Source organism: Equus caballus, chromosome 7 (genome assembly GCF_041296265.1).
Source record: "Equus caballus isolate H_3958 breed thoroughbred chromosome 7, TB-T2T, whole genome shotgun sequence".
Lineage (NCBI taxonomy): Eukaryota > Metazoa > Chordata > Mammalia > Perissodactyla > Equidae > Equus > Equus caballus.
This window is the reverse complement of record NC_091690.1, coordinates 13,094,847-13,166,935: the sequence shown is the minus strand read 5'-3', so window position 1 is coordinate 13,166,935 and position 72,089 is coordinate 13,094,847. Positions and strand designations below refer to the sequence as shown.

The following is a 72,089-nucleotide window of genomic DNA, read 5'->3' as shown; positions in this document are numbered from 1 at the left end:
AGGCGCTGCCATGTCCGCACCGGGGATCCAAACCAGTGAACCCTGGGCCACCAAGAAGCAGAACGTGCACACTTAGCCACTGGTCCGGCCCCCATTCAGAGTGTTTTTGTGTTAACATAATATGCCAACTTAACCTTACTTCAGAACCTTTATTTATTTTTTGAGGACCTTTCAAAAATCCCATCCAGCCAAAAGAGCCACAAATACCATGAGCTTGGGATAGCAAGTGAACATTTGATGCTATAACCAAAATTCATGGGAATCGTTCTTCTTTAAAGACAGATTGAGAAAAGGAAAAAATCATCAACACTGACATATTTTTAAGTTGTTCTGACATTTTACTAAATGTTCTGTATGTTATTTTAATAATACATTTTTAATCTGTAATTTTAATAATAGTGCATTTGCATGAAATTATTCTTCAAAAATTTTTATCACAGATAAGTCATTCAATCATCAGCAAATTCATGAAGTAAAAGATATTATGAGACCCCCGCTCAACTACTACCACACATAGAAATGTATAGAGTTAGGCAGACACAAAGAAGATGCCTTGTTGAAGAACACAGGCTTGTTAGTGATGGAGCAAGAAATGGTCTTCCAATTCCTTTCACTATTCCATTCTCTAGGATGATAAATATGTTAGTGAGTTAGAACAAATAGGTTCTGCTGAACAACACTGCTTAAATCAGATCTCTACCCTGGGCTGAGAGCAATGGGGCACAGAGCCCAGGCAGGAAGGACACTATTTCTGTATCTTCCCTTCCATCATGGAAAAGATGGCCATCCCAAAGCCTGTGATTCTGACAGGCCTCTGTTGCTCCCTAAAGGTCTAGAGGAGGGAAGAAGACATTGCGAGGAGAATCCCCAAGAGTTCATGAGTACCCCCCTTGGGCACTTATGGGAAATCACATTCGATGCTTTCCTTCAGAGAGGAATAGAATCCTAGAACTCCTTCCGCAGTGTGTGGACTCAAAAAGGCTGAGGTCCCCCTCACATGTGAGGAACTGGCCTCCTCTTCCCACCAAACCGATCCCTTAAAAGGTAAGGAAAGCACTATGACTTCTCACTGTTGTGATCCCCAAAAAGATGAAAATTGCTGGGAGTTTGAAAGGAGTCAACAAGTCTCCCTGTTCCTATAAAATGTTTGGTGTTTTTTACTATTACATTTTAATATCTACACAAGAGAAAAATGCAAGACAATGATGGATATTGTCATAATACACTTTCATTTGTATCAGTAAAAATCAATATTCGAGGATAAGTACTAGAAGAAGTTAAATTGTTCTTTCCTCTTGTCCTCTTTCTCTTCTTGCTTCCAACCTCCCTTCCTTCTTTCCTTCCTCCCTTCATCTTCTGTTTTAATGGCCTGCTCCCAGTATGTCATGAAAAGCCTCTCTAAAACAATCGTGTAAGGGAAATGTTCCATTTGACAAGAAGAGTTCAGATGGAACTGGAAATTGGCACTGAAAGGGACCACTGAGCGCATTCCCTGTGACCATGATATTTCACCTTTGAGGAAACTGAAACCTGGACATGTTCACAGATTTGTGCAAGGTCTTTAGTCTCTTAGGGGGAAGATTGAAGCAAGTACCGACACAAGGATTTGAGTGCATATAGTTTGCTTTGGAGGTGATCCCACGAAGCATGATCCAGGAGTAAGGAAGTGAGACAGATAAGGGAGCAGAAACAACAAGGAGTGTGCCAATAAGCAGGTTTACCACTGTGGGCAATGGGGCCCAGTCCCACTTCAAACATTTTGAAGTGCTTATAGATCATCCTTCAGAATTGGCCAACCAAAAGGCAAGGGATCTGGGGTGCTTTCCACGAACTTTTCCCCTGACTGTTTGAGGGATACTCCTGAAGGCATCAACCAGCCAGCACTTTGGCTGGCCCAGCATGTTTCTGGGGCAAGGGAAAGCTCAATGGCTGAGAGTTATTTATGGCAACTCATAAGTGGGATCATGTAGTTTTATGTGTCCCCTTAGCCCCATTGTGGAAAGTTATCTCCAATTCCTTGTGAGAAAAACCAGAGACTGATGCCAGCACATACTCTGCACCCTTAAACCTACTGCATAAATGTGAGTAAATTGCTTAGACTTCTCAGCTATTCCCCTAGTTGTCTTCCTCAAGTTAGGATCTTATCCCTGAATATTAGCGTTATGGGTCTTGTCCCCCAAGGAGTTTTCCTTACAGAACACTCTGCGTGGGCTTCAAGTTGCATTATGCAGATATAAATTTGCATAGGCTAGCCATTGCTGCTGAAAAAGAATCAACACTACACAGGTGGTCTTTTTTGCTCATCCAGTCATCTCACAGGTTTTCTAGTGGAGCTCTGTGGTTAACAGGGCCCCAATTTTATAGTGAATTATTTGTAAAATGTTTATTTTTGAATATTATTTTTTTCTAATAAATGTGTGCTCAGAAATTCTGGGCAACATGCCAATCCAGCTGTGGGCTCCTTACTCTAAACCAATGCCACAGAAGTAAGGGGGAGGTTGATGAATCCTGGAACCAGACATAAACAGTGAGAAAGCTTTCAAGTGGGCAGACAGACCCAACCAGCATGGGGGAGGAAATAACATCCTGTACGGGAGGGGCCAGATCCCTCCAATTGGGGAAAACCTTTGGGAAGCACATTCTACTTGCATCCTCTCTCTCCAATATGCTGCTATGGACCCTGTGTCTGTATGGCAGACAAGGAAGGCAGCAAGATCATCAGATACAAGGGGGAAATGTCAGGGAAGTAACCGTATTTCATACACAGCAAAAGCTCAAGTCCCTTCAATGCTCTACAAGGGCCTATGTGCTCTGCCCCATTACGCTCACACCCTCACCTCATTCTCTAATATTCTCCCCCTTGATTGCTCCATTCCAGCCACATTGGCTTCTTTGCTATTTTGGGAACATGTGCGATGTACTCCTACTTCAGTGCCTTTTCACTAGAATTCTCTTTCCTCAGATATTTGTATGGGTGACTCCCTCACTTCGTTTCCAACTCTGTTCAAATGTCACCTTCTCAATGAGGTTCGCTGGCCTACTCTTTTTAATATTACAATGTATGTCTCCCCTCCACACAGACATAGATAGCCCTTATCATCTTCTTCCATATTATATAATTTAATCACTTGTTACGTCTACTGTTTATTGCTTGCCTTCCCCTGCCACAATGGAAGTTCCATGAGGGCAGGGCCCACTGTTAATTTTTCGTTTTGTTTTGTTTTGTTTTTGCTTTGTTTCTCTGTTTTATTGATATAATTCAAGAGCCAGGTGAGTGCTCAATAAAATTTTTTTTAAAGATTGTCACCTGAGCTAACATCTGTTGCCAATCTTTTTTTTTTTCTTCTTCTTCTTCTCCCCAAAGTCCCCCAGTACATAGTGGCATATTCTAGTAGGTCCTTCTGGCTCTGCTACATGAGGCACCATCTCAGCACAGCTTGATAAGCAGTGCTAGGTCGGCACCCAGGATCGAAATTGGTGAAAACCTGGGCTACAGAAGCTGAGCACACGAACTCAATCACTCAGCCATGGGGCCAGCCTCCTCAATAAAAATTTTTAGTAAATGAAAGTAAAATTGGTGGTGGATGCCAGCAAACCTGGGAAGTCAATAACAAGGTGTGTAGTCGATTTGACCAATTCCTGAGGGACTCCTGCCTTCCATCCTTCCCAGAACAGATACTAGAAAATTACAGACACAGCAGCAGCCCCCAGAAATCTCAGAGCCTGAGACAGAATCTCTGGGGTGTCCCTGAGGGTAGGATCACAGATGAAGATGAAAAATGAGAGTAGTTGGGTCCAGACTTTATCCCCAAGCACCATATCCTGCTTCAACTCTATCCCAGACCCTAAACTCACAAAGAGAACAAGCCAGGACCCAGGCCATAACCCATCTAAAGAGGTCAGGGAAAATGATAGTCTCATGGGAATGTGAGATCACAGGGGAAATGTGTATTTATAATACATATATCTGACAGAGTATTTATCTAGAATATGTAAAATGGTCCTACAGATCAATAATAAAATGACAATCCAATTAAAAATACACGGAAGTCTTATTCAAATCAGAGTCTTCACAAAGAAAGACATTTAAATGGCCAATAAACACTTGAAAAAGTACTTAATATTACTAGTTATTAAGAAAATAAAATTCTTATAAGGTGCTACTACAAAATCACTAAAATTATTAATATTAATAAGACCGACGACATCAAATGTTGATGAGGAGCTAGGCTATCTAGAACTCTCACAAAATATGGAAATTGCTCACAAACTTATATATTTATCTACCCTATGATCTCTTCTAAGTATTTTCTCAGGATAAATGAAAACATAAATACACAAAAAGCTTATTCAAGAATATTCATAGCAGCTTTCTTCATAGTAGCCTAAATCTGGAAATAGTACATTCATACAATACAATATTATAGAAAAATGAAAGTGAGTGATCTACTAGTAGACACAACATAGATAAATCGAAAAACCATTATTCCAGACTAAAGAAGCCAGGCACAAAAGAGTACATGATTTTGATTCCATTGTGTGAATGTTATGATTAGGACAAGGAATCTATAGGGAAAGAAGAACAGTGGTTGACCCTGGGGAGGGATTAGGATTGACTGAAAGAGGGCACAGAGAACTTTCAATAGAACAGTTCTATTTCTTCATCAAGAATGGGTTACATGGGCATATACATTTGTAAAATGCGCTGAATTACGCACTTAAGATTTGTGCACGTCACTGTTGTCAATATCTCAAAAATACACAAATGAAAAAGAAACTAATGGAAAAAAGGAAGTCTGAACCATTATGTAACTACTAAAACAATTTAAAACAATGGTTTACTAATCTTCCCACAAAGAAAACCCGAGTCCAGATGGTCTTGCCAAAAGATTCATTTCAAGGAATAGTTGGTTCCAATCTTACACAAACTCTTTCAGAGAAAACAAAGAGTACATGTTCCACTATCACCAGACAGCACATATGGAGAAACTTTAGTCACTTTCCTGTTGATACTGGGAATAAGAGAAGAATGCCCACTATTGCTGGTATTTGTTCAATAATCCTGGAGGTCTGGACAAAAATTAAGACAACAAAAATAACAATGGGTATAAGGATCAAAAGGGAAGAGTCTCAATTACCATTATTTGCAGATAATTTAATCATTTACATAGAAAAACTCAAAAAAGCAAAGATCTTCAGACAGGACAGACATTTCAATGTTTCCAAATATAGTATCAACATATCAAAATTATTTATATTCCTATATACTTACAATAAACAAGTAAAAAAATTTAAATAAATTACTAATAGCTACAGTAAAATCTATGACCTATCTAGAAAATAATCTAGCAAAAGCAGAATGAGATCTTAAAAAATAAAATTTTAAGAATCTATTAAAATATACAAGAAAAGCTGAATGCCATATTCATGTACAGAAGGACCTAATACTCTAAAGATGATAATTTTCCCAAAATTAATTTATAAATATAGTGAAACTTCAATTAAATCCCAATAGGATTATTTGAGAAACTTGAAAAATTGATTTTGAAGTCTTTATGAAGGAATAAATACAAACAAGGAGCTAAAAATTTTGACAAAGAGCAAAGAGAGAGTCCCACCAGATGTTCAGACATCTTACAAAACTACCATGGCACCAGCAGTATAGAACTGATACAGGAGCAGAGATAGAAGCTAATGGAACCAAATATGAGTCAAGAAACGTATCCTTGGTATGATGGAGGAGGCATCACAAATTAGAAAGAAAAGAATGAATTCTTACATAAGGGTTGGGAGAAAATTGGTGTGCTATGTGGAAAAAAGTAAAGAAAGCTTTTATCTCCCATCAAGTGCTCATGATTAACATTTCTCCACCTAGTGGACAAATGGAAAGATTACACACTCTAGCCTACTTGCTGTGGTTGGGGCCACCTGACTAGTTCTAGACAATGACTTATGAGTGCAAGAGACATGTGGCTGTTCTGGGCTGAAACATTTAATTGCCTGTGCAAAATCCTTCAGGCATCTTTTTCCATCCAACATAACAACTGACAGAATTCAAGATCGTGCCCCCTCTAGAAGCCCAGGAATCTGAGTCACTCTCACAAACCCTCTGTCTAACCACAATGGACATGTAGCACAAGCAAGAAGTAAACTTTTGTTACTTTAAGAAACATTAAAGGCCAGCGTCTGTGTCACTGCACCTGTGCTGGGTCACAACTGTGGCCACCACCAATGTCTCAGTCTCTGGAGAGGTCTCACCTCTCATCAAGGTGCACCCAGAACCTGACAGGAGTTACACCATTAGACCCATTAATGCTGCAAAAGAATAACTGTGTCCTCATGCCTTCACCAGCAAAGTGCAGTGTCAAACTTTTGGACTGTTGACAATATGATTGGATTTCTCCTGGGTCTCTACCTGTGGCTGAGACTGCTGAAGTAACATACATGAAATATGATACTAGTTCTGGATCTTGGCAACTAGATGGACATTGGATGCTAGAATTATCCTTTCATCAGATTGAAGACTAATGGAACACTCTCCATCAGGGACATCATCACTCCTCACCAGAGCATAACTGGAAAAGTAGAATGCATCCCAAAGTGCCATCACTTCTACACACAGTCCCTTGGCCAAAACAAGTAGTAAGGCCATGCTTGAGTTCAATGTCATAGAGTGTGCCTGAAAGGAGAATAAGAATAAAATGCGACAAGTTCTTAGGAAAAAAAAAAAAGAGACATTAAAGGATTCAGGGCTTATAATTACAGAATAATTTATCCTGTCATCCCTGATATAAACCATGGACAAAATTAAACTTTGAATGTATTTAAGATCTCAATGTGGGACATAAAACTATAAAAACAACAGAAAAAGCAATAGAATATTTTTGCCACGTTAGAGTGGGGAAGACTATCTCAAACAACACCAAAAAAGCATAAACGATAAGAGGAAAAGCTGATAGGTTTGACTACATCAAAATTAAAGAATTATATTAAATGAAGGACATCAAAAACAAAGGCAAAGAAAAACTGTAAGATAAGATGTTTGCAACATATGAAATTAAGGAAGAATTAATATGTGGTCCATATAAGGAAGTCCTGCAATTCAACATGAAAGAGATAAAAATACAGGCCAAGGAAATAAGTTGGCAATTAACGGGAGGGAAACCTGGGCAGCCAAGAACAATCTTGCTTTTCAATCAGGGAAATATGAATGTAAACAAGATACAAATAGGAAGGAATAAATTCAAACATTTATACCCATCAAAATGGTAGGAAGTAGAAGTTCTGACAATATTAAGTGCTCGTAATAACATGGGGAAAATGAACCTTCATTCACAGTTGGTGGGAGTGTTAATTAGTACAACCATTGTGAAGCAAAATCAGGCTGTATTGTAAGAATGCCTACATCCTAACCCCAACAATTCCTCCCCTGGGCATTAATTCTGACCATGGTCCATAGGAGACCTGTAGGAGGATAACCATTAAAGAACTATTGGTGAGAGCAGGGAGCTAGCAATCGCCTGGGTGGCCTTTATGGGAACTGATAAACAGGTGTGTGATTTATATCAGAATATCATGCAGGAGCAGTACACCAGAATGACTTTAGAGCAGCATGAACTGACTTCAAAAATGAAGCACCAAAAAGGTAATAAATACAATAAAATGTAAAGTACAATGCCATTTATTAAAAAGTAAAATCCACACACAAAGCAACACTATATATTTTTTAAGAGTATGCGCACATTTGGAAGGAAAACCAGAAGGATATATATTAAATACATGGGCGGGGGGCTAGTATTTGAGTTGCCATTTGGGGTAAAGAAGGAAAACAGTGAGAAAAATCATAAAAGCAGTCATGTATAGACTAATGAGGAGCCTACGTCCTGAATTGAGGGTTATGATTAACAAAATGAATGTCTGAGCTCAAAGAAACAAAAAATATATATATAAGAAAAATGGAAAATGGAAAGGAAGCGAAGAGAAAGGAAAGGGAGGAAGGAGAGGAAGGAAAATGAAAGAAAATTTGAAAAGTATTCAACATTCCTAAAATAAAACAGAAATCATCTATAATCTTACCACCCAATGATAAGCATTGTTAATATTTTGGGTCATAAACTAATATTTTTAAAGCTTATATTTTTCTTTACAAATACGAAAATATATTGTATGTACTTTTTTATAGCCTGAATTTTTCACATGGCAAATATCATGATATTAACTAGTCTCTATGTAGACATAAATTGAAAAAGTACTTCTTGATCACCTACTGTGTGGATTCTCTGTTTTAGGCATTTTGGATACATCAGTTAAAAAAACAATGAAGCTATCTTCATTGGGTTCACACTTCTGTTCAAGGAAGACAGATAAATAGTAAATATAATTTAAAAACAAAGTATGTACGAAGATGACAAATGTTGTGGGGGAAGTACGGATGAGGGGAATGAAGAGTGCTGGGGAGGGGGAGTCAGCTGATCAATTGCTGTATTAATTAGAATAGTTGGGTTAGGATGCACTGACAAGTTGTCCCTTAAGGGAAGACTTGAAGGAGGAGCAGGAACTGGCCACGTGAATACCTGAAGAAGAGTGTGCAAGCAAAGGTAATAGCCAGCGCAAAGGCCCTAAGATAGGTGTGCATGATGGGTTCAAGGAAAAGCCGCATGGTCAATGTGGCTCCAGCAAAGCAAGGAAAGCCAAGAGCAGGAGTTGAGGTAATAGACCGCCGGATCAGAAAGGTCTTTGTAGGCCATTGTAAGGACTTTCATTTTCACTTTGGGTGAAATCAAAATTAGGAGCCCTTGCGGCATTTTGAGCAAAGCAGTGTATGCCCACTGCTGTGTTGAGCATACGTTGTAGAATAGTAAGAACAGAAACGACAAGGCCTGTTGTCCTGGAAAGCAGTGATAGTGGTTCAGACCAAGGTGGTAGTGGAGGACACACACAAAAGAATCACTTCTATGTTTCCTTCTATTCTCTGCATAAATACCAATTTTCTTGCAGATTCTGCTGGGCCTCTTTCCTGGTGATGATAGGTAGCCATTAAGTCTTCAGGTGTTATTTGACAGAGTTAAATTTTTTCTTTTACCATGCTCCCAAAGCAAATTGTGACGTGTCTGGACTCTGGGGAATACCCTCCTCTGCATATAAGATCCATCTCCGATTCACCATCCACTGAATTTGTTGAGAAGCCGTTCTCAACTGACAAAACTTCAGGTGCTGGTGCACCATCTTGTTGCCTCAAGAACAGTCTCAAGCAGTCGTAGGACAAGCCATGTCTGAAGCATGTTCAAAAAAGCTATGTCATGGCCACTGTGTGACCGTATATGGCCCTAACAGTGACTTTCTAAAACTGCTACCCAAAACAGGACATTAAGAAGATGTTTTTTCGTCAACGGAAGTCAAAATTGTGTGCTTAGGGACTTTGTGGCCACTTTGTGGAATTTCTTATTCTCTATTCTCATGTATAGCAAACTATGCATATTCATGAGCTTTGGCTGAGTCTCTAATTCCCAGTTCGCCAACTATCCTGCCTTGTTCAAACCCTGGGCTCATCCTCATTAAATAAGATAGTGATCATCTGCGTTTACATTTCAGTTTCAGACTATTGACCTAACCAAATAGCTCACTGCTCAAATGGACTCTGGGCGTCCTCTACTGGTCTTAGCTGGATGTGACAACCACTAGCTTGGCTAAGAGGGACAAGTATCTGTCTTCATGACTTCATTTAGGCCTTGTTTCTTTCTCCTCTACACCAGCCTACCCTTGGAGCGTCTGACATTTTACACTGGGGGCATACTATAGTCCTGAAAACTTCTATAACCAATAACAATCTTTTATCTTTGATGTTAAGACATAGAAAAATATCTAGATGGAGACATGTCAAAATGTTAGCAGTGTTCACCTTTAGAGGAAGGCAGTGAAGTGAGGTGGGGGCCTTAGGAAGCTTCACATTTACTTTTCATACTTCTGAGTGTTTGAAATTGTTTTCTTCTTTTTTCAACAAATGAGCATGTATTCCTGTATTAATAGAATTTTGTTTTTGCTGAGGAAGAGTCACCCTGAGCTAATATCTGTAACAATCTTCCTCTGTTTTTTATGTGGGACACCACCACAGCATGGCTGCTGATGAGTGGTGTAGGCCAGCACCTAGGAACTGAACCCAGGCTGCTGAAGCAGAGCTTGCCAAAATTAACCACTAGACCACAGGGCCAGCCCCTGTATTAGAAGAATACATACCTATATTTATATATTTTTTGTGTGTGAGGAAGATTCACCCTGAACTAACATCCATTGCCAATCCTCCTCTTTTGTTTTTGCTTGGGGAAGTTAGCCCTGAGCTAATATCTGCCCCAATCTTCCTCTACTTTGTATGTGGGATGCCTCCACAGCATGGCTGATGAGTGGAGTAAGTCTGTACCCAGGATCCAAACCCATGAACTCTGGGCCACCAAAGCAGAGTGTGCAGAACTTTAAGCACTCAGCCACAGGGCCAGCCCCCTAATAGTAGAATATTTTCAAATAAATGATTTTTAAAATAAAATAAGTCATTTGAACAGCACTTCATAGTTTATAAACTGCTTTTCATCCATTACCTCTTTAGAACACACAGCTATCCTGTGAGACATTTTCATATCCAATTGTCCAAGAACTGTAATCCTTCTCTCTCATTTTGCACTATGTGCTAGTGTGCTAAACATTTCCATGCACAATATACAATCTTCACAACATTCCTATGATGTAGGTGCTATTATTACCACCATTTCACACACGAGGAAACTGAAGCTTAGGGAGATGAAGTGAGTTGTTCAGGGTCCCACAACCGTAAGTAGCTAATCAGGGATGTGAAACTGAGGCACAGAGATAAAGGAACTTGTCCATGGTCAAGTAAAAGGGGTCAAACCCAGGTCTCCAGAGATCTACTCACATGCAAAAGATAAGCTGGCTTCCTGTGAGGGCCCTCAGGCTTGCCTCAGGCTCCTCTGACATTCTGTCCTCAGCACTAGGCAATCACGTTTGCAGAATTTGGAGGAAGGAAGGGTTAGAATATTCCTACAGTGACCTTAGTGCAACCTTTGAACTAAAGAAGCTACTAAGGTCAAAGATCAACTCCAGTCTATGACTACGTTGAGCTTTAATGGAAAGAACTTTGGAGTCAAAGTTATGAAACCAAACTTGGACCCCAAACTCCACCTCGATTTATACACCTGCCAGCTGTGTGACCTTGGGTAATTCATTTAACCTCTCTGATCTTCAGTTTCTGTATTGTTTTAAAAAAGCCATACTAAGAGATGAAAGTGACTTTGCAAAGGCACTTACTACAGGCTTAAAATGGGTGTTCAGTAAATGCTCAAATGATATATATTTTTGGCATTGAAAATCAAAATGGGGACGAGGGTGAGTACAGGTTTTCCTGGGATTATAGGGCATAATCTCCTAAAAGCCTATTCAAACCACACGCAGACCCACAGATCCTAAGGTGCCGTTCTCTGTGCAGTCACTACACACATTTACTGACCGCCCCCGATCTCTTCTCGCTGAAAATTATTGCCTGTGGGAGGCAGAATAATGGCCCCAAAGGTGTCTCCACTCTAATCCCAGGAGTCTGTGAATATGTTAGTCTACATGGCAAAAGAGCCTTTACAGGTGTGATTAAGGTTAAGGACTTTAAGATGGGGAGAGTCGCCTGGACTGTCCAGGTGAGCCCAATCTAATCACACGAGCCCTTAAAAGTGGAGAACCTTTCCCAGATGCGGTCAGGGAGGGGACAGGATGATGGAAGAAGGGTTAGAGAGGAGCAACCTTGTTGGCTTTGAAGATAGAGGAAAGGGAACATGAGCCACGTCATACGAGTGGCCTCTAGAAGCTGGAAACAGATTCTGCGCTGGAGCCTCCAGGAGGTAATGGAGCCCTGCTGACACCTTGATTTTAGCCCGGTGAGACGCACACCAGCCTTCTGACTACAGAACTATAAGATAAGACATTTGTCTTGTTTTAAGCCACTAAGCTTGAGGTAATTTGTTACAGCAGCCATAGGAAACTAATATATTGCCCTTGATAAGCCAATCATCCAAGGGTGTATGTGGTGTCTTTCTGATATTTTAGGCTAAAAAAATGAAACTAAGTTAAGAACCATTGATCAAGCCGACAGAGAACAGTATACAGTGGGGGCCCTATAGCCACGAGACAGAGTTAATTCAGATGAGTTCTCCTAGACTCTGACGACGCCAGGTCATGTGGAGGCTGGGCTGGGAGGGAGTACGGAGCGGTGGGAGGTGTGAGGACATGCAGCTCTGGACTAGGCCTCCAAGAAGTCTAACTTTGAGGAAAGAGAGCAAGGACCATAACTTAAGGGGTGAGCAGGGTGGAGAGAAGGCTATTGTTTTGTTTTGTTTTAATAGAGAAAGGCTGATGGCATTTGCAGGCCAAAGGTAAGGTGCTGATGAGGGGAAAAGAAAAAGAGTGGGGAGAATGTATAAAGAAAACAGGTTCTGGTATAGAAATGCAGAGAAAGACCCATAGATGCACTAAAGGACCGTTATCAGGAATCAGGATCAGGGAAATTAGAGACTGTTTATGGGTGGAAATGAAAGAAACTGAGGCAATTTGCCTAAGATAGGAGATAATATAATTTTCTTGGTATAGCTGGGCATGAGATTAGACTATCAAGAGTGGAAAAGATTTAGAAGAGATATACCTCAAGAAAAATGAAAAATGAGACATCCCAGCCACAGAGCTGGAATGATGGAGAAGGGAGAAGTTTGGCAAATTCAGTGAGCAGTTTCCTGCCTCCAAAAACAGAGCAACTTGGAATGGAAACACTTATCATGTCATGGTCTGTTCCCATGGGTCTCTGCAAACTCCTTTGTGGTTATTGACTATCAGTGGGTCATTTCCTCCATTTTGACTTATCCTCAACATCCTCCAGTTGGGAGCAGAGCTGAAGTAGGGGAAGAAATGGAAATATTTGAAGCTAATAAAAACGGTAGGGATTAGATCCTCATTGCTGACTGTAGCTACCTCTCACTTGCCCGGGCCATCACAGCTACCCAGCCAGGCTTTATTGGCCTCATCTGCCTGTTGAATTTACTACCACAGCTTTTGTAAGTCACCTCCAATTCCTTCAAGCCTCAGCTCTAACCTGGCTTCCACCTGCCCTACCCAAAACAACAGCTCTTACTTTATCCAGATAGCTGATATTATCCAATGTGGATTCCCTAGTGTATATTTGTGATGTGAATGGCTACCCCTGGAGATGTGTGGTGTGAGGCCCCAGGTTTCCCTCTGTCCTCCTCAACCTCATTTTTTTGCCATCCATCCTTGCAATGTCCTCATAATCCGTCACGGAAACTCTTATGGCATCTTTGAATTGTTCTCCTTACTTACAGCTTGTCCTCACCCCAGTCTGTCCTAGACTCTATGGCCAGCTTAGCTTTATTAACTCAGCTCAGATCCTCACTTGACCCAGGAGCCAAAAATGACTGCTCGCTACTGACCTTTTGATGTTCAATTCCTTTCCCTCCGCCATCTGGTTCCAGCCAACCATTCCAACCTGCTTCTCTATAAATGCTACACTTATTCGCCCATAACCTTGTTAATTCCCACACATAACACAAAGTTTCTCATCTGTCTGCCTTTGCTCTTTGTTTCTTGCAATCCCACCCTCAGTCACTCTAATCTCAATACCAAAATTCAATTCATCATTCAAAATTCACCTTGAGGGCTGCCCCCTCCATGAAGGCTTTGCTGATCTCTCCAGGAGGATGTGACTCTTTCTTCTTTTAAACCCTTAAGGTGTGGACATTCACCTTTCTTGTTGTATGTTTTCTATTCTCTCTTACAACAGAGTTTATTAATTCATTCTCAGGGTCACCCGGGATGCTCTCTAAAATTCTGCATGCCTGGGCCCCACCCCAGAAATTCTGACTCAGTAGCTAGAATGGGGCCCACCTATCTGTATTTTTAACATCACTTCTGATGTAGAGCTGAGACTGCAAACCATTGCCTTATTTTGAATTTTTCCTCACTGAAAGAACAAAGGGGATTACTAGGAAGGATAAAAGGAAAAGTAAGTTTGAATCAGATCTCTGAATCAGTTTCCTTATCTTTAAAATGGGGATAATAACTCCAACTTCTTTGGGTTGTTATGAAGCTTAAGGGAGATAACAGATAGTGAATATCTAAGAGTCCTAGAAAGTGCAGACACTTAATACATACCTTTCCATCACTTGATAATAAAAACTGCCAGCTCAGCTTAGCACAGTGTTTAATACATGACGTTTTGTGCAATTTTAACTTGACCATTTATACTCTGTGTAAAGCATGTGTAAGTTACATGCGTATATCCCCTGGCCGCAGTGAGCACTGGATACTGCAAGAAGCTGTATGGAAGTTACTTCATCACTTGGTGGTTTAACTTTGAAGCACTTCTCTTTCTGCAAAAAAGGACCCTTTCAACATTGCTAACTCAATTCACAGAATGGACACATGAATCAGCATGGCCATAATTTCACAACGTTCATAATATGAAGAAGATACCACACTGGAGTGCTTACACAGAGCTTTTTACATATACTTTCTCATCTAATCCTCTTGATGCTGTACGAGGGAGATGTTAATGTACCAGTTTTATAGATGTGGAAGTTGAGGCTCAGAAGTCCTTAGATAACTTGCCAAAAGTTTCATAAGTAGGAAGTGACAGAACTACAATTTGAACCTAGCTAGTATAATTTCAAGTCTAATGCTCTTTACTTTTCACCACAGTTATGACCCTGACAATTTTACTGTTAACTTGATCAAGGTGTGTAGACATCCATCCTGATCGTCAGAGTTCAAAAATGCATGATGCAGAGGACATTTTGCCTTGGCTTATGTGAATCAGATTAGCCATATGCTTCACTGGGTGTACTTGGATGCTTCGTGCATGCTAGTTCCTCTACTGGATCACATTCCTCATTGGCAAACTCCTACTCATCCTTTAGATTCAGGTACACATGAACACCTCCTGGCAGCTTTCTCTGCTACCTATGCCCATCCCAGCTGTCTGGACCCACTCTTCTTTTTTTTTTCAACTAAAGAGAAAACAAAATATTTCTATCAATCAGTTTCATCTCTTCAGGCCTAAAATACAGCTATAAAAATACAGCCTGCTATTGCTGCTGTGGAAAGCACATCAGATGATCAGACTAGGTTGCTGCCTACAGGGGGTGGCATTAGCGAGACAGAAAACTCTTCCATTGCCTTGCATGTTTCTGTCTAAACTAAATTTCCTCCATCTTTTTACTTGCTCTGAAACTCATGTTATAGGGAACAAAACCTTCATTTTTAAAATTTGTTTGCTTGTTTGTTTGGGTTTTTTTCTGGTAAGAAATTGACTTAAAAGACAAAAAGACCCTAGGTTCACACTGAGGTGTAAAGTGACTGATAGCTGATCCTTTCCCAGAAGCAGTTTTTCCCAGTGGAGAGAGCCTGAGAGAATTCTGGGTTCCAGGCACCAGAAGGGATGAGGCACAGACACCATGGAGGTGAGCAGTGGTCAGGTGTGGAGAAAGGATGCAGAAAGCAGACATTGGAGGCCCTGAAAACAAATGTGGCCTTCTCCACCCTACATTGGGGCTGGACCTGTTGTCAGGGATCCATACCCAACAATTCTGTTTTTTAACACAAGATTTACACAAATGACAGAAAACTGAGTTCACCAAAGTTTTGGATTCTTGCTTAAATCACTTAGCATTATGTTCAGAAGAAAGTAAGTTTATAAACCTTGTAAACAAGCCAGTGCATCAAAATAACTCAACATAGGGTAGACCAATGTTAGGGCATTCTCATTAGTAGGAAAAGGTTTTCTCACTAATGCCTTAATGTAGAGGAAGCCATACCATGACCAAGTCATGTACTCAGGGAGGGTTAACGTGATCATGACCTTAGAACAGCTTGAACAACATGGGGGGCAAAGCTGCCACAACACACATACGAGAAATGGATCACCACATCTCTGCATGTCCACATTCTACTTCTTCAAGTTCTAGTTCAAATTCTATGTCCCTCATGAAGCCTTCGTTGATTCCACCAACCTTGGCCATTATACTTTCCTCCAGACTCCCACGGCATTTCGTCTGAACCACCGTTAACTTATCTCCAATAATCTAACACGCATCACAGCACCTGGTGCATGGTAGGTGGCAGGAAATGTTTATTGAGTGAATGCAGGAATCTGTATCATGAGCATTAATCTGCTGTCCAGATAAGTTCTAACCCAAGACACATTTCTTTGCATTGTTTACAAAGCTCATAAGAAACATCAGGAGGAAACTGAAGTACTTAACCACAGCATCCCAAATAGGGACATTATTTATGTATTAACAGATATTATACTTCATATATGTTGATATAGACATTTATACACAACAATACCTGCCCTCATATACAAATACATATACATGAATATATACAAAGACTGTGTGGTAACATAATCTACACGCAGGTAGAGTCAGAAGAAGTGAGACCAGGTAACATGATTTGAAAAGCATGCCCATGGGCCCCTGACCAATACAACCCCCTATGTAGCCACATTGTCTTAAAATCCTCTCAGCATCTTTCTCCCTGGGGAGTATATGACATCTCATTCTTCCTCTCCTTTGTCTCCTTCTCCAGGAACACAAGCCAAGGCGTCCCAGTTCTTGCAGGCCTGGAGCTACTGCTCCACTCTGGGCCAGCCGGGCACTCGAGTGGGAGACTACAAAACAGCCTGATGGAGGAGCTGCCAGCTAGTCTCTCTAAACATACCAAACGCGATTGAAGCCTGGCCCCTTCACAAATTTACCATGTGACTGTATAAGTCATCTCACTTCTCTGGATTTGATTTCATCTGCAAAATGCAGATAGTAATAGCCTCTACCCCCAAGGCCATGTGAGGATGGACTGAGGTAATATACATGTGTGTGTGTATATAGATCTATACGTACACACCATATATGTCTGGGACATAATGAATATTCAGCAAATGTTTATTATCGTCATCACTATTGCTTTCTTTGTCTTTCCTGTGGAAAATCCGGCCTGCAGATTGGGGATTTTCTAATACTTTGATGCCAAAATGCCATCTTCCAGAAGCTGCTCCAGGAACCCCATACAAATCCTGCTTTGTCACAGTGCATGCAGGCACACCCTCTCCTCGCACACAGCAAGGTGGGTAAGTACAGAGATTCTCTAGTTGGGCTTCTTGGTCCCAAGACCCCTCCCACTAATCTAACAATATTCCCTTGCATAAATTAACACAGCCGAGGCATCTTACCTACCCTGAAAATGTAAACCCATGGATGACTACTGTTCATTAACTTCAGGATTAGCCTCCTACTCCTTTTCCTTGACCAGACAGTTTCACAAAAGTAAATATCTAAAAACCCCAAAAGCAAAGAGTAGCAGATTGCACTTTTTTTCTGTTGAAAGACTCGTCCATTTTTGGGTACTAAATCACTTATAACATTGCAAAATTTTCAGAGTGTAATTGACCTGTGTTGCTTCACCTTCCTGATGTGGCAATTGTTTAAGACATGGCTTTATAAGGGACCAGAAGAGAGACACATGATGCAGCGAACCTCAGGGCACCCACCAGGGCAAGGTCCCTACTCAAAGGGGCCAAGAGGAAGGCCAGGAGAGGCAGTGTTTGAGGAAAAGGCCATGTTCAGTCTGAAGACGCTTCCACTCCTGCTCCTACTCCCCATACAGCTTTCCAAGGCCTTTCCAGTACCTCCTGAATCCCCAGAAGAGAAGAAGGCAAAAATTGTTCAGGTAAATTGACCATCAGTTGGTGGGCTGTTGATTTGCTGGTTATTAGAAAATTGTGTGGGTTGCTTTCTCTTTTTAGTTAAAATGGACTGAAAGAAATTCTCTCGATGATTTGAGGTTGAATGTCTCGTTTCAGTGATTTGGAAGGTTCCGAGCTGGGCCCTCTAAAGGCCAGGCATGAGAACAAGCCAGGCTCTTCAAAACCTGGGAAAATACTGCTGCTGAACTTCCAGCTCGGGAAGCCTTTTAGGAGAAATGGTTTTAATTACAAAACTAAATTATTTTCTTTCTCACTTACCTAGGATTTTCCCTTTCAGTATATCTGCAACCCAGTTACTACACGTGTGATGCTTTCTATATGGACTTATCTTTGCAGCCAAAACTCCCAGGTGTAGAAGAGAGCATGAGGATGGGACAGTATAAGTCCATAGTGTACCCAGATTTCCTAACATCAGACTATGGGGCTGTTTATAAACATGGAAGTGCTAAAAAAGCAAAACCAATATTTTTCCATTGTTTCACAGTGTGAAAGTCAGCCTACATTTTTAAGAAACACAAGGGAATGTTATCACCAATTTGTCAAGCATAATGTTTTTAATATTACAGTTTTAGAAAAGCATTATTCTTGTTGCTTTTTCTTTTACTTATTTTTTTAAGTCTCTTTCAATGGTAATAGTAACCCCTAGGCTAACAGCTAATAGCTAAGTGCTTACTCTGCAACAGGCACCCTGCTAACCATTTCACAAACATCTCCTTTCATCCTCACAACCCTGTGAAGGGGGTATTATTATTCCACTTTAGAGACTAAAGTAAATCTTAAGTCAGTTAAGTGATATGTCCAAGGACTCATAGTCAATCTGTGGCAGAGCCAAGATTTGAACCCAAACCTATCTGATCCCAAAAGCTGTGTGAGCACAGAAGTGCTCGGTCCTGTGTCACTTGCAAAGTTTCAGGCGTTCACAGGCTGCTCAAGGTAAGAGAAAGAAGTCTTACAGTTGGCTTAACCCCCCCCGAGAACCTTTACCCCCTCAGGAGTGTTGGCCCCTTCCAAAGAGTGACTGTGGTAGATAAAATGCTCATGTCAGTGATACTGCTATTGCCCTGAATCATATCTGGAGTTCTGCTTTTAAAATTGTCAATTTTCATTTGAGAAGCAGCATGGTGACTTGGGACCTGAATTGTCATCTTGGCAAGTTCCTTCCTTCTCTGCACCTCCATTTCTTCCTGAGGATGAGTAATACAATAGTGAAAAGAGGATTAAAAGAGAGAATCTGCATTGATGCAACTAATACCTCAAGAAGTCAATAAATGCTAATGCTATTTTTTTCAATAAAAATAAGAAGACAGTCTCCTGACTGTATACTAGCATTTTGCTTGAGGACTTGGGCCTCATCCCTTATGAAATAGCCATTTTTATGCATAAACATTAAGTGGGGCACTGGGCAGGGGCTGTTCTTTCCAATAGGCACCGTTCTCTCAAAGTCAACCTGGCAATTTGTGTTTTGTTCCTGCGGCTATCAGGTTAGTAGCCCGGGTTTGACCTCTGCAGAAACTAAGAAAGGAATGCAAAATGCCCAGAGAACTGAAGGTAATTTCACAGCAAGTTTCCTTATATGTTTGTCTTTATCCAGAATTACCTTGAAAATTTCTACCAATTACCAAGGAAAGGATATCAGGCTGCAAGGAAGAACAGCACTAGCATGGTTGTTGAAAAGCTTAAAGAAATGCAACGATTCTTTGGGTTGAATGTGACAGGGAAGCCAAATGAGGAAACTCTGGAAATGATGCAGAAACCTCGCTGTGGAGTGCCTGACACTGGAGAGTTTATGATAACCCCAGGGAACCCCAAGTGGGAACGAAATAACCTGACCTACAGGTGATATTTCTAGGGTTTCAGAATTCATTCATTCGACCAGTATTTTTGAGCTTTTATGATGTGCCAGACAATGTTCCAGGACTTGGGATACAGCAAAGACAAATAAATATCCCTGCCTTTATAGTTTAGATTCTGGTGAATGAGTCTGAGAATGAAAGGGTAAAAATCCCATGATTCTTTTCACTCCAAAGCCTGCCGCTTTTGTCTTCCTTCTCTAACAATCTAAAGAGGATGATGGCAGTGTTAGGCTTAATCACTGCTCTAGAGAATCTAGCCCCACCTTGCATGCCTCCTGTTGATGATAATGATACCCAATATTTGTTGAATACTACTATTTGCCAAGTATGAACTAAATACTTCACGTGTATTTAATCCCCACAACAACCCTCTGAGAGGGATACTATTTTACTATCCTCATTTTATGAATAAGGATACTGAGTTTAAAGACATGTAGTAATTTCTCTAGAACCCACATCTGTCTTCAACCCCGAGTCCCGCACTCCTTCCTTATACTCTCTCTAGTGGTAACACTTCATGTATGCAACTCACTCCAAAACAGAGTAACTCAATCAGTTGATAGACTGCTGTTCTGAATAGTAATGAACCCTCCACACATCTTCTCATTTTGAAGGATTATTAACTATACCCCACACTTGCTGCTAAGGGCTGATGTTGAAAGAGCTTTTGAGCGTGCCTTTGAAGAGTGGAGTATAGCATCATCCCTGAAGTTCAAGAAGATCTCACAGGGAGAAGCAGACATCAGGATTGCTTTTTACCAAGGAGGTAGGCTCGAAGCAGTCCCGCTCAATTTCGCTTTCCCTGGTTAACCTGAGACACGGCAAGGGCCTAATACAAATTGTTTTATTTCAGATCATGGTGACAATTCTCCATTTGATGGACCCAATGGAATCCTTGCTCATGCCTTTCAGCCAGGCCCAGGTATTGGAGGAGATGCTCATTTTGATGCAGAAGAAACATGGACCGACAACAGAACAAGTAAGTTAACAAGGTTATGTCCACATGCAGATTCTGAATGAACCTTTGCCACATTAGAATACCCCCTCCACACACACATACACACACACACACACACATCCAAGTTATTGTAACATTTCAAACTCACACAAACTGACCATTTAAAATTTTTGCTACCTCAAGATACTGAGTCAGTTTAAGTTTAAAAGAATCCTGAAGCTAATTACTGACCTTGCTTCCTAGGGCAAGAATCAGAAAGCTACAGCCCATGGCTAAATCCTGCCTGGTTCCGTTTGTATAAATAAAGTTTTATTGTAAAAGGGCCACACTTATTTGTTTATGTGTCATCTATAGCTGTTTTTATGCTGCTATAACAAAGCCGAGTAGTTGCAACAAAGACGGTATGGCTCACAAAGCCTAAAATATTTACTATCTGGATCTTTACAGAAGAAGTCTGTTGACCATTGCTTTAAAGTATACATTTTTTAATATTCTAAAATTTAATGATGTTTGAAAACGGTCTCTATTTTTGGAAATTCAGAAATAATTGAGTTGATTTAGGAAACTGTCCTGCTTAGAAGAGCAGCCATTTTTTTTTTCATCTAGTTATTTCACCTTCATGGAGCTCTTTTTCAATGGTATGCCAACCACGCCTTTTAGGAGAAGACTCGGAATAATAAGAGTTGGACCATCTGAAGGGAAGAATTGAGGATAAGGACTGGTATATCCAGACCACACGGTAATTCACAAGGCCATGGGGTAACAATACACCACAGAACACTTTTTAGAAAATAATAGGAAAGGCATCTTTTTTCTTTCCTTGAGACCTGTTCCTCCCACCATTTTCTCAACATATCTTTTGTGAGTATTTATTCTACCTAAGTCCCTACACATAGCTCCTAGCAATGTGTACCAGAAAATAAATAACACGCTCCACTACTTTGCATTCCTCTTGCCCTCCCCACTAGTTCAGACAGTCATTACCCTCTTACCTGAACTAAATGATCCAGATTCCCACCTGGACTGTTCACCTTCAATCTCTGCTTCCTCTAATTTTTCCCAACACTGCAGCAAAGTTTGTCTTTGGAAAGCCCATCTCGGATTACATTACTCTCCTGCTTGAAACTTCCAGTGTTTACATTTTCTGGGTGAAATAAAGTCCAAATACCTTCACTCGGCATTGAAGGCTCTTGGTGACTTTCCAATCTCATCTTTCGTGACTTGTCTTCATATTTGATTTACACTAGTCACATTACATGTTCACTGTTCCTGAAACACCCCATGTCCTTTCCAATTTCCCTACATTTGTCCACATTATCCTCTTCCTAAATACCCTTCTGCACACCCCAATCCCCACCTTTCAAAATCTTTCTCCATGCTGTGTGACATGCTGCTCCCTGTCTTTTCTTTCAGCTGGAAATGAGGCCTCCTCCTCAGAATCCTAGCAGACTTTGTTTCTCCTTCTCTAACTGTTCTCCTCATTGTTCTATACATTCAAGTTGTTTGCACACATCTTGCTTTCCAGACTATGCATCACAATTCCCCCAGAGTCCCTCGCCTAATACTCCAGGCACTCAAAGATGGTTTTCAAAATGCATTTATGAATGCAAAAATGGAAGGATGTGTGATGATTGAGAAAGCAATTCTTGGAGCTTGGGTAGAATTTTACTAGGCTAATTATCCCAAGGAAGTTGGATGTTGTGGTAAGAGCAAGGGTCTTGCGATCATATCCGGGTTCTACCCTGGCTCTACCACCCACTAGTTGCAAGACCAATAATAAAATCTGTGGGCTTCAGTTCCTTTACTTTAAGAATATTTCTAACAATACTTCATCAAAATGTTGGAGGCTTAAATAATATTACACTTCCTAGCTTATAGAAAGTACTCTGCAACTATAATTACGTTTTTAAAGTTGGCATGTAGGGAAATAAAAAATGTGTTTGTAAGATGGCACACAAACTGGCTGGAGTGAAGGATTCACGTAAAATGTCAAGCCCACAAATGTCTGCTGGAGCCAAGTGGAGAAGTCTTGGACTTTATTTGATAGGAAGTGCAAGTCTTGAAAGTTTTTATGTTCCCACTTGTGAAAGGCACTCTGCTTGCGGGAATTAAAAGATGAGGGAAGGGAAGGATAAGAGGCAGGATTTGTCTCTTTCTGGTGGAGTTCCTGGAGCTGCTTGGAAAGCTCAGGATCAGGGAAAAGCTGGTGCTAGGCAATGCGTGATTACGGAGTCAGTGAGTTGGCTCTGCATCTGAGGCTACCCCGCTGCCTGGCAGGCTTCTTTTCTGACTACCTGTTCACTGAGACTTTACTAATGGGGCTGAGGGCCTGGGAGATTGGAGAGGGGTGTATGTGGGTGCACAGGAGGAGAGGGCTTCTGAAAGTTACAAGACCTGTGATGGCTCTGCCATCGTTTCTCTAAGCCTCAAGTCAACATCCATGACATATGGGAATCAGAATGAAGGCAGCTTTACTTCCTTCTAAGATTTGATGAGAATCTCATATTCACCTAATCTCAATTTATAACTCCTATCTTGATTCTTTCCAATCTCCATTTCTCCAGGTACCTGAAGGGAAAATGTAAAAGGCAGGGGAAGGGCTGTTTCCCCAGGGCAGTTTTGGCTTGGAAGCTGCATTCCTTGAGATCATATTTCCACCACCCTTGATTCCACTCAGAGCCATTCACCACACATGCTTGCATTTCAGATTACAACTTGCTTATTGTTGCTGCCCATGAATTTGGCCATTCCTTGGGGCTCGCTCACTCCACAAACCCTGCTGCCTTGATGTATCCCACCTACGCTTTCAGGGACCCCAGCACCTACTTGCTCTCTCAGGATGACATCAATGGCATTCAGGCCATCTATGGTAAGGTCATCTGAAGAACACTGCAGTGCATGGGGAGACCTGGGCATGTCAAGCATGTTCATTGCATTCTTGTCTATGGTGGTGGTAGTTGGAGCGCACCTGCGAGTCTATCAGGAGGAGAGTATACAGGTAAAATGTGGTGGATGCACACCATAGAGTAATATGCAGCAGTTAGAAATTCTGAATTAGAAGTACATATGACAACAACATAGAAGGGTCTTTAAAACATTGTGCTTCATGAAGAAGAATGATACATATTACACAGTATGTAAATTAAATTACAAAATATATGAATCTACATAAATTACAAATGCATATAGACAAAACTTGGCATTTTCAAGAAAAATGCTAACAAAAAGATATATATTGATCACATTAAGATTGTTGTCTGTCGGGGAAGGTGGGGAATGGAAATTTGGAGTATGGAGAGAAAGAGAAACTTTTCAAGGAGGGATATAGAGGCCTTCGGCCCTGTTATAAGTACTTTCTGGGTAAGACCACTGCACCTCTCCTCCCTCTTGCCCTTCTGCCTCCTAGTGGCTGTGAGTAAGAACAGGAAACCACAGAAGAAGTTTGTGACTCTAAAAGTGTTGAAGGGAAGGGAAGGAAAGAGAATGGAAAAGAGTGGAGTGGAATGGAATTGGAAAAGGCATGCTCCTCTCTCTGGTGGGACAGCATTATAAAACCAAGCATGCCAGGGTACCACAACTAGGGAATTTTTTCATGACAGTAGGATTTTCAGGAATGACAAGACTTAGTCTAACTGCCTCTACTCCTCAACTCCTTTTCTCCTCAAAACATCTCCTTCCCTTGCTTAACCCATGTTTTAAATTTTCTTAACTGTTAGGATAGCCCTTCATTCTGCAATGAGAAAACATATTTAAATACAAATACTTATAGAAGAAAATATTGCTAAACTTTGACTTAGATTTATGCTGTGGGGTAAAAGACTGATATGAACTCCTTTCCTGAAGGTGGATTTTAGTGGAAGGAGGAAGTGGATAGTGAGTGACCACAACACAGAAGAACCAAGATGAGGGAGAAGGATGGAATTAGGATTTTAAAGAGGGAGGAAGCATAGAATGCAAATTTCTTTACTTCGCAACTTAACCTGGAACTGTCCCTGAAAATCACCATTACTCTTATTTTTAAAAAAACAAAAACTGTAAGTGGGCCAAATGTACAGTTACTTTAATGCCTTGTGGGATGATAGTCTGGTAGAATTTCTCTTCAGGTGAAGACGCTACACCATCCTGAGCAGGGTCTGAAGTACACTGAGTCACACTGGACTGTTTTTTTTTTTTTTTTCCAGGACCTTCAAATGACCCTATCCAACCAACTGGATCAACCGCGCCCACCGCCTGTGACCCCAGACTGACATTTGATGCTATCGTCACACTCCGCGGAGAAACGCTTTTCTTTAAAAACGAGTATAAGATTGAACTATTCCTTCGTTTGACTTATTTTACTGGCATAACTTAAAACTGGATTCTAATTAAGTAACATATCACACATCACTCAGATTTTCCTTTTGAATTCCATGCACATGCATCTCATTGGAATTTACAGTGTTTTCTGCATAACTAAAAACATCCATGAAAAGAAAAGAAAAAACTAAAACATTCATAAACATTCAGATGTTTGTGATATCAGATGTAAGCAAATGTGGACTCTAGCTGCTTAGGAGCCCCATAGCTGGGTTTATCTGACACCAAAAGAGCATTCAGTTCCACTCAAATTCAGTCAAGTAAATTAAAATGATCACTTAATAAGCTGCAGGACAAATCATCTAACTGATTAAATTTTTCAATTTTCCAGTGGCTTTTTTGTGATTGTGTAATCACAGGCTGCGTGTGCTTGCATTGCTTTTGCTAGAATATTCTAAATAGTCTCATCGTTTTGTAGGAGCAGTAATCAAAGAGACTAACAAAATAAGACTTGTCAATGTGTGAGGAGGTGACAGTGCAAAATATAACCAAATAAGGTCACTTCTTTGACATCCTTTGAAAACTGTAAAGTACTTAACATATGGACAATATCACCATAAAGCATGGCTATATGTTGGTTACTGTGCTAGAAACTATGCGTTCACTATATTGTCATATCCTCCCAGCAATCTTATAAGGGCCAGTATTAGCCCAAGACTCACAGAAGCTGCCTACTTAGACAACTGTGTGTGTGGTTTTCTCTCCTGTGTTCCATTAGGTACTTTTGGAGAAGGCATCCCCAACTGCCAACAGTCGAACTCAATTTCATTTCTCTGTTCTGGCCATCCTTGCCAAATGGTATACAGGCGGCTTATGAGGATTTTGACAGGGACCTAATTTTCCTATTTAAAGGTAACTGCCTATGGTTTTCATCTTATTTTAGTGGATTTTAAATGGAGGGAAAGGACTTCTTTGTGGTCCCTTCTGGGTTCAGAGGAGGTGAGCCAGTGAGAGAGTGTTACGCCGGCCAGGGTTTTGTCAAGAGACCTGGGTCGGGTCCCATCTCTGCCATGAAATGGTATGTGAACCTAAGCAGATTATACCCTCAGGCCTCGGTTTCTCATCTACAAGATGAGAAAACCATATTAGACCACCTTTGGTCTTCCTCCACCCTCATCCCAGACATAATTTTCCAAGATTCCCCAAGGCTGTAATTTAATCTCTGTATAGAAGTCACATGAGATCAGATATCCAATTATGGGGCCCTGAATGTCAAGCTAAGAAGTCTGAATTTTGTGCGGGTGCTAGGGAACCACGAGGGCCATCATACCCCAATGAATTTAACTACCACCTCTATCTTTTAAACGCTATTTTTTCTGTTTTCATTTCTCTGACAAATTTGTGCAAAAACTAAGAAGTGGTACACGTTTTGTAGGAGTGGAAAAACTTTATCTTACATATAACCTGAATCATTGGCAGGCAACCAATACTGGGCTCTGAATGGCTATGACATTCAGCAAGGTTATCCCAAGGACATATCAAACTACGGCTTCCCAAGCAGTGTCCAAGCAATTGATGCAGCTGTTTCCTATAGGAGTAAAACATACTTCTTTGTAAATGATCAATTCTGGAGGTAAGGTAAACTATTTTTTTAGTTAGAGGTTGAAACCCATCTTGCTTTACCCTATCTACAAACCACTAATAATCAGGCTTCTGAAGGTTTTAAAAATATAGGTGGTCTTTATAGGCATTCTTTTTCACAAGATGATTGACATTGTTATGGCTTTTGAAACTTTCATTTTTATAAAATTAAAATGCCTGCACGATGGTATTGAGGATTCTCTATCATGGAACAGAGCAAACCTTAATAAAGCACTAGAGTAGGATGCAAAGAGGCTAATTCTCATTTATGAGTTAAATTCCAATACTCTCAAGTAAATGTTATCCAGATAGCCTACAGAATTTGATGTCCAAGTTGGACTTATTATTTACATTTACTCAGAGAGAGAGAGAGAGACACTATGTACCAATTAAGTAAAAGCCTTAGAAAATATAAGCTCTTCTTCCTGAAAATAACACTGCACCAGCAACCAGAAGCCTATTTTAGCATTGCTGATACTCATATATTTTATAAATGTATAAATGGACCCTTAGGTAGAGAAGTTAACCATTCTTAGTCCGAGTACATAGGACGTTGTGAAGACTGAGTGAGAAAACATGTGTGAAAGCACTTTGTAAAGTATATGCAATTTAAAGAAAACTGTGATCATCATAGACTGTATTTGTCTTAAAATACAGAATATTTTTTTCTCATCAGATATGATAACCAAAGACGATCCATGGAAGCAGGTTATCCCCAAAGCATAGCAAGTACCTTTCCAGGAATAGGAAGCAGAATTGATGCAGTTTTCCAGCAAGATGGTAAGTGGAAAAAAACTATTAAGAAATTTGTTTAATTTTTTTAAATAGCACATTTGCATTTGAATGTTATATTGGGACTGGAGTGGGGTCTTTTTAATTGAAAACATCTGAGATCTTACTTCGACAAGCTAATTCAGTATATTATCTCTTTTTTTTTTTTTTACAGACTTCTTTCTTTTCTTCAGCGGACCAGTTTATTATGCATTTGATCTTAATACTCAGAGAGTTACTAGGGTTGCAAGAATCAATAAATGGCTTAACTGTAGACGAAGTTGAAGCAAAATCAAATTTTTTGTATCCATTTTCTGAATATTGCAGGGAAATCTAATTTGCGTATCCATTAAATTGTGACCTATTTATTCTTTTCTCAACAATAAATGATGTTGTTTGCTATCACTGTGTTCATTGGACATATCCTCAGTGAAAATACATTTGAAAATTCCACTGTTTGCAGAGGCTGATTTAGTGCTACGTGTTTCATCTCAGGTCAGTGAATTCATCACAAGAAGGAGATTAAGCCCTCTTCGTCACCTCTCTATTCATTATTTCATTATTTGATTATCTGACTTCTAAAATGCTCCTATATTCCAAAGTCTCTTTAAACACGTTTTAAGGCTATCTGCTACATGCAATTTAGCACTGGATTTAGGTTATAAGTAAGGATTATAAACAAGATAGATAGTACTCCTTGCGTTTATTGAAAATCTGGTGCTATTTTCCACTCTTGGAAAGAAATATTGTTGATATGTATTGTGAGTTGAATTGTGTTCCCCAAAAAAGCTATGTGCAAGTCCCAACCTCGGGTACCTATGAATGTACCTTATTTGGGACTAAGTCTTTGCAGATGTAAATAGTTAAGATGAAGTTATACTGGATTAGGGTGGGCATAAGAACTGATGTCCTTATAAGAAGAGGAGAGACACAGACACACAGTGGAGAAGGCCATGTGAAGACAGAGACAGAAATGGGAACGATGCATCTACATGCCAAGGATTGCCAGCAACCACCAGAAGCTAGAAGGAGGCAAGGAAGGATCCTCCCTAGAGCCTTCAGAGAGAAGAACATGGCTCTTCTGACGCCTTGATTTTGCACTCACAGCTTCCAGAACTATGATAGAATAAATTTCTGTTGTTTTAAGCTAGCAAGTTTGGTACTTTGTTGCAGCAGCCCTAGGAAGATAATACAGTACATCTGCACTTAAGAAAATGAATCAACACAGAATGGCAAAGTTGAACCCCCATAAGGATTATTAGCCTCTTCCCAGGGGAGCAGCAAATAGGAGAGGTACCACTTCCTCTCCTGCCTCCTCCCTGCTCTCTTCCTCTAGAGCCTAAGCAAATGGGCTAGTTGGATCTGTTGTTCCTTATTTCTTTTTTTTCCCTGGTGTACTCAGTAGGACACAATTTACAGACAACTAGAGTCTGCACAAACAGAACAGCGCTGGGCACAAAATTCAATAAATCTCATTAAATTGACTTAAACTGAGCTTAGATGCATACATTTACTAAAGATTCTTTTCTGTTAAGAACTTTAAGACCTGTGGGATGATAGAGACTAGTCTAGACACCAAAATCATTATAATATTTGTAGTTTTTAGAACATCATGTAGCTTATTATACAATAAATGTGAATTGTAAAATACATGTATCACTAGCACATCCTATTTTCCTTTTCTATTAAAGTTTTTAAATCCACAGATAATTTAGTATAATTTGGCACCTCATTCTGGTTCAAAAATTATTAAATACGTTCAAAATAAATATTTTAAATGACTGACATGATCTGCTATAATTTCTTAAGATTCTACCACATAGTTTATCTAAAGTAATAAAAGAAATAGCAAATTTCGATATATTTACAGCATTTTATTCCCTTCTCAGAATTATTATAACATTGATATTAAACCTTAGATATTGCTTCACAGGTCATGAAATATTTTATAAATATTCAATGTCATCAAAAAATTCCCTCAAATATGTCAGCACATTATTCTCAACTTATTTTACAAGATCAGAAAACAAACTAGGACATACTATCATTTCATTCATTCATTCACTCAACAAGAATGAATCACCTACATGTCCCAGGTGCTGTGCTGGGGGAAGTGAGAGAGATGTTTAAGTAATTTATTACATCAAGGTAACAAGACTGAAAGGACCTGTAAGAACAGGGTATTTCATTTTTAACAGTCAATTTCAGACTATCATGTTTTCTAGAACTTCCTATGCCAGTTTGCACAAGCACAAAGATGGGAGATTCACCTTCTCAGAACACCTACCTGCTAGTTATACTAGCTAGTTATGATAAATTCATGGCCTAATTCTCATCTAAACATTTTTGAGATGAGAATTGAGTTCGTCCTATTTCTTTATATTTCACGCAGTCATGAGAAGTGAACACTGTGCATTTTGCCACTTGCCTCCCTTTTGTCTGGCATTAGTTTCTGAAAATGTCTGAATTCTCCAACAAAGTTAGAGTGGCATCTTATTCACACTTGCATTTACAGTGATAGGGGAAATAGTAGGTGCTCAATAAACGTTTGATATTTACCCTAGTTAATTAGGGTAATCTGATTCCTAATTCAATTGTCTTTTCATGATACTACGCCACTCGAGATATTCTAGGGTTTCATTCAAAAGAATGTTATTTCATAAACTTTCAAGAATTTATGGATAGGAAAACCACCAGCTTGCAAAGACAAAAGTAAATTGGAAGCTGACTTCCGATTATAATGAATTCAATAATGAACAATGGCTATGTTTCCTAAGCAACTGTGGATCACGATTGCAAAACCAAGTCAAGCTAAGAAAAAAATAAAGCATATCATGACACACTTCATGGCAAATGTCCTTTTCTGTTATTAATTAAGGGATGATAGAGGCCAAGGCATGCCACGTCTCACTATTATTTTCTAAATTCTATGCAAACAGAACCAGGCTTCAACTGAGAAGAGGAAGGAATGAAGAGCCTTCTGCCTCTATGTTTGCTCTTTATAACATTTTCTTCTGCATTTCCTGTAGACCAAAAAATGGAAAATGAGGAAAATATGCAGCTGGCTCAGGTACTGTTTCGATAAATATTATTAACAACTATTAACAAAAAATTCATTCTGTTGACTGTCTTGGGACCTAAAAAGACAGCAAATTCCTATAAAAGAGTCCTGAACTTTCTTGTAAGAAGGAGCTGCTTTTTGGTTCCCTTGCCCTAAGGACCTCAAAGAACTGTGTGAGGGGTGGAGAGCAGGGGCGGGGTAGAGGAAAAGGCAGGATTTGCTACAACTTTAAGCAATGTTTACAAATGAGGAGATAGTGAGAGGAGAAAGAGGACAGCGCTGTAAGAAATGGAGGTCTCTATAAAAGCATTTCAATAACAACCAGGAGGACCCAACTACAATTTGGAGCCCTTATCTCTTTATGCATGAATAATACATTGCTTTGAGATTCCCGCTAAAAATTAGTCCAGTTAACTTGCCCTATTTGATTAAATTCATTAAATTTGTGAAATGAATAATCACCTATTTCTTCTAGAATTTGTTTCAAGGAAACATCAAAATGAAAATAATAGCAAAAATTTGTAAGATATGTGATCATTTAACACATAGAAATAGCTTGATTCTCCTCTGTGGAGGTTTGAATTTTTATAGGCTTTGTGGTTTGGCCAACTCGGGTCACGCATAGCTCAACCAGTCCTTGAAAGTTAAAAAAATGAGGTGACTCCTTCCTTTCCTCTCTGTTTCCTTCTTTTCTTCTTTCTTCCCTCACTCCTTCCTTCCCCTCATTACCTATTTCCTTTTCTTCTCCGAACTGTCAAAAAGGATTTCAGACAATTTTGTTGTAACCTGAGGTGAAGATTTGCTCTCTTGTAGTTTGTGCCTTTTTTTTTCTTTTTTTTTTTTTTGTCTTTTTGCTCAGGCATATCTCAACCAGTTCTACTCTCTTGAAATAGAAGGGAGTCATCTTGTTCAAAGCAAGAACAAGAGTCTCATAGATGGCAAAATTCAGGAAATGCAAGCATTTTTTGGATTGACGGTGACTGGAAAACTGGATTCAAACACTCTTGAGATCATGAAGACACCGCGGTGTGGGGTGCCTGATGTGGGTCAGTATGGCTACACTCTCCCTGGGTGGAAGAAATACAACCTCACATACAGGTAATGCTTCTAACCACTTATTTCCCCTTAATCCAAAGAAACATGAATAGAATCTCCAAGGATCAAAAATAATCATGGGTTATTTTACCAAGCACTTCCTATGTGCACGGCACTTTATAGATTTCATTCATTCCGTCCTCCCAACAAACTTGTGATGTGGGCACCGCTGTTATTACCACCTTAAACAAAGAGAAACTGAAACAACAGATTATTTACCACAGTCAAGGTTACATAGCTCTTGTCAGCAGACTGGCTCTGGCAGAGATCCTCTAATCTTTGGCCTCTGCCAGCTCCAAATAGGCTCAGGACCTGAAGCACTGCCATCCGATTGCAGATGCTTGAAGGTACAGATGCAGTGTGCTCAAGAGAAAATGAGAAGACCCTGGAGCACAACCAGTTCATGTTAGAGACGTGTGTGAGTTAGAGTTGTCAAATCTCAGACGGACTCCGGAGTGAAGTATGGAGTGCTTTGTCCCCAGACATCTCAAGCAAAGAGGGCTGGCTCATTGGCAGAAAGAGGATGAAGTGTGTCCGTGACCTGAGATAGAAATAGTGACCTTGACCACCACTCTACAGCCCTCCTGGCTGGCCCTAGAGAGTTTCTGATAGTTCTTCCTTCATCTTACTGAGCCTTAGGTATTGAGATGAAAATAGGTTTAGGAAGACAAATATAAACAGGAGGGAAATCTTTTCCTGAGTAACTACCTTTTTGTGGCTTTCACGTATTTATACTCTTAATACATGACACAAGACTGATTCCCACAAGCCATCCGAGAAAATAAATCTCAATTCTTTTTAGAACATATTTATAATGCAGTTATATACACAGCAAACACATACATGAAATTAATGCTCTCCCACTCAGGGTATGATCTTAGGGAAGTTATTTAACCTCTTTGAATCTCATTTGTTAAAGTGTTATAACACTCCCTGATTAATAGGGCAGATGAGAGAACTGATTTATATAGCATTGTAAAAGTGCTTTATTTAAACAGTAAAGTATTATACAAATGTAAGAATAACACCACACCAAAAGTTGCTGCAGCATATGATTGATGAAATAGAAATGATTTTCTTTTTGTAGTATATTTGCATACATGCATGTATAAGCACAAATTGATATATTTTTGTTAATTTTTAAGAATCATGAACTATACGCCAGATATGGCACGAGCTGATGTAGACGAGGCTATCCAAAAAGGTTTAGAAGTGTGGAGCAAAGTTACTCCACTAATGTTCACCAAGATTTCCAAGGGGATTGCAGATATCATGATTGCCTTTAGGACCCGAGGTAAGGTTTTCAGCAGAGGGAAATATATGGCTATATTCATCAGGAGCTTTGAGGAGGCTGATCTCTTTTTCCCCCATGAATTGTATCTCAGTCCATGGGAGATGTCCTCGTTATTTTGATGGCCCCTTGGGAGTCCTCGGCCATGCCTTTCCTCCTGGTCTGGGTCTGGGTGGAGACACTCACTTCGATGAGGATGAAAATTGGACCAAGGATGGAGTAGGTGAGTTCAATTTCTTTATGAACAAAATTTAGTATTCTAAAGAATCCCTGAAAAGAATAGCTTTGCAACTAGTTGCTTTTTACTTCCCAATTTCCCCACAATTTTCCGTATTCTAAGATGACATGGATGAGTTTTCAATATCTGTCCAGACAATTGTGCTTGTACAGTTGAGAGCCTTAGGCATACAATACCCTCATAAAACTTCTAATCCTCTTATGAACAGAACATTCTTCACTTACTCATACATTCGTTCATACATCCACAATGCCTGCAGTTCCACTATGTGCCTGCAACTATGCAAGGTGTTGTATGGACCACAAAGTTGTACTACAAAAGTTCCAGCCCTTCAGAGGTTTATGATCTTGTGTGGCATATAAGGCCTAGGTTCGCATACAACCATACAAAGCAGAATGTGCTGTGTGCTGTACCAATGGGAAAAGTCATCTGTGGCTTAAGGATTGAAAGACGACTCTAGGGAGGTGGTAATTTTGAGTTAGTGATCGAAGGATGGTGTGTGGGTTCATGGCCCATAGAAGGACTATTTATAATCATGAACTTCCTCTTCTAACTCTTGCCCATCCATCAAGGAATCAGACCCTAACCTTTATATTTGACCTGTTCTTTGAAACCAAGTGGTTTGACTTTATTTCTCTTAATGAACCTCTCTGGCACTGAAATAAGAGATATTTTATTACTTTTCAAACAAAAAAACAAAACTTTGCTACAGTAAAAGTATGTGTACCAATCAAAGGAGCAGGCTGAGTAGACTCAGGTCCTCCCCACTTTGTTTTTCTATCATTGACAACAGTCATCTTGGGTCTGCCGTTTGGTTTCCAGGGTCCCAGGAAAGCAGAAGGCGTGGCTCTGCTGATGGGTGGTATAGAAGGTCACAGTTCAGTCCTGACCAAGTAACTCCAGATAGTCTATAGATCAGTTTTATAGTTTCTGCGAAATTGAAAGCCTGTAACTCAAAATGGTCTGTGGCCACTCATTGCTAAGTCTGAACATGTGATGTAATTGTTCTTCTTTTGCTAGTGAACAAGGAAGGTAAAGAAGTCAGTATGACTGGACTTCAGGCACCAGAGGAACTCTGGGCTTGGTTGCTGCCACTGCTAAATGAGTTAGTATCATAGACAAGAGGACGAAGGAAGTAGGATGACACTGTCATCCAAACAATGGAGGAATTGAATGGACCATGACTGCTTTTTATCTTCTGCTGAGACATGTCCCAATATTTCTTTGGATTTGGGCTACAGGCAGTGGATATGTTCAATCAGGCAGTTATAGGAAATATCCTAGTGCTTGCCAAAATCAGGATAACTCTCCTTGCTCAGCCAGGCTTTATTTTCCCATCTAGAGGCAGAGATTACTCCAAGAGTTCACTGGGGGTTTCTTTTATCTCTATTAAATCCAATACTCAGTCGTAAGTACTATTATCCACACTGCTCCAAGCTCTCTGCCAAGGGGGATGTTTGGGGTGGATTATCAAAAAGTGCAAAGAGCCCTGGGCCCCAAGTTGGCAAAAGTTGCTTGAGCAAGGCAGGGGATAAATAGAGGCCTCCAACAAGTTCTGGGTGGATAACCAGGCAACATGCCAAAATGGCTGTCTTCCAATTGCTTTGTTGCATTCCCTCAGGGTCTAAAATGCGGGCCCCAGGGAACACCCAATCGTGTAACTTTTAGCTCATTGACGTAAAAGAGAAAACATTTTCCTCTTCTCTAATAAAAACACAAAACCTCAAGCAAATGTAATCTTCTATAAAACTGGGATTTTTTTAATAGGAAAACTGTCAATAATATATAATATATGATTATCTCCTTCCTTGGAATATGTAGGCTTTCCCTATAGAAAGGGTACAAAAGACTTAGTGTAACTTGCTTAAGGGCAATAGTCATAAGTCATCTGCTAATGCCACTACTTCCTAAGGGAAGGACAAGTCATTGCGTGGTAATATCAAAGGAGTTTAAGCATATAGAGAGATTTTCCTGAGAATCTTTTAAAGCGAGGGCAACGTCAAGCCTGTGTGTGAGTGTGTATGTGCTACACACACACTAAACCACTGAAACAGGCCTTACAGGTGCATGTGTGGTGATATGGCAAGAGCAACCAAGGTCTGACCTTGATTTCTTTCAGGGTTTCCCATTTACTCCCTGAGGGACCCTGGGTAAGTTAATTACTTTTCTTACTCTGTTTCTTTGTCTGTAGAATAAGGATAATGCCCTTCTTGCAGGAAGATAACAGAAGTTACCCATAAGGAAAGTGAAAACATCTTGCAAAGAACTTGCCCATAGGGAACATTCAGAAATTGTTTTAACATTGATAATTATGTTGGTGATTATTAGCATTGATGATGATGATGATTAGAGTGATTTATATATTTAATAACATCTCCAAGACAGCAGAGAAGTTATCTTTTTCCTACAGTATCATATGGCCTATAATACTGTCAGCACATGATAGACGCTCTGCAAATTTTTGGTAAATGAAGTCATTCAACAATGCTTTACTCAAAACCCACTATGACACAGGCTCTGTCATAGAAATGGAGTGTGCAACAGTGTACGAGACACAGACCTTGCCCTAGGTTTACAGTCTAGGGAGCACACACAACCAAATGGAAATTCCAACCAACATGATCAACACTGGGCTAAAGGGAGCTATAACCATATAATAGGAGCACACAAAAGAAATTCCAACCCAAATGCAGAGGTCAGGGGAGGAAGTGATGCCAAATCTGAGACCTGAAGGCTAAGCAGGAACCAGAAGGCAAAGTGGAGTAGACAGTGTTCTGGACAAAACAACCTAACCAAATCAAGTATTAGAAATGTTGTGGAATAGAAGGCTAAGTGGTGAATAAGATTCAGACTGCAGAGGGTCTTGAAAGCCAAGATAAAGATTTGGACTTCATATAGATGACCTGAGTTTCAATTATTCTTTCAAAGAGTCACTTGTCCCATCCCTTATCCAAAACCACACCCAGTGACATTGCCAGTCAGACAAGGGGCAGCAGCAAAGGCTAGAGCAGAAAAGCACGAAAGGCCATGAAATAATCGTTTGCCATTCATGTTTATTTTGTGCAAACATCACCGGACAAGTCTTCATCATGAAAGGCTCAGACTTTTCCCGAGGATCCACAGGCTTAGTTGCAAGTCCAAAGACAGTCTTTTATATTTAGAACCTTACAGACTAGTGGGAGCAAGAGAGATAAAAAGGCAATTCCACCAGGCATGCTAAGACTTCTGGTATGGGTGAGTCCGGGGTACTGTGGTCTTGTGTAGGAGATGCATCTAATCATTCTTCCATCCAAATAAACACATGGATGGAGATCCAGCAACCATTATTAAGCACCCACTATGGATAAGCAGTTTAGCAGTCACCAGGAATAAAAGATGATTAAGACACAGTCCCTGTACTGACAGGGTACACAGCTTGGTGAAGGAAATAGACAACACAGTCCCTTATGTGCTATGACAGAATTATCACTGAGTCTATGGAAGCCCAGAGGTGCATTTAACACAGCCTGGATAGGAGCTGGAGAGATAAGGGAAGCCTCATGAAGGAGATGACTCTAGAGGGGATTTCTGAGGAAGAAGTAGGATAAGTAGGCAAAAAGGAGGTGGGAGAGATAATATTCTGGGCAAAAGAGATGGAGATATTAAGACAGAGAGATTAGAAAGAACGTGATATTGATGAGAAATGCAAATGATTCAATATGGCCAGCTCATGGAATATGAAAGTTAAAATATGAGGCTGGAAAAAAGGCAAGGATAGATCATGGAGAGCCATGTTAAGATATTTGCATTTTATTCTACAGCCAATGGATAACCTTGGAAGAATATACGTAGGAAAAACACGATCACATATAGGATAACCTAGCAACAATCCAAAACTGATGGTTAAATACTATCCATTCTGAAACACCTGTTTCCTGCCATTTGCTTCCTTTAGGTCATATTTCTCCATGATGTGACTAATATCAGTTATTAGTATTGAAACCTTTCCCAGATAAATGATGGTGCATTTGTTACAAGAATTACCTGCTGGATGGCAAGCCCTTTCTTGTTTCCCCTTAGTTACTTCCTAATCTCAGATGCAACCCTTCTCCTTTTGATTGATTCATGTATTCGTGTTTTCTGTTTTTGTTAAGGGTTCAACTTATTTCTCGTGGCTGCTCATGAATTTGGTCATTCACTGGGGCTCTCTCATTCCAATGATCCAACAGCTTTGATGTTCCCAAATTATGTCTCCCTGGATCCTAGCAAATACCCACTTTCTCAGGATGATATCAGTGGAATCCAATCCATCTATGGTGAGCAACATCACAAATCTGAATATATGTGAACTAAATAGGAAGCTTTCCAGAAAGGAAGTTGAGAAACTCACTTCTTGAAATTTTATGAAGAAAATATTCACTTGGGTAAGATCCTTCTGTAGGTATTTCCACATGCCTTCTTAATTCACTGTGGTATTTCTTTTCCATCACAGGAGATCTACCTGAGACACCTACTAAGCCAAAAGAACCCACTGTACCCCATGCCTGTGACCCTGATTTGACTTTTGATGCTATCACCACTTTCCGCAGAGAAGTAATGTTCTTTAAAGGCAGGTAAACCCATTCCCTTAAGCTCTTCAATTTCCTACGAAGACTTTTCTTTTCAAGAGATTTAGGGATAAAGAGGGAGTCATGGGGATCGTGAGAATGTGTGCCTTTTACTGTCCATTTTACAACTCCTCATACTGTTTGAATGTTTTACTATGAGTCTATATCCTACATGTTTGATAAATTAATTTTTAAATGTTTTTAAGCAAATTTCTAAATTGCCATTGTTTAAGAAGGTGAAGTAGAGTCTACTTTCGGTGACTTCTTAGCTAAAATAATACACCAATCTCAGTGACATGTTGGAGTTGACTTATAACATTTCAGGATCCAGTTGTTAAATTTTCCAGAATTTTGTAAACCAGTTCACATTGCTTTGGTGGCTTAAAACCGGCCATGGTTGGAGTATTTACACCCTGGAAATCATCAAATGATAAAACTTAGGTCTTTTTCCTGCCTGGAGAGCCAGTTGTTAAACACATATCAATAGACCATTCCCTAATGTTACATCAATAAAGCGTTAGTGGGAAACCTCTTCTCTCACTATGTATAATTTATAGGATTTAAATTGCAGCATGGTATGTCAGTTACGTATTTCATGATCATATTTTCAGAACAAAGCATCAGGACATACACCATCTAACAAGGATATAGGGGCAAAGGGAAAAATATTTTAAATCAGACTCCTTCCACCCACAGCTGTATAGAACTGTAATGACATGCTGTCACTACCATGCCCCCAACAGCAGAGGCTGAGAGACTGCTTGTCAGGAAGGGGTTGCCAGCATGAGAAGGGAAATGGAATACAAGGACTTTCAAGTCTCATTCATAGACTCAGAACTTTACAGCCAGAAGGAAAAATCTGAGGAAATGTTTTGCCATGCCCGTGATAACATTTCTTCATTCTAGCAAACATCAGCACTGAAAAGTTCTTCTCAGAATACTTGAGGTTGGCTTAGAATATTGGGTATTGCTACTTCGGCAGAAACAAGGCCATTGAGCACAATGAGAACTTTTTATGATATTTCCGTGGACAGTTTGCTACTCTAAGTACCCAAGAGAGTAGGCACAGGCATGTCCAGACCTTGGTGGCCCAAAGGGTAGAACAGAACTCACAATCCCCTAAACTTGCGGGGGAAAATTGTGTGAATGCTCTGAATTGTATGAGGAAAGTACCAACTCAATAGATAAAAGACAAGCCTATGTTCGCAATGTTTTCGTTGAAATAGACATATACAGGCTGTATATGTAAAGTATGTTTTTTTAACACAGGTACCTATGGAGGATCTATTATGATATCACCAATGTTGAATTTGAATTAATCTCTTCCTTATGGCCATCTCTGCCAGCTGATATTCATGCTGCATATGAGAACTCCAAAGATAAGATTCTGGTTTTTAAAGGTAGCTTTGCCCATCGTGATTCCTCTTCTCCCTCTGGATGCCTGAACTGGTCTGTGGGTATTTTGCGGCAAGGAGCTTAATCTTCATGCATGAGCCAAATGGGCAGGGCTTCTGCCTGACCTTAGACTCCTATCACAAAGAACCACTATCCAGGGTTCTCTGTGGCTGTGAACGTAAACACCATCCCAATTGCACATGAGCTAAAAGAACCTGTATGACAAAAACTAAAAAACAGTCTTTTTTCTGTCAAATAAAGGTAACCTATCTCTCTTCTATACTTCTTTTTTGCTAGGGTTGCCAGATTAGGAAAATGAAAAAATTGGATGCTTTGAATTTTGGATAAACAACAACAACAAAAAAATAGTGTAAATATATCTCTTGCAATACTTTGGATATACTTGTACCAAAAATTAGTCATTGTTTATTTGAAATTCAGATTTAACTGCTATCTCCTATTTAATTTAGCAACCCTAGTTTTTACATGGATTTCATCAGATTACTTACCTTTGAGAACACTTAGGTATTGAAATTTAGGAGAACATGCCCAAACATACTTGACTGTTTTGTCAGAGTTAGAAAAGCAATCAACACAGTGAAGCCAATTGACATGGGTATGAACACTATTAACTATAGGTATATATTATTTGTGTTCTATTAACAATAGAAGCCAGCTAAAGAAAGTGGCAAGAATAAGTGGAAAAGTAAGATTACTAAATCTTTAAGCATTGAACCTGAGAGAAACTAATTATCTAATTATTTTCAAACTTCTTAAGACATCTATTTCTCCCTCTAGGAAATAGATCGGAAGATAACCACTTTCTCTCTTCCCAGATGACAACTTCTGGATGATCAGAGGATATGCTGTCTTGCCAGATTATCCCAAATCCATCTATACACTTGGCTTTCCAAGACACGTGAAGAAAATTGACGCAGCTCTCTATGACCACAACACAAGAAAAACCTACTTCTTTGTGGGCATTTGGTGCTGGAGGTAAGTTTACAGAAAATTGACTCCATTTTATTCTGGATAAAAATATCCACATAGCATCATTTTAACACAGGCAAAAATAAAACTAACCTACAGTCTTCTTAAAGTAATTATGTTGAAAGCAATTTCAGGTGATGACATTCATCAAACAAAAGAACGTTTCAATGAGTCCAAAGATCTTCCTCCAACTTAAAAAATAAAGATAAGGTAAAATAATAAAGCTGGTGAGGCCAACCAAATTGCCAATGGCCAACATACCAGTCAAAATTTGTGAAACTCCGAGCTGAGCCCTCACATTGATTGACCAGTTACTCAGAATAACATCAGTCTGGCAAATGATGTGGGTTCTTTACCTTATCATTTCTTGTTTTCAAGACACTATAAATGATTCAACCAAACATAATCTTTGGCATATTTTTATTACTGATCCAATTAGTTTTCCTCTACTAGCCTACTTTTTCTCCACATCCTCACTTGACTCCAAGCTAGCCAGTAGAAGAATTAAGCTCCCAAAACAAAGATCCCCTGGAAACCTTCCAAATCCATGTCTCCAGGTATGATGAAGTGACCCAAACCATGGACAAAGGGTATCCACGGAGGGTGCTAAAATACTTTCCAGGAATTGGTCTCCGAGTTGATGCTGCTTTCCAGCATAAAGGTAAGCCGCAATGCCTTAACGATTAGGATACTTGGAAGACTTTACTGACTGTGAAGGAAGACAGCACAAAAACTTAATATCTCAATTTTAATGTGATTTAACTACTCTTGAGCACAGGTAATAATTAACTTTAACCCTTTGGGCATTATCACAAACTGAATCAGTAAGTCCTGAATTATGTTCTCCATTACACTATCTCAAATCTATGCCAAAAGTACCAAAATTAGTTTTACTTATCATTGATCCAAGATACCCCCTAAAAGACAACCCCTGAAGAGTTTTAATTGTGAAAAACGACGAAGCACATGAACTGAACAGTGATTCTCAAACTATAATGTACATAGTTTAATATGCACAGCTTGGGGTTTGTGTGCAAAATTATAGTTTCTGAGGCAGTAGGATTGTGGGTAAGCTCTGGGAATCTACAGTTTTAAAAGAATCTCAGCTAATTTAATGTACCAGTCCAGCTACTATATCTTCAAAGAAAAAAACCTAGACCATGGAATAAGTAGGAGTCTAAAAATGTTTTTGAGTGATACAATCTTTTATTCCAATGAAATCTAATACAGAATGTCAAAATCTAAAACAGATAAAGCAGAGCAGCTCTAGAGAAATGAGGATGGAGGGCCTAAGGCCATACCCACAGGGGCCTTCTTCTCCCCCTCCCTGAGATGCTTTTTTGAAACCTAGTTTGAGAACCTCTGGCAAAAACCACAGTCTGGCTAAAAAGGTAGTAAGCTCCTTGAAATTCATTTCATGTGTTGGCTTCTTCCTCAAGGAAATAAAGTAATATTTCTCATGTGACAGGAGTAAAGTAAAATGTATCTATATAATTACACAAGTTTCTTTTCTCTCCATAATGTTCAATTATTTTATTCAATATTCATAAAATTAAAGAGTATGCAACCATTATATAGTTGTGCCAGATAACTAATCATGATTCTCTCTCTCTAGGATTCTTCTATTTCTTCCGTAGATCAAAGCAATTTGAATACGACCCTAGGGCAAAGAACATTACCCGAATGATGAAAACCAATACTTGGTTGCAATGTAAAGAACCATCAAACTCATCATCTGATTTTAGTATCAGCAAAGAAGTACATTCAGGAGGACTGGAGACGTTTTATCATAAGAACTTGAACTTGCTTATTTTCAGTATTGTTCACATGCTAAAAAAAATCTACGGTTATTAATAAATTCATAGTCCTAAAATAAACCTCCAGATGTTTTTTAATCTGAACTTTGCTTCAAAGTAGAATAGAACTATTCTTTAACATCGAGTTGCCAGTCCTAGTTTTAAATATCTATTGGATAAAGATTCAACAGCTATTTTGAACTGCCTGATTCGTTTTACAGGAAGCTACCATGTATAAACAAAACTCTCATTGTACTTTAAGCCTATTTTATGCTTTGTGCACTTAAAGAAGGAAGCCATGTGTCTTATAACAACTAAATACCGAAGATATTTATTAAACCAATCGTTAGCATTCTAGTTTCTCTGCACCTTTGGAGTTGGAGAGGCCCAATAAACTGCATTCCTCATCCTGATCCATGTTCTGAACCCACTGAAAAATAACAAAATGCCACTTCATTACTGATAAAGATCATATTGGAGAGTGTATCTGTGGGAGAGCAAGTTTCCTAATATGAAATGTTAGAATGAGACATAGTTACCCATAAATCATGAGAAGAACTGGAAAGTACCAGGCCTCCCCAAGAACGGGAGCTCCCTACAGGCTGCATGGAGCCCAAGGAGAAAGACACAAGGATGGAGCTACATGTGCCCAGTTTCTGCTCTCAAATTCACCAGTCAAATAAGTTATTTCACCTCCCAAAGAGAGGAGTGAGTGCCTAGAGGGAGGCAGGAAGTGTTACACTAGAGGTGATCCCCCAACAATTAAAGAACAAGCAGGAGTAGGAAAATAGTGTTCCCTCCAACTCCCCCAAACATAGACCAATGAATTTATCCATTCCTTTGAGAGTTTAAAATCGAGTTTTGTGCACACTGATCTCATATACAAGGAATGTAGATGGTAGTTAGTCTGTGGGTGGTGAACAAGATGTAGCCCACACAGAAATCAAAATATAAGTATGTACACCTGACGTTTACATAATATTATAAGCCAATGTTACCTCAATAAAAATAAATAAATAAACTAATAAATAAGAAATGCGGAAATTTCCTCCCTGTGTTTGGTCACATGATATATGGATATATTGGATATATGGTCACATGAACCTAAACCTATAGGTGGAAAGTCCCTGTCCTCTTTGTTACACCATGTATTAATTGTGTTTCCAAATTCTTATGGTTAGGTTTTACCTTTACACCCTCAAAGCTAAATTCTTATCAAACTTATTCATAAATTTTTTTACCCAGAAGATGGGAGATTGTCAGTAGAATTTGATGCTGATGAGTGGAAAGACTGAGCAGGTGTCAACTGATAGAAAATAAGCATAGAAAATCTCAGGAATTCCTACAGCTAGTCCCCCACTGACGCATTTTCCCTTGAGTTCCATGTTCCCAGATTCCTAAAAGAAAGAGGTATAGAAAAGAGTTATTGCATGTTTGAAACAGACAGTAAATCTTAACAAGTACAGCTGAACGCCTAGAATGTAGTAGATGGTAGGTTAATCTTTCCAAAAAATAGTGGTAGAATGATCAAATATCCACACATATTAAAAAAAAGAACATTCATCCTTCCTTCACACTGTTCACAAAAATTAAAAATGAGCCATGGACCTCTAAATGGAAGAATTAAAAATATAAAACTTTTAGAAGAATATAATTTTAAAAATTTTGTGGCCTTGAATTAAGCAAAGATTTTTAGATAAAACATAAAAATCATGAACCACAAAAGAAAAAATTGATGAATTAAACTTCATCCACATTTAAAACCTTTGCTCTTCAAAAAAACAATATTAAAAGAATTTAAAGTCAAGCCACACATTGGGAGAAAATATTTTCAAAACATATATCTGATAAAGAATTTGTACCCTAAATATATAAAGAATTTGTGTAACTCAAAAATAAAAAGACAAACATCTCAATTTTTTTAAATGGCCAAAATATTTGCTATATAAGTGGCAAATAAACACATGAAAAGACGTTCATCGTTAGGGAAATACTGATTAAAACCACAATGAGATACCACTACATACCAAAATAGTTACAAGTAAAAAGACTGAAAATATCAAATGTTGACAAGATGTAGAGTAACTGGAATTCTCTTAGAATGCTGGTGAGAATGAAAAATGATACAGCCATTTTGGAAAACAGTTTGACTACTTCTTATAAAGTTAAACATACTCTCACCAAGTGACCCAATGACCCGACTCCTAAATATTTATCCAGGAAAAATGAAACACATTCACATAAACAGTTCCACATAAACTTTATTTGTGATAGCTTTATTTATGATAGCTAAAACCTGTAAACGACCCAAATGTCTATCAATTGGTGAATGGATAAACAAACTGCAGTACATCCAGACAGTGGAAAACCAGCAATAAATGACCTATCCATGCAATAATACGGATGAAGCTCAAAAGCATTATGGCAAATGAAAGAAGCCAGACATTAAAGACTACATATCATATGATTCCATTGTATGAAAAATTAGAAAAAGCAGAACTATAATAATAGAAAGCAGATCACTGGCTGCCAGGGGCTGGAAGAGGAGGAAGGGATTGACTACAAAGTAACACGAGTGATGGAAATGTTCCATATCATGATTATGGTAGTGGTGACCTTACTGAATACATTTTTTAAGACGATACACACAAAATTAGTGAATTTTATTATATGTTAATTCTTCTTCATTATCACCATTTTATAAAAGTAGTGTAGCTTAGTACTTAACATGTAGTAGATTCTAAAATGTTGGTCAAAATTGCCTTGTTTCCTTGCATCTATTCTCAATTCTGTGAGTTATATTAAAGATTTATAAGTATAACCCAGAGGGCAGGTGATATCACTCATCCTTTGAAATTTTAATAAACTTGACTTCCAAAATCCTATGGGGATTCTAAGGCTCTCCACCAAGCAATTGGGAGGACAAAAATTCTTAAGGTCCTTTAGCCATCCCACCTCCCAAGTCACCTCCCCAGCCACTTCTCCCCAGACTTCAGCCCCCTGCTCCTCTGTCTGATCTGCTCCGCCCTCTATGAGGAACCCCAGTTCCCATTTATTTATTTTTCTTTTTAAATATAAAGCAGATATGCTGCAACTTTGTTTTATTGTCTCTTAAACGTGCCATCAGGGCCTCCCTTTTCTTGGAAAAGCAGCTTAACAGGTGTTTTTTTTTCTCCTAGAGAAGAACATCAAAATACACTTTCACCTTGCTTCATAAGGAAGACATTTTAATTTCCCTTTGCTAGCTCAGAGGTTGGGTAAGGGTGTGGGCTCTGGAGCCAGACTACCTAGGCTTGTGGCCCAGTTCCTCCACTTAGTAGCTGTGGAAACTTGAGCAAGTGTCTGACCTCTCTGTGCTTCAGTTCCTCCATTTGTGAAATAAGGATAGTAAGAGACCTAGGTTCTTAGGGTTGTTCAGAGTCTGCACAATGGTCACGTACCGCATGCAGAATCAGTACCTGAGGCTTAGTAAGCGCTCAATAAGTGTGAGCCATCATTATTATAATTCAGTAAGTTAAGCAATTTATCCAAAAGTACAAACAACTGGAAAAACTAGAAGCCAATCTCAGTTTCTCAAAATTGGAATAAAATATGATCCAGTTCTTTCTCTGCTGTACCATACACTTACTGGGAACAAGTTAACTAGAACAACAAACTTTGTTCCAGTTTGCTGTGTCATTTCTGGTTTTCTCAAGGGCCTGTGATCAGGTCTTGAAAGAAAGAAAAGCTTAAAACACAAGCATGAACAAGACTGTGTGGACAATAGTTATTCATTTTGGTGATGTGAGCAGCTGAGATGTAACAGAAATGAATTCATACAGAGAGAACATATTTGAATTTCTTCTTGCCTGGGGACAAAGAGAGAAACTCATCATAACCTTTCTATTGTTCATCATGGGAGGACTCTCCTAAGAGGCTCACTTGAATGAGTCATTTGTCCCAAAGGAAAACAGGATTATTATTATATTTTTTTTTGGTCTTAAAGTTATTTTAAACACATGACATATCTTTCAGCTGAAATTCAGTCCCTTGTTTTTCTTCAGATATAGAGAATCTTAAAAGGAAGATCAGTAGCTAAAAAATATCTTTAACATACTTAAACTGGTCACAAAGTCATAAATTTTAGGTCTACATTCACTCACTACCCAGATACCACTATCTATCCAAAGTTTCCACAGGAAAATAAAAATCCAGCTATTCTTGATATGAATCATTTAGAATTTGATCTCTAGGAGACACCAAGAAAATACAAACAAGATAGTCAACAATGAACTTAAGACTTCCTTAAAGTAGAAAGTTTCCAGAACACAGAAATGTTTCTGTCAGAACACGATTTGGTTTCATGCAGTATTTATTGCCTAACTGACCATAAAGCCAGATTTGGTTTTAATCTTTTTTTTCTCCCCAAGTTCCCCCAGTACATAGTTGTATATCTCAGTTGTGGGTCCTTCTAGTTGTAGCACGTAGGACCCCTCCTCAACATGACCTGATGAGCAGTGCCATGTCCGCTCCCAGGATGCGAACCGGCGAAACTCTGGGCAGCCGAATCACAGTGTGCGACCTCAACCACTCGGCCACGAGGCCAGCCCCAGGTTTTAATCTTGAGATTTAATAAAATAATGATTTTTGTCCATTTTTTCCTGAATTATAGTGTTCAATTTTATTAGTAATAAATAGTACAAGCATTTATTTTCAAGGTTGTTTTATTTTTTTGACAAACTGAGTTCAAAGTTTCAGGTTTCCTGAACTATTTTTTAGAACTTAAAAGAAAAAAAGAACCAAATAGGGAACATTTCAACTGGACAAATTCGTGAAGATGAAAGGACAAGTAAATGAGGCTAAAAGCCCTCAGGAAATACGATACTAGGGATTTGAAGCAATCACGTATGAAAATGCACCGTGAATTGTACTGCTCTTCAAATGAATGTGATCTTCTCAGGAGTCTTGTGTTGGAAAAGCTGTTGAGACAGATTTCAACTGACTGGCACCATATTTTTTCACATGACACTTACCTTGGTATTGTAATTGTTAATCAGTCTCTTTTATTCAATATATATTCATTTAGCGCCTGCTATAGTAGACTCACTGCCTGCTGAAGCATATTGTCTCATTCAACAAATATCTATCGAGTGCCTACTAGGAGTCAGGCACTCTTTTAGGAGCTGGGGCTACAGGAAACAGCAAAGCCCTGACTCCATGGACCCTATATTCCAGCCAAGGTAGAGAAGCCACAAATAAAAAGTTGTAAATATGGCAAGGATGATAAATGCTCTGAGGGAAAATAGAGCAGGTTGTGCCAGGGCCAGGCCTGTTTGCCTCTGGATTTGTTCCCCTGCTCCGAAGGGGTGGTGGGTGCTGCCCCCTGCAGGCTGTGCACGGGCCTTGTGTTAGCCCGCGTCTGTGTGAGTTCATCCAACCAGAGGCACAGAGGGAGACCTGAGAACAGAAAGATGGGAGAAGCCGGGGCATCTCTCCCTCTTCCTCCCACGGCGGCATCTGTAGTGGTGGCTGCCTCTTCAGTGCTCCAGCTTCTACACAACTGCTATGGTTCCTTCTCTGGCCAGGTGATATAGGTGCCTTTCTCCTGCCCTCCTGGGGGGAGGAGGACTGGAAGTTTCTTTCTGTTTCTAACTTCTGGGTTGCTTCATTGTCTCCTCTGGCTTCTCGGCCTCTTCCATCACTCATAGAACTAATTTCTTGCATTAAATTGCCCTGTTTCAAATACGCAGAATGATTTCTGCTTTCCCGTTGACACTGGACTAATACTTCAAGTAAGGGGATAGAGAGAGACTGACAGACCCTGGTGTTTGGGGATGAATTACCGAGAGCTCTTAGTGAAGACCTGAGAACTAAATCTGAAGGAAGTGAGCAAGCAAACCATGTATGAGGAAAAGAAGGTTCCAGGAAGAACAGTTCAGTGCAAAGGCCCTGAGGCTTGCTTGAAGAACAGTGAAGAGGCTCCTGTGACTGGGGAGAAACTGAGGTAGGGGATGAAGGGAGGGGAAAGGAGATGAAGTCGGAGAAGTGGCAGGGAGACAGATCATGTAAGGTCTTATGGGCCATTACATAGACTGTGGATTCTAGAGAGATTTAAGAAGAGAAACAACATTATGATTTGGCTTGTATTTTAAAAGAATCACACTGGCTGCTCCGAGGACAATAAACTATAGAAGCAAAAGAGCAGAAACAGGAGATATGTTAGGAGGCTACTGCAGCAGCAGAGGATGGTAGGAGCAGTGAGAAATAGTCTGAGGGTGTATTTTGAAGGTAGGACAGAGGATTTGCTAATGGACTGGGTGTGTAGTGTGATATGAAGAGAGGAGTCAAGTATAACTCAACCTTTTTTTTCCAAACAACTGAAAGAATGGAGCGTCCATTCACTGAGGTGATTCAGTCTGGGGGAGGAACAAGATCAAGATATGCAGTTGGCAGTTGGATACATGGCCTGAAGTTCAGAGGAGAGCCTGAGCGTGGGGGTATAAATCTGGGAGTTGTCGTTGTGTGTAGACACAGGATTGGATTAGGTCACCTAGGCAGTGACCCAGACAGAAACAAGAAGAAATTGAGAACCCATCCCTCCCTAGTCATTAACGGATTAAAGATAAACTGTGTTGTACATTTTGATCCCACAGTAGTTCTGTTTAAGCACTTGGGCACATTCTTCCTGTTGGGTGTCCATTCTCCATGCTGTGTGCCGTGAGCTCACTACTTCACCCTGCATGACTCACCACAACTCTGAAGCCCTTCTAGTGGATTCTCCAAACCAGAGCGTGGCCATGTTGTACAGGACAGGGATGGAGGGGCAGAAGGGCACTAGCCCCTGACTTTCCAGATTTAAACAAAGTAGAACTCTCACATGAAATCATCTATGTCAACAATGTACATCATGGTTTTATTTAGTAGATATATAAAACGATGATACATTTTTCATCAATGTGGAAAATTTTACAAAATGAGAAAACTTCCATCATGCCATCCTGAGGAGAGACCTATTGTCTACGATGTAGGAGAACTCTGCCTCATCTCCTTGCTAAATCGTTTGCAAGCTGAGTTTCTGGCCTTGTGGTCTATTGAGACTTTATTTTAATAAGCATTATAAACATCATTGACATTTTTTCTTTTTTCATAAGAATGGAACTTATTTTAAGAAACAGCAAAAGAATCGATTCAGGAATTTAAAATTAGAGAGCCAGCCCTGAAGGCCTAGTGGTTAAAGTTCAGCACTCACCGCTTCGTCAGCCAGGGTTCACTTCCAGGTCACAGAACCACACCACCTGTCTGTCAGTCGCTGTGCTGTGGTGTTGGCTCTCATAGAAGAACTAGAATGACTTACAACTAACATATACAACCTTGTACTGGAGCTTTGGAGAGCAAGAAAAAAAAAGTTGAGGTTTCTCATCATCTTTGAAAAAAAAGAATTTAAATTTGGAAGGAACATTTCTGAAAAAAACTCACTTGATCATTTTCAACCTCAGTTATCGCCTTCGAATTAGGAAAACATCCTGCTTTCAGACCTAACTCCAGGTGGCAAGAACAGCACATTATCAGAATGGAGTACCTACCCTGTTGGAACGAAGTGGAAAATGAGTTCCTATATTGTGAAGCATCTGTCTTCATCATTAAAGATGGTTTATCTGCAAGCTAGTTCTAGAAGGACTCTTCAAATAATCATAGTAATGGTGACCATTTATTAAACCCAATTTAATTTAATTTAATTTAGTTGGTTACTTTATGGTATCTCTTTATCCTCATAACAATCCCATAAGGGTGGGTATTGTTGCATTTTATAAATGAAGAAATGGGGTAGAGAGATTACTTTTCTTGCCCAAGGTCACATGATAAATGTTAGGATCCAAATCCTGTCTCATATATTCACATTTGCAGTCTTCTCATAAAATATGACTGTCCTATCTATCATATGATATATATGAATGTCACTCTATCATGCCCTCTACTCGCCACCACTCAAAACAAAACAAAACAATACAAAACTTGTACGCATTTATCTGTTTACCTATAAGAACCTGATTCTCCTGTTCACCCCCAAACTTGCAGCAGTACCCAGCAGGCACCATTGCAACATGTTTCCCGGTTCTTCTGCAATATGTTTCACCAAAATGTTCTGATTTCATGATTGCTGTGGTTTATTTTCTCAATGTGTGTAAAGGAAAAAGAAAGAACACAGTACATTCCCCATTAAGCAATCCTACAACACACCAAGTGGCAAAAGATAGTAACCTAGGTTAGGCAGGACCCAATGGTGCCTGCATCCTTCCACGAAGACATTCCTGCTGAATACAATTGTCAAAGAGGTTCTGGGGAACCCGCCTGGGTCTCATCTCTCCAGCCTCTCTGCCTGGGACTCCCTTATTTCACAGTAATAAAAGTAACTAAAAATACTGATTTCCAAGTTATTTGTATAGGACAACATAAGCAATATATGACAAAAGTTTCTATTTCACTAATTATTTTCACATCCATGATCTTATTTGGCTCTCAAGATAACCCTGGGGAGGTAAGAAAGAAAATGCTGATGGTGACAAATCCATTTTACAGAGAAGAAAGTTAAGATACAATGAGCTGATAACATTGATGGAATTCATATTCAGATGCCCCGGCCAGTGGTTCTGTGTTCTTTTTACTACAACTCTTTTCTATGTAACATTCTTCGCCTCTCCAAATTTTTGTTGTTGTTGATGATGACTATTTGTTTTAGTCTTAACTGATTCCCTTCCTAAATGTAGGGACCATGCCTGAGGCATCTTTATATTTAGGGTAGTGTCTAATACCTAGGAGGCCTCAAGGAACATGTGTTGGATTGAAATTAATGACCTCGCAGTCTTATTTCCGTGATCTTGTTTGGGCCTTTGTATTCACTGCATTTATTCCAGAAGACACAAGCCTGGGGCACCAGCGGTGGTTTGGGGAATGGCCAAGTCCAACTCACTGCCTTGCAAAGAATAGGAGCATTCAGTAAATTTAAGATTTAACACCCAAAGCATAGCTGCCAGTCACCCCAAGGATTATGAAACACTGGAAACAGGTCATAAAATGGGAGCAAGTGTTCACAAAATCACAAAGCTGCAGCTTCCTTAAGATAGCACATATAAACACAGTTTTTTAACCTGAATGACCAAGATGCTGATGTTTCTTGGGGATGCTGCAGGTCATTCCTGAGCACCCTCCAGTTGGTGAGGACAGTCCTGAAGCACTCCCAGATCCTGCCTTCCCTTCTCCCCTGGGCTGGGCCTGTCCATGGTTAACCCCGGCCCCGGCCCTCAGGCAGAGTCCGGGCTGAGTCCCCCCACCTCTTATGCTGAGACCTGCCCACCTTTCTCCTTGGTTGCAACCACTGGGCAACCAACTGACCCTGGGCTGAGTGGGAGTTGAATTTGAACTGTCGGGCCCTCCTTTTCTTATTCCCCACTTTGGCTTTTCGTGGCCTTCACCTCACACTGTAGTAGCTTGATCTTAGCTCTTTGTTTCCTTCCCTTGAGGGAACCTGCAGGCTGATGTTGTGCCACTTATAACACCAGGCCTGGTTCCTCCAGGCCATCTTCTACTGCTGAAACTCCGAAACCCGCCTCCCACTCCCCGACAAGGGGGATAACTGAGCTCTTCTAACTGAGCTCCAGTAAATCTGCAAAGGAAAATGACTTCCATCTTTTAATACCTGTGCAGAAAGGACTACCTCTTCTCCTGGAAGATATAAAATGCATTTAACAATTTCTTCCTTAGAGCAGTAATTCTTAATCCCGGCTGCGTGCCTCAGCCTGCTTGGCTGCTATAACAGACTGGTGGCTGTAATAGACCTGGTGGCTGAAACAAGAGACATTTATTTCTCACAGTTCTGGAGGCTGGAAGATCAGGATGCCAGCACATCTGGATTCTTGATCAGAGTTCTTTTCCTGGTTGTGTCCTCATATGGCCTTTTCTTGGTATGTGCATGCAGAGAGAGACATCTCCTGTCTCCTCCTCTTTTTATGAGGATACTAATCCCATCATCAGGGCTCTACCCTCATGACCTAATCTAACCCTAATTACCTCCCAAAGGCCCCAACTCCAAATACCATCACTTTGGGGATTAGCATTTCAATGTATGAATTTGTGGGGATGCAAACATTCAGTCCATAATAATGACAATTAGGATCACTCGGGAACCTTTTTAAATTACTAATAATTAGGCTTCTTTATCTCAGACCAATTAAACCAGAATCTCAGGAGGGTGGGGCCCAAGATTCTGCATTTCTAACAAGCTTCCAGATGACACTGGTCCACAGACTTCCTTGGAGTAGCACTGACTTTCTAAAACAGTGGTTCTCAAATATTAGTGTGGATCAAAATTACCTAGAGGGCTTGTTACAATGTGGATAACTGGGCCCGCCCCTAGAGTTTCTGATTCAGTAGGTCCTGGGTGGTGCCTGAGAGTCTTCATTTCTAACAAGCTGCCAGGTGATGTTGATATGGCTGGTCTGGAGATCACACTTTGAAAACCACTATAATGTGCACTGCTCACCCCCTGCCCCACCCTCGCCCCGCTTGCCTTTTTTGTCCTTCTAACTCCATTGTGGCTACAATGGTAAAGACTTAAAAGCATAGAAAGCAAAACCTAGGAAGACAGGGAGAGAGCCCCTATCCCTTTGACTGTTCTGGGTCTGGTTGCATAAACTCAACTTCAGGATTTGGATCAAGGCAGCTGGCAGTCGCCTCTGTCCAACAGTGGGGACTGGTGTGTCATGTGTTTACCAAACAGGAGCCAGCCTCCTTTCCACTCAGCCTTCCTAATAAGCCGCCACTCTATCCCCAAAGAGAAAAGGAGACTCCCTTGGCTGGCCCTAAAGTTTGGGACATTGGAGGGAGTGATTAAAGCCAGTGGCGAAAGATCCTTCCCAGAAAAGACCAACACCCACCTGAACTCTGAGGATTCAGGAATCTGTTTTAAGCACCAGGGCACTCTCTAAATCAATTTTACAAACCATTTTGGAAGAGAACCTCCTCGCAAGTATAGTCTGAGGACAGAGACAGCCTTTTTCTCTCTACAGTGATTTGCAACTAGCTGCGAGTGGAATGGGAAGTGCCTGATTGTGAGATAATTCCTGATTTATTCTTCTGGCCCAATGCGGGCTGCCATTAATCACTTCCTCTATTTTTGCCCTTTAGCTTCTGAGTGGAAGAAGGAGAGGGCGAGGTAAATACATCTCCAGTGTCTGTGACAGTGCTGGGCAGTGACGGAAACTAGCCAACTGCTCGAGTGAGCTGGGCTCAGCTTTGATTGGGCAGTTACTAAAGAGGGTGATTCCATCAGGGAAAGTCTAAACCCCCATTTCTACAGCTTGATAGTGACAAGAGATTTTCACATATTGAGGTATATGGGGTAACTATTTGAGTTCAAAATAGCTTGAACTAAAAAGCCTCACTTACGGTCTATCAAACATACATTGTACATCTGCTTAATCAGTAAAGTGAAGAATGCACTCCCTTAAGATAAGAATGCATACATCCCCTCCTACAACCTATTGGTAATGTCCAGATTAGTCCCTTTTCTAGCATCGTGGTCCTGTTGACCTGCCAATCTGCAGCTGAATATCTCTTTGAAAATGTATCCTAGGTGTGTTTAATGTATCTTCTTTGTTCTAAAAAGATACAAGACTGTACTGAAACCCATGCTTCTCCAGAACGCCTTCTAAGGACTTCCTGGCTTATAATCCTCACTCTGGCTCAAAATAAACTCAACCCAATTTTGATTTATAGGTTGGTTATGGATTGTTTGCATTGACAATAGCAACCAGTCAGATTCTACAAATCTCCATGGAGTTATTAGGAAGAAAACACCAGATTCAGCCAGTGAGGGAACATTCAAACTGAAGATCAGAAGAGAAGGAAACTAGATCGTAGAACTAGGCATTCTGCTAAGCACGGTCCTGGATTAGCACTCTCTTAACTTCTTGTAACTCTCATAGCTGAGTGGACCCGGTAGGTCAAGTCTGTTTTCACAATTTTCTGAATTTAAATCTTTGAATCTTAAGCATTATTTAAAATTCTCCATGCGCCACCTAGTGAAAACTTCAGTGAGTTGACAGTGTGTTCCTTCGTCTGTCCTCTGGGTCTGACCACTGTTTATTAAAAGGAAAATGCAAACATACACAACCTCTTCCAGCGTTTCTCCAATTGAATGTGCATATGAATCACCCAGGGAGCTTAGTAAAAATGCAGATTCTGACTCAAGGTGGCCTTGGGAAGGGCCCGAGAGCCTTCATTTCTAAGGAGCTCCCAGTTGACGCCCACACTGAGATTCTCCGTCCAACGCTTTGATTACAAAGGATCTATTCCACCCAAACCAGTGTTTCGGATTACATGACAAATGTTAAAGTACTGAGGGAAAACATGAGAGAATTTTTTTAAAACATTTTTTCCTTTCAACGTGTCACAAACCCAGAAATCACAATGGAAAAACTGAAAAATTTGACCATATAAAAATTTTAATTTCTCCATGGCAAAAAGTACTATAAACAAGGCAAAACAGGAAAAACATTTGCATATGGAAAAGGTTTGTTTCCTTCTTTAATGTTGAAAGCTCTTTTAACATCAGTAAGAAAATTACCACCAGCTCAATAGAAAAATGGTCAAGTGACAGTGTCGATGCAAATAATCCATAATCAATCTATAAATCAAAATTGGGTTGAGTTTGTTATGAGCCAAAGTGAAGATTATAACCCAGGAAGGCGTTAGAAGGCGTTCCGGAGAAGCATGAGTTTCAGTACAGTCTTTTATATCTTTTTAGAGCAAAGAAGCTATATTAAACACAGGATACACTTTCAAAGAGGTATTCAGTTGCAAATTATCAGGTCAACATGACCATGATGCCAGGAAAGGGACTAATTGGGGCATTATCAATAGGGTGTCGTTACCAATGGGGCATAGGAGGGGAATTATGCATTCTTTATCTCAAGAGAGATTCCTTATTTTAATGGATAAGCAGATGTGCACTGTATGTTTGATAGGCCGTAAGCCATACTTTTGACAAATATTAATGGATAAGCAGATGTACACTGTATGTTTGATAGGCCGTAAGTCATACTTTTGACAAATAAAAATGGCAAGCAACAGGATATATTGGAGTATATGAGGAAGCCATTTGGTGTAAACCTAATTCGGCCTGACCTTGTCTTTCCAAAAGGGCCTGACTGTGGCCATTGAGCATGCATTGCATATCTGCTTTAGACATTCCCTATGACAAGAACAAAGGCCCTTGAGATAAAGGCGCAACTTCCCTCCCCCTCCCCCCTCTCCCAACGTTGGCATTTCCTTAAGGATTAAGCATCTTTCCTTAGGCTAGGAACTGATTGCTGCACTCACCTGTGACCACCCAGCTCGAGACAATAGACTTGCCTCCTGCTACGCCCGCCGAGATAGCAGACCCACTACCTGCTGTGTCCATCAAGCGCTGTGCCCACAAGACAATCTTGTGACTATGGTGAGAGGGACATTTCAATCATATGTGAAACATCCTGTTTGAAGGTATATAACCACTCTGTATACCTCACTTCTTTGGTGCCCTTTCTTCGTTTGGGAAGAAAGGCCTTGGGCCATGGTCCTCAGATTTTAGCTCAGAATAAACTCTCCCAAATTTTCATTTATAGATTGGTTATGGATTATTTTTGTCGACACTTTCTAGCTCAAGCTGAATCAGTTTTGAACTTGAATAGTTAACCCATATACCTCAATATGTGAAAATCTCCTGTCAACAGGAATAGTTCATGGCCAGAGGAAGGAGGGCTTACATAGGAATTTAGCCTCAATCTCACTCATAAAGAAGATAAAAAGCATTGAGATACTTTAATCTCTCAGATCATCAATATTTGTTTGCTTTTCAATGTCTTAACACAATGTAGACGAGCATATAGGATAAAAGATGTCATCACGTCCTGTTAGTTCAGATATAAACTGTTGTGATGCAGTTGCTGGGCAATTAAAATACACACATCTATTAATCCAGTCAACACCACTTCCAGGAATTTATCCCAGAAAAATATTTACACCCATACACAAAGTTGAATATCCACAGAAAATCATTGCAGCATTGTTTTTACTTGCAAATTATTGGGAATAATAATGTACTGAATGTACTTAGATAAAGGATTGATAAAATAAATTATTTTATATCCATAGAAATGAATACAATGCAACCACCAAAAAGAATAAGGTATTATTGTTATTCTAAAAAATCTCCAAGAACTTCATCAAAATTAAGAACTTTTGCTCCTTGAAAGACCCTATAAAGAGGGTAGAGAAACAAGCTATAGACTGGGAGAAAATATTTGCAAATTGCATTATCTGACAAAGGCTCCATTAAAAAAAAATCAAATTAGAAAATGGGCAAAAGACATGAAGAGTCAGTTTACAGAGTATATATGGAGAGCACAGGAGAAGATACCCAATGTAGCCAAAAGGAAAATGCAAATTAAGACCACAATGAGCTGTCACTACATATTTATTAGAACAGCTAAAATGAAAAATAGTGACAATACCAAATGCTGGTGTGGGGGACTGGCATTGGCCACCCAAAGATATGTCTCTTTGACATGAGGATTATTTGGGGCTGGTTACTTTTAACAAACTGGGACAGGGAAGGAGGCTCTGAGGAGTGGAACTTGCTTACTCTTTGTTAAGAAACATTTACATTTGTAAGGGAAACCTCCATCTGTAAAGTTGTCTCCCTCTCTGTACCAGGAAGAAGGGGGATGACCTTATCTCTAGAAACTCTTAATCAATACCAAAGGCAAGGACTTAAATCTGCATAATAATGTTATTCCTGTTTCTGGTAACCTCCTGTAACTGACTTCCCCCACTCCCAACATCCTCCTTTGTCTTTAGCTGGATATGATATTTAAGGTGGGGGCTTCAGCCGTTTTGGCAAGTTGCTGAGCTTGCCTGACCTCTCCCATATATACATGTTATAAAGCTTTGTTTAATTTTCTCCTGCTATTCTGTCTCATGTGAATTTAACTCGTTCTCCAGCCAGACAAACCCAGGGAGGGTAGAGGAAATGTCTTCCTCCCCTACACTGGCCATATGGAGAAACTGATCTCTCATACATTATGGGTGGGTGTAAAATGATACACTTGGGAAATGAGCTTGGCTGTTACTAAAAAAATGAAACATACACAGCCCAGCAATTGCTCTCCTGGACATTTATACCAGCAAAATGAAAGCTTATGTTCACACAGAAAAAAATCAGTAAACAATTGCTACTGCAGCTTTATTTGTAACAGCCAAAAACTGGAAACAACTCAAATGTCCCTCAATAGGTGAACAGCTAAATAAACTGTAGTACATCCCTACCATGGAACATTACTCAGCAATGAAAAGGAACGAACTATTAATACATACGACAGCTTGGATAGATCTCAAAAAGACATTATGTTAAGTGAAAAAAGCCAATCTCTCAAAAGTCACATACTGTAAGATTCCATTTACATAATATTCTCTAAATGACAAAATTATAGAGATGGAAACAGATTTATAGTTCCCAAGGTCTAGGGATGGTGGAAGGTTGGGGGGAAGGGGGTTGGTGTAGCTCTCAAAGGGTCGTACAAGGGAGATCTTTTTGGTGATGGGCTAGTGGCCTATCTTGCTTGTAGTGCTGGTTACATTAGTCTCCACATGTGGTAAAATGACATAGAACAATATACTAACACTGTACCAATGCCAGTTTCCTGGCTTTGATATTGTTCTACAATTGTGTAAGCTGTAACCAATGGGGGAACTCGGGGAAAAGTACACAGGTTCTCTCTGTACTATCTTTGCAACTTCATGTGAATCCAGAATCATTTTAAAATAAAAGATTTTTTTAAAACGACAGCTATTCCTGTTAAATTTAACATTTGATTTGCATACTGCAAAAAAATCTTTAAAAAGATGCTAAGTGAGAAAAAAGCAAAGTCAAGAATGATGTCTAATGTAATATGCTCCTATTTATTTTTTTCTTTTAGCAAGGCTATATATGCATGTATATATGGTTACATATCTACAGAAATTTCCCAAATGATAGTAACGAAACTAGTAGAAGAAGTTACCCCTGGGCAGGAGAGAGATTGGGGAAACACAGAGTAAGAGACACTTTTAAAGTTGACAGAGGGCTCTGTTAATAGCTGCGTGGGGACAACAGCATTCACAAGGACAAAACTAGGAGAATCAGAACTTATGGTCACTGACAGTAAGGTACTCAATAAATGTCAGTCATTGTTATTATCTTTTTTTCCTTATGTTTTTATCTATCTTGTCCAAAAAACAAAATGTTTATGGTAACAAAGGACTAAGTTATTTGCATGAACCCTCCTACTGAAAACAAATTGATAAATTAGTTTTAAAATGTTGATGTCCATCAAATATATAATAGGACATCTCTTCCGTAAATTACTTGGTAGTCAACAACCCGAATGCCTACCAGGCCAGGCAGGTAAGGCGGACGTGTGAATTGGGCTGTGGATATTATTCAGGAAATGGTTGAGACTGTGACAAACTGGAAAGAACTCCAAGACAAAGTATTCAAATACAAATGTTTACAAGACATGTCCTGGGCCTCACAAAACACATCTATGTCCTGCCAGCCCCCAGTAGCAACCCCATCCATGTCTGCTTACTAAGGCATCCTGTTCTACTGTAGACAAGTCTGATTGCTAGGAAGTTTCTGATGCTGAGTTGACGTTTACCTGTAGTAATTTCTCTCTAGTTCTAAGCATTTCCTTCATAATGAGATTTAGGTGACTTAGTTTCAGAGTCAGTTTAATTGGACTTGCTGGTGTCCAGTTAAGAACTAGTTCCTTTACTAAGTGCTCAGAGCTACCTACAAGTAGGCAATATAACCCAAGTTTGTCCCCAGACAAACTACGGTTAAATGAAACGCTGTCATTTAAAAGTTGTAAGACGTTGGGAAAGTGATGTAATCATTAGATATCTTCATATTCAAAATAAGGACTATGAAAATGGCCAGTTTTCAGAGTTGCTATGAAGATTAAACGTGGAAAGGTGTAAAATGCCAAGTAAATGTTAAAGAAATGATGCCTTCTGTCAGGAAGCAGTTGTAATAGAAGTTATTTGGGGCTAATTGTTCAACCTGCTTGGATTTTGTAAGAGTGGGAAATCAGCGAATTTTCAGAGTAATTTCATAGCCAAGGATGGAAAGTTGAGCTTCCAATCTACCAGATGTGTTTCCTCATTTTGCCACTAGATGGCGATTGCTTCCCAGAGCATTTGAGCTCCGAAGGAAGTAAAATCTCCAAGGCTTCTCCAAGGCTGTCACCTTACAAATCAGGCCTACAACGAGACCAAATCACAGGGTGGCCGCTCAAACAGAATTTGTTCACTCAGTAACTAAGAAATTCAGGGCCCCTTCCTGAAATTCAAGGAGGGAAGGCCTGATGGTCCAGAAGAGCAATTTATGACTTTTTCCACAACGGCACTCACTCAGCTTACCTGAGTTTGCTTCTGCCACAGGGCCTTTGCATTTGATGTCTCATCTTCCTGGATCCTCTTCCCCCAGGCATTCGTATAGCCCACTCCTTTAAGTATTTACCTACTGCCCTGCCTCCATAATATAAGTCCCAGGAGAGCAGGGGCTCTGTTTAGTTGCCTCTAGCATCCCCAACCACAAGAACTGTGCCTACTACATAATAATAAACATTTGCTCAATAAATATTTGTCAAATGAAAGTTAAAAAAGAATACTCAAGTTCTCAAAAGTTACTAATCTCCTAGTTAAAACGATAGCCTTTCTCTTTTCCTCAAGAAAGCAAACCCAGATGCAAGTGAGCGAGAGAGACTCTGTGTGCACCCAGCCCAGGCTGGATGCTGCAATGGTTCCTCACTGCTCACCTCTGGAAATCACGTCTTATCTCCTACATTCCTTGAGCCTCCAATGACAATTCCAAGGCTAACTAATTAATCCTTGATAATGGAGGAAAATCAGGAATGACCCCTTTCTTTCTTTATCAGTAACATGGCTTTTAATAGTCATTCTGGAGAGAAACTGTTGCCAAAGGCCAACATCTCCTTCACGTATGTAGTCTTTTATCTACACCTCTATGCCTTATAGGTGCTTCAAACTCAAATCAGCTCATTCTCTTCTTCCATAAACTGTCCCTGATAACAGCACCCCGGTCACAGGACTTCAGGTGCTTGCTCTCCTTAGACCCCATATATAATCATCACCCTCTAAAAATCCTACCTCAAGCATGCCTCTACGCTCCTCTTCTCCATTCTTACGACCACCACCCCAGGTCAGGCCCTCATTTCCCTGGGCTGTTGCAACAGGCTATTTGATGAAATGCACAGCTCTGACTCTGACCTTCTGCTCAAAACCTTCTATGGACCATTTAAGGATCAGCTTATTCCATCTCCTTTATGAAGTCTTCTCTCTTCCTAGTTCTCTGAGTAGAAGTGACCCTCTCCACCTTGTGTCTGCACTGTGTTCCATGTACACTTCTCTGATAGCATCTATCCCTTTTTCTTGCAATGAATTTTTAGCCAACTTCTTCTCACTAAATTAGAAGGTCTTTGAGGCCTGGATCACATATCATTCATTTGTTTGGGGTTTTTTTTAATGCTCAGTATCTAAAAATGGATCTGGAGCATTTTGATGCCCATAATGGTCCCCATTACCTACCAAATAAATTCCAAGCCTCTTGCCCTATCATTCAAATTCACCAGCATGTCCCTTAATTACTTCCCTACATGTCCCATGCTCTCCCAGCCAGGCTGAATACTCCGGGTGTCCATGTTAGCACATGTCAGAGACTACCCTAGTGCCCCTGGAGAAAGACCCCTAACTGATAAACTTTAGTACATGATGGTAGATTGGACTTAAAATGTTAAAATATTGATTAACACAAGATTCTAGAACCAGACTGGCTGGGTTCAAATCTCCCTTCTACCCTTTACTGGCTGTGTGGGTTGGGAGAATATTACCTTAACGTCTCTGTGCCTCCGTTTCCTCATGGGCAAAAAGGTGCTAATAATATTACCTTTCTCATAAGTTTCTTTCCTTTTTTGTGGATGATTAGGTTAATATATGTAAAGTTGTGGAACAATCTTAAAACATAGTAAGCATTCAATTAATTCTAATTATTATTGAGTGTCTGCTATATGTCAGCTGTGATATTAGAAACTTGACATACGTTACATCCAATCCTTGTAGTAGCAAAGCTGGAAGGAGGTAGTATTTTCTTCCTTCAACTGGTCAGAGAGCTGAGGCCCACAGAGGTGAAGCATCTTCCCACGTTCACATGGTCAGGAAGTGCTGGAGCAAGGATTTGAACCCAAAGCTGTCTCCCTTTCCAAACTTCAATCAACTGCATACCACTTACATGATTTTTGCCACATGTACTATTATTTACTAAATATTCTTTCATTGGGCTCTTTTTCCTTTAAATCAACATAGTATAAACGTAAACTTCATTTCACTTTCACAAATGAAATTGATGTGTTGACCAAGTATCCTACGCACATTAAAAAATATATATATATAATTTTTAAATGTTTGTCCATCTTTCACCTAAAAGTATCAAATATTCCACAGTCCTTGTTAAACACGGCACTGAGCCATGCTGCTTAGCTTGTTTTCATCGAGATGAGCCTTACAAGAATGAAGTAGTTGTGCTCTACACCCATGTGCACATAGTTAACAACACTGTACTGTACACTTAGAATTTTGTTTAGAAGGTAGATTTCTTGTTATGAGTGTTTTTTTTTTTTTTACCACAATTAAAAAAGAGAGGGTAAGAAAGCAAAAAGAAATTACAAAAGAATAAAAGAACGAGAGAGAGATTAAGAGAGAGAGAGAGCTCTAGAACTGTGTGGTTAGAAGAAAACAGGACTCAGGTCATAGGACCTCAGTTCTGGACTTCGGTCTACTGCTTCACTGCTCCAGAACATTTGGTGATTCACTCAACAGTTACTTTCTTTTATCTGTTACATACGAATAGTGCCACATGCTACACCTCTTCCCTATACTATAGGAAGAATTAATGTTACACCTCTTCTTGGTACTATAGGGAGAATTAAAATTAGTAAGTGATGGGATAATATTGTGAGAAATGTTAAAGTATTCTATAAATCAATATTTTAATTATTACTTGAGCAGTTTAATAATAACTTGTCCTATCAAAATCAAATCATAATAATACAGGACCATTAGATAAGTTCTCGTCAATACTCCAGTGGGAACTATTATTAGATTCCAACCCAATCAACCCTCTCAAGGGAAACCGTGCTTCCTCATAAAAATGGGATTTTTCTTGACTGAGCCATTCTCCAGAGAGGCAGAGTTTTCTTTTTATTATGGGCATATATTACAGTGAAGATGTAGTCTGAAAAATTTTATTCTGGGAACCAAAGACTGAAAACTTACTTATGTTCAGAGTAAATAAAGTGAGAATATCAGCCTCCACTTACATATTATGAAATCCCATTTGCTGAGAATTTTGAGCATGTTCTCAAGTCTCATCCTGGTCTCGCACAAAGAACATCACTTCTGAGACACAAATTCACCGGATTTCACACAGGATCAATGTACCTTCTATACACAAATACAACAATCCAGTACAGCAGCTGAGTTATTGTTCCCGTAAATTCAAGTGTTTATTCATGTCCATGGAGTCCCTTTGCTAAAGAAAAGGTACCATTTCTGGTATCATATTTATTTTACTGCATTTTGCTTTTCACTTTGTTTAACAAACATAACCTGGGGATGTTCGTAATACAATTAAAATACTACTGTTGGTTTTACAATTTCTGTCAACATAGGTGAAAATCAAGCACATTAAAATTTTATTTCGTTAAAAAAAGACAGAATAATTAATTTATATTATAAATTTAAAAAAGACCTTAAAGGCCACTTATTCCTGGCACAAGTAGACTTCGATTTGTGTGCCAGTCTTGAGGAATTGGCTATGGCTGCCTGGAATGCTATATCAGACACAACAAGAAAAAAATGTCATAATGCCCTCTGACTGCCAACAGCCCAGGAGGCTGGAGTGAGGGGACTGGTCACCTATTCGCCATTCTCTATCTAGTCCAACCCATTCCACTTTTCAGAGGTTATTCCCCACCAGCTTCTCTTTCTCCCATCACCGTCCCCTTACTTCTCTTTCTCCCACCACCATCCCCTTACCGGACAACTGGTAGAGCCAAGTTTTCCCAAGAGATACCAGTAAGTAACAGAGGAAGGAAACTGTGGCAATTCTCTTGATACTGGAGTGATGGTACCTTAGGGGATCAACACAGGGGACCCAGAGCATTCAAGAAGGCAATTAAAAGGGCCAAGAGTTGATGGGCTAGATGGGGCATTCAGGTGAGGAGGGGAAAGAACATCAAGGAGCTGCACCAGCCAGACACAATAGGATCCTGGCAAGTAAACATTGTTTAATGTGATGACTGTGTATTAAACCTGAAATCAGCATTTAGCCCCTGTCAGGAAGCCAGCACGATACCTCTTAAGTGCTTACTGTGGCTCTTGCACGTGTATATTTTCCTGCTCCAACACATACTTAGGGCAGACGCGGGTTGTGGTGAGGGATCTCTTTTATGGCTGTTTACCTGGGCCAAGCTGGGATGCTCCTGTGAACAAGCCTCTACTTATTTGGTTCCATTCGAAGGATTTTTTTAAAAATCCTCCTACTGATTCTCCCACTGTAGTTCTTCCTGTTCTTTCTGGTTTAGAAAAGAAGAGAAGTTGTACACTGGTTACACTCACTCCAAAAACTACAAAAGAAGGGCCAGAGGTCCTTCCTTTGCTGACAAGACCAGAACTCTTTTTCATAAAATGTCGAAAGGACTACTGTGCAGAAAAGAATTAACGTAGCAGGCCTGAACTGCTTTTCTTAGAAAGCTCTGCTTGCAAGGTTGGCCTTTGGCTGGCTTCTAGAAACTTAGATCTTGGAAGCGTTCCCACCATTAGCAAATAGGAGTGGCTCACTATGCCTACACTGTTTGTGCAAACAATATGATTTGTGCTGAACACCTGCTTTCCTTCTGAGAGTCTGGATTTTGGGTGCACGCCTGGCAGAGGCAGGAACGGGGAGCATGTCACCAGCACCCAAAAAAAACCCTGGGTAATGAATCTCTAATGAGCTTCTCTGGTTGGCCACACTTCACACATGTTGTCACGACTTGTTGCTAGGAGACCTATGTGTCCTGTGTGAATCCGCTGGGAAAGGACCCTTGGAACTTGCACCTAGCTTCCCCTGGGTTTGACTCCATGCTCCTTTTCCCTTTGCTGATTTTTCTCCGTATTCTTTCACCGTAATAGATCATAGTCATGAGTAGCACTATATGCTGAGTCCTGTGAGTTCTGTTAGTGAACTGTGGGACCTAGTGGTGGACATGGGGAATCCACCGACACAACCACTTTTGTTTTTCCGTGCTCCAGGGATATAAGAAGATGGGTCATGGCCAGAACACCAAATAAACTTGAGCTAAGACTATGAAGCTTAAATATAAGGTGTGAACTCCATAAACACCAACTAAAGAGTTGATGTGTGTCTTGGACATGTGGGGAAACATGCTGAACTTCTTGTAGCAACTGGAGGAGGAGTATTTGGCCCTTGAAAAGCATCATTTAGTTTATGACCTGATCTTGTATAGATTGATGCATAAGTAAATGGTAGTTAACACAAATGATCCTCCTTGAGATAGAAGCACCTCAAGACTAGAAATCTAAGGTTCCTTCTTGCTTTTTTTTTAAAGGCTCCCCCTGCCTTGTTAAAGGCATTTAGAAAACCTCAGACTTAAGAGGGATCTCAGAGGTCATCACCCTTCTCCTATCAGCATAGAAATCCTCTTCAGAACAATCCATGAGACCTTCTTGAGTACTTCTCTTACGCTCAGTGCTTCTCAGATTTTTCCTCCAAAGTGCCCTACGGAAATAATTTTTACCGGCAAAGAAGTTACAAGTATAGTACAAATCATATTTGCAAAAGCAAATACCTCTGAATATAGCTGTTTTTGCTCAAAAATTCATCTGAATTTTGCTATTTCATTTATATCTGTGTTTCCTTAACATAAAATATTGCAGATTCAGGTACAACCTGGCACATGTATATTTCTAAGGAGATATTCCTCACCATTTTAAAAAGCACGGTCTGAAATAAAATACATTCCTATGTAACTTTTTTTCCTAATTACAAAATACATAAAAGCACAAAGGAAAAAGGACAACAGTCATGCATAACCTCCCATTTGCCCCAAGATAGCTGCTTCTAATAAAGTGTATGTCTTAAAAAGAAATTTTTTTAAGAAAAACACCCAACAGCTTTAACATATTGTGACAGTTTCTACTTGCATTAAAAGTAAGAAAGAAAGAAGAAAAGAATTGAGTATTACAATTTCAGTAGAAGAAAGTGCCTGGAAATCTAACTTTGACTGAAAGACCTAAAGGTGAGAGAGACAGAAAATTTGATATAATAACCATGTTTCCATTTTAAAACATACCTTTCCAGTAAGGATCCAAATGCTTTAGATATAATATGGCAAAGACAGAGTCCAGAAAATGGAAGAAAGGCTGTCTGCACGTTTATTCACCTTGATTCTTTGTTAATATAAGGTTAGGCATCTACATACCCTTTAGTTATACTCCCTGGGCTTCTGTCAGCAGAATCTTTGCACAGATTAAGAGCAGTGTTGGGTATTTATTTTTCAGTTATATATACAGGTCTTTCTAAGAGGTACAGAACTGGGTCTCATAAGAAAGATAATTCTGTTTGCAAGGCTATTAAACTCTGTGGTTGGCCAAATCTAACCTTGTTAGATTTCAGGGGCTTAACAGAAGTGGATTAGCATGCACGCACGCACATACACACACACAAGGAGAAGGAGGGGCTGGAAGTATGTGGAGGGGTAAAACTCCCACTGAACAACAGCATTCCGCCAGGCATCATGCTAAAGAACTGGAATTGACTCCAACGCTTGGAAACCTAGAGGTAGCTACAGTGTTTGAAGGAAACCAAGAACTTGCCCTGTAAGAGATCCGAGTTCTACTTCTGGTTCTGATACTTACCGACTGGTGGGTTCTTGCAAGCCATTCCACTTCTCTGAGGCTATTTTCCCATTAATAAAATGGATATAACAATACCCACCTGGAAGGATTAAAGTTAGTATATCTTAGACTGCCTGGCTTCTTGATTTGTATCTTGATTGATAGATTGGCTGGGTAATAAATACTTAATACATGAGAGCTGAAAGGGGTGTTATGCTAATAAAACAAAACAGTATATGTGAAAGCGCTTTGCAGTCTATATAGTTATCTGAGAGTGGGAGGAAGCCAGACCTTACTGGAATGCAAATGTTTAGAACTAAGGATTACATTGAATAAGGGCCTCATTGACTAAGGAAGGCAAACAGATTTCACCTGGTGGCACAGCTCCATTTGATGAGGAACTGCTGTGTGGAGTGCTGCACCATGAAAAAGAATCCTGAAGCCATGCCCAGACTCAGAGAGAAAGAGTTTTGTGAGAAATTAGTTGTGTCTTCCATGAGTACAGACGGGGAAAGAACTACAGCATTCACGCCTGGCATTACAGTCTCAGATAGTCTAAAGAAGTTTGTTGGACCTCATGCCCACCTCGAACACTTACAGAAAGACATACCCTGCCTGCAACCTGGCTCTGCATCTGCGGCTGCTCCATTTCATGTTTCAGTAAAAGGTTTCATAAACAGAGAACGGGAATCGTAATCATCAGACTTGTAAGGTGTGCATGCCGGATGAGAAACTCACAACATCCCAACCTTTTCAAGTACATCCAAGTGCCTCATTTCAGATTAGGGTATCAGCAAACAAGAGCAGGGAATCTTCCCACACACAATCCAAGGACGATATTAGACATCAGTTTCCACTAAACATGAGGGTAATTACACTACTACTTTTAGGAATTTCATGAGGAATAAATGAGATAAAATACATAAAATGCCTAGAATCGGATCTGGCACATGACAAACCTTCAATAATATTTAAATATTATTATGATGATGAATACTATCTTTTCTTTCAACAATTTATATGATTTGGGATTAGGTTATAAAATTAATTATTAATGCAAAACTCAAGCCAAAGCAAAATTACTTTTGAATAATCCTTAATCATCAAAACCTGAAGATTGGCAAGCTCTAAGGCAAAGAATAAGTGATTTTTATCTCTCTTTGTCTTTCAGGTGAGAGCTCCCTTTACCTAAGGAAGGGGAGGTCCTGTTTAAATGTGATGTGGGAAAGGGAGAGAGGATGAGCAGAGTTGACGCTGGGTTGCATTTAAGTTAATGGGGTGTGTGATACAAATCCATTTATAATTTTCCTTAAGAACTAAATCAAATAGTAGTAAAAAACTTAAAATAAAGCTGTCTTCTGCTACGTCTCAGTCTGACAACTCAGAGGTAACTACTCCAACATATTTAATAGTGTCTTCTGGTATTCAACTTTGTTTCCCTAAATAATGTGCTTATGCCTTTATTTCTTTATTTATCTATTTTATACATTATCCACTGACTTCTGCTAAGAGAGGATTTAGCTCTATTGCACTCCTAACCCCTCACCCTTTTTTCTCCCTACACTCCTTCTTTATTCATATCACAATATTTTTACTAAATCAACAGTGTTTACATTTTTGATTATGTAAATATTTATTTCTAAGCCAAAAGAGTTTACTATGACTAAATTTCCATTTACATACAGCTTTCTTTTCTTCCTAAGAAGATTTTTTTTTCCTGAAAGTTAGTTATTGATTTGTTTTTCATTGCTTAGTTTTCTGTGTGGGCATTCCAAGTTTTTTCAAATGCCCCAGCTGATTTGATATGCGCTTATCAACAATTATCCAACTCACATACTCTCCAACCATTTAATTTAGTTATATTTTCCCTCCCTGAGGATAGAGCTGTTCATCCTGACCTAGTAAGTCGCTAACCTTGACTCTCAGCTGTTTGTCCTGAAGCTTTCCTTCATTTCTCTTCTTTATTGGCTCCCCGGGTCCCTGGATACCATGTCTTTCTCTTTCTATCCTATCAATTAACTGAACAATATTCCCCCATTCAGTGGCACCCCATTTGGGTAATTTCATACAAGGAAGAAACCTTCCCTGGGAGACAGTTTTCTTTGACTCCCCACAACCTCATAGTTAGAGGGAGTGGAATCAGCCACTTGGCAGAGGACTAAAAATGCTTTTCCATATGGCAGAATCTCTGCATGAAAGCAAGATAGAGCCCACACTCATATTAACACTAGGATGCCAAAACACAATGGGGAAATGGAATGTAGGAGGTTTTAAATATATCAGATGAGAAAAAAAAAAAGGGCTTCTAATAAGTCCCAGAGATTTGAACAACCCCGAATGCAAATGTCTAAACTTTTTAAGGAGACAGTGATATTTTGAATGCTACTCTGTAAAAGAGGAGAATGTATGTATAGTTGACTATTCCTCTAAGATACGGTAGATATGCAAAGTCACAATAATTTTTCTGGAAGATTTCTCCCTACTCATCCTTGGCTCACAGTATGTCTTGTAAGAGGATTCTGGAAGCTAAGGATCAAACTTCTGATGTCTTAGGGAAGTTAAAATGAAGAAGGCTTTTTCTTTCTACTTTCCACTTAGGAAATGTTGGGAAGACAAAGTACTGGGTTCTGGAGAAGTAAGTGTCCCTGGGATAACTAGTCTAGAACCCGGGAGTTAATTGATTTTTTAATTTGGTGGATGTGGCCAGTGCTGACAATCACATGCATCGTGTTAAGGAAGCACAAAAGCTGTCAATCTAAAACAATTTCAGAGTCCCTGAAGGGCCTACACTCCTGCCAGTGAGAGGGATCCAGGGCTGCAGCTGCTGAGGGAGCCCAATCCCATCCTCTTACTAAGATTGAGTAGAAAAAGCAACTGAGGAAGGCACTTTCATCTCTGTAGAGGTTTAACTTACACGAGTAGAGGAATTTAAATTATCTAGGGGGATTCGATTCCCTGAGATTTTAACATCTTTTAACTTTAGCTTGTGAGGGAATTTGATCTTTAGGCCTTAATGTCTCTCTGGGAATTTGATGATGAGAATAGGTTTATATTCAAATGTGGAACATCTCTATGTTGTAGGCATTTCGTTTTTGGAGGGTCTTTATGTACTTTATTTTGGAGCAGTTTCTGATACCATTTGGTCTCACTGTAGGACACCTGATAACAGTGACCAACTAAAAAAGAGCTCCACATGAGGAAAAGTGTTTTTAATCATTGACCTTGTTTAAAATTATTGATGCATGGTGATAATAAGATGTCAGGCTATTGCCTACACCAAGGGTGGTCTCTCCCATTGTATGCTCTCCACTCTTGGTAAACCACTCTCTGGTAAGCCACTTTTTGGAATATAGTTAGTATAATTCAAGATGGGAAATAGAATAAAGAATGGCTTTTCCCAGCTTTGAGTGAAGAGGGTACTTAAAATTGATTTGATTAATGTACATTTTTGACGGATTTCAGAACCTTCTGGAGGCAAAAATCCACACTGCATCTCAGTAGTCCCGGGATCAAACTGAGAACAGAGGTTGTTATTGAAGCAGTGTCCTCATGAAAGTGCGAACATGTCTGTCCTGAAGACTGCTGATCTTCTCCCGTGAAGGGGATAGCCCACCCGTGGTTAACCACAGGCTTGCTGTTCCAGTCCCTGGACTGATAGACCAAATGCTGGGGACTGTTGATGGAGAAGAAGGTGCTGCCTCTTCACTCCTGCTGTTTCCTTTGTGGGAGGAAGCTCCACAGCCACAGTGCAGTGTCCACCAGCTCACCCACTTCCCTGATTGATGAGTTGGATGGAGCAAGTGGTAATGCCTAGTCTTTCCTTGTACTCCTTCTTCTCTCTCGGAGCGAGCTGCCTGCAGGAAGACATAGTCCTCTTCTCCTCTCCTCCACTGGAGGCCATGTTGGTTGGGCAAGCTGCTTGATTCTTGGGTTGAGTACAAGGGAACTAGCAGACATAAGCTATATTTCCCAATATCAGCTTAATAAAGGGAATATCTTGATCCTACCTGTCTTATTTCTTTGCCTTATTTCTCAATTGTTTCAGAATACAGGAAAGGAAGAAGGGAAGTGGAATTAAGAGATTTGAATATACTAGATGGGAAAGGAAGGCACTTCAAATAAAAACTGGTGACTAGTGCTGCCCATTTACAGATTTCTAAACTTTATAGGAAATCAGTGATGTCTTAAATGCTTTTCCCTAAGAACTATTAATTGAGTCCCCCTCAAAGTCTCCAGCAATGTCTAACATTGGAATATAGCCCTTAATTTCTCAATAGAACCAGAATTTCCATAATGTAATACAGACCCCTTATCCATAAATTTATTTATTTATTTTATTTTTGCTCCTATGGAGTTTTACATGAAATGTGTTCACTGTAAATTACAGGATACAGTGAGCAGGCAGATTTCAGGCCTAAATTCAGAATCCATTTAGTAAAATAAAGAAGCCACAGCAGATCTTGGCTATGGTAAGCATAAGCGGGGACTCTACATTGGTCCTCAAAGGATAGGAGATTTGGAGTCAGGCCTGAGTTCAAATCCCAGAGCTACCACTTACTGACTATGGCAAGTTGCTTAATGCCCCATCCGTTTGCTTATGTGTAAAATAGAGGACAATAATGCCTATATTTTATGCTTGTTGTGAGGGTGAAGTTATATGAGATCATGTACTTTTATTTTGAACACCCACATTCCTCACCAACTTGTGAGTTTAAATACAGTCACAGTAACATCAGTGTCCAAATTTTTTTGCCTTTTATTCCCTGCATATAGGATTTCAGGACCTCGGCCCCTCTCTCAAAATTTTCATGATTTTTTTTTCTTTTTGATATTCTCCACTCTTGAGTTATTCCCTCTCCCTTTATAATTAACAAATACCTCATAAGGACGTACTTCGAGACTATGCAAATATCTCAATCGTCATTAAACTGTTTTTTTAAATTTATATGAATATGGGCTAATAGAGTCCTATTATATTTAATTATATTATACTACCATTATTGTTTATTTTGGTACTCAAAGTGCTCCAGGGGCCGGCTCCGTGGCCGAGTGGTTAAGTTCGCGCACTCCGCTGGGGCGGCCCAGGGTTCAGATCCTCGGCGCGGACAGGGCACCGCTCGTCAGGCCACATTGAGGCGGCGTCCCACATCCCACGACTAGAAGCACCTGCAACTAAGATATACAACCGTGTACAGGGAGTGTTTGGGGAGATAAAAGAGAAAAAAAGAAAAAGAGAGGAAGATTAGCAACAGATGTTAGCTAAGGGCATATCTTTCCCAGCCAAAAAAAAAAAAAAGGGAAGAACAAGGAATTTAACCTTTGAGACTGTGTTTTAATAAGAAATGTGAGGGGCCGGCCCAGTGGTGCAGCGGTTAAGTTCGCACGTTCTGCTTCTCAGTGGCCTGGGGTTCGCCGGTTCGGATCCCGGTGCGGACATGGCACTGCTTGGCACGCCATGCTGTGGTAGGCGTCCCACATATAAAGTAGAGGAAGACGGGCACGGATGTTAGCTCAGGGCCAGTTTTCCTCAGCAAAAAGAGGAGGATTGGCAGTAGTTAGCTCAGGGCTAATCTTCCTCAAAAAAATAAAATAAAATAAGAAATGTGAGCCAGGAGATATTAAAAGTCCCCAAATTTTCTCTAAAATGTGGGGAATATGTTTAGATATTGCATCCCTCAACTGCTAATGAGATGACCTGCATACGTGGACTGTAATATGAATATGTTTGCTTACACCCTCACTTCCAACCATCCCCCTGCTTTCTCCATCATAATTACCCTCACTCCCATGCCTACTGCCCACTTTGATCTTCTGGCAAAGAGTGACATAAATGGGACACCTAGGACGTCAATAAAGACAAAGCTCATTACTGATTTTCATCAAATCCTTATACATAATTGGGAAATCTCATTCTAGGATAGGCTTATAAAGATCCAGACAAAAAGAATATAGTGACAACAATACAGGAGGTGTCTGCAGAGTTCAACATATATTTATGAATCATTTATTATGTGTAACACAAGCGGCAAGAGATCTACAATTTTGCTCTGTGCAAGGTCCATCAGTAGGAGAATGAATGAAGGGAAAATAGCAGTATTTTTTAAACTGAAGTGACTCAGAGTTGGCAGGTACCTTTGAGGTCCTAGCCTGGTCTGCTGGATGTTAACATTGGCAGGAAGCACTTAGCCTCCATTATTCAGCCGCTCCAAGACTCAGATCTCAGGGTGAGCTGTTATCTACCCCCTGGGAACTTCTGTCCATTGACCC

At 39.8% G+C, this 72,089-nt stretch overlaps 2 protein-coding genes across 3 annotated transcripts; both read left to right on the top strand.

Moving 5' to 3' along the window:
- The first annotated feature begins 17,574 nt into the window (after positions 1–17,574).
- On the top strand, positions 17,575–28,832 carry MMP8 (matrix metallopeptidase 8). Of its 2 annotated transcripts, XM_001498836.5 has the most exons (10): positions 17,575–17,784; positions 19,413–19,657; positions 20,289–20,440; positions 20,528–20,653; positions 23,340–23,501; positions 24,814–24,931; positions 25,707–25,840; positions 26,408–26,561; positions 27,246–27,349; positions 27,516–28,832. In XM_001498836.5, exons 1-10 carry the CDS (start codon positions 17,578–17,580, stop codon positions 27,623–27,625), a joined length of 1,512 nt encoding a protein of 503 aa, XP_001498886.2. In that variant the 5' UTR covers positions 17,575–17,577; the 3' UTR covers positions 27,626–28,832. The 2 variants fall into 2 exon arrangements, with proteins under 2 accessions (XP_001498886.2, XP_005611595.1); XM_005611538.4 differs by lacking the exon at positions 23,340–23,501.
- Positions 28,833–30,276: 1,444 nt separating this feature from the next.
- MMP27 (matrix metallopeptidase 27) lies at positions 30,277–41,947 on the top strand. Its single transcript, XM_014741394.3, has 10 exons — positions 30,277–30,410; positions 31,261–31,499; positions 32,642–32,790; positions 32,882–33,010; positions 37,159–37,320; positions 37,497–37,617; positions 38,881–39,011; positions 39,843–40,002; positions 40,554–40,657; positions 41,612–41,947. The coding sequence occupies exons 1-10, from the start codon at positions 30,309–30,311 to the stop codon at positions 41,848–41,850; spliced, it is 1,536 nt and encodes a 511-aa protein (XP_014596880.1). The 5' UTR covers positions 30,277–30,308; the 3' UTR covers positions 41,851–41,947.
- The last annotated feature ends 30,142 nt before the right edge of the window (positions 41,948–72,089 follow it).

Excerpts from the sequence above, each read along its gene's own strand:
- MMP8 (XM_001498836.5), top strand. The coding sequence starts at position 17,578 with ATGATGCAGCGAACCTCAGGGCACCCACCAGGGCAAGGTCCCTACTCA. Across the intron at positions 17,785-19,412 it reads AGAAGGCAAAAATTGTTCAG|AATTACCTTGAAAATTTCTA; the intron begins GTAAATTGACCA and ends GTCTTTATCCAG. Across the intron at positions 19,658-20,288 it reads CGAAATAACCTGACCTACAG|GATTATTAACTATACCCCAC; the intron begins GTGATATTTCTA and ends CTCATTTTGAAG.
- MMP27 (XM_014741394.3), top strand. The coding sequence starts at position 30,309 with ATGAAGAGCCTTCTGCCTCTATGTTTGCTCTTTATAACATTTTCTTCT. Across the intron at positions 31,500-32,641 it reads AAATACAACCTCACATACAG|AATCATGAACTATACGCCAG; the intron begins GTAATGCTTCTA and ends TTAATTTTTAAG. Across the intron at positions 37,618-38,880 it reads GTAATGTTCTTTAAAGGCAG|GTACCTATGGAGGATCTATT; the intron begins GTAAACCCATTC and ends TTTTTAACACAG.